Source organism: Dendrobates tinctorius, unplaced genomic scaffold (assembly GCF_039654945.1).
Source record: "Dendrobates tinctorius isolate UK_male_01 unplaced genomic scaffold, ASM3965494v1 ptg000034l, whole genome shotgun sequence".
NCBI classification, from domain to species: Eukaryota; Metazoa; Chordata; class Amphibia; order Anura; family Dendrobatidae; genus Dendrobates; species Dendrobates tinctorius.
In genome coordinates, this window is record NW_027361702.1 from 908916 (window position 1) to 981004 (window position 72089).

A 72089-nucleotide genomic window follows, 5' to 3' on the forward strand; every position below is an offset into this window, starting at 1 on the left:
AAACCGCATCCGGCGAAATGCAATGCCAATGCCAAATGCAATGCCAGATCCGGTTTTCCCCCATTGACTTGTATTAGCGCCGGATCACGCCGGATGGCCATGCGGTTGTTCCGGTTTTGACCAGATCCGGCAATATGTCTCAATCCGGCATCTGGAAAAACGGCAACTGTAACGTTTTTTGTCTCCGGCGAAAAAGCCAGAACCGCTGGATCCAGCGCTTCTGGCTTTTTCACACAATGAAAGTCTATGAGCGCCGCAATGCATCGGATCCGGCCAAAGCCGGATCCAGTTGCCGGATCCGTTTTTTGGGGGTCTGAGCATGCTCAATAGCCCTACCCACAGCAAGCATATATAAAAACATGACAGTGGGATCCTCAGCCACAGCCAACATGCCAGCCAAAAGAGGAGCGAGCCACAGGAGAAGGCAGGAGAGTACTGCAGCACCATCCCAAATGGAGCCAAGGGACCTTGCTGAACAGGCGGAGGGGAGTCCACCAGCAGACGACAGACGGTAATTATCACATCCCCCATTCCTCAAAACTAGGGCCATGGAATATCAATATATTCATTGGCCCTTTGTTTCTCTTTATTCCCTAGCACAAGCCGCCCTATAGAAGCAGCAGCACAGCAGCACCAGCAGCAGCAACCGGAACGGAGTCTGGCCGGCAGCAGAACACCACATCTTCTTCTGGGAGCCCTCCCTGGCATCGTGAGCGTTTAACGGTAAGTTTTTATTTCCACAATCCATTATCTCTGGAATATATGTCTATTCATTGGCTTTTATTTCAAAACAGGAATCACAAGCTGAAGAGGGGTGGGCAGATACCTGGAGTGGGCTCGCAATTGGTAAGTTTCCTGCCTCAAACGCAGAAACACAACATCACACTACACACAACACATAGATATCAATCTAGTGTAGACATCACACAGCAAACAACACATATGCCTACATCCAAGCACATAACTTATTTTTTTTTCTTTTCTAGTCTTCCGAATCTGGTGCTCGGCCAAGAGGTCCTCGCAGTGCCTCCCAGGGTTGTCGGCGTGTGGGACGCGGCGGTCACCATCGTGTAAGTATGATTTTTTTTTTTAGGTTTTTTTTCCCTTTTTTTTACATTTCTTAATTATGGAGGCTAATTTTTTTGGTTTTCTCTTTTTCTTTAACAGGCTTCACTGCGTGCTCCTGACTCTGACGGTGAGGAGGAGGGGATTGACGTGGACCTCCTCATCGATCTGGTCAGAGAAAGCGAGCCGCTGTGGAATATGGGGGACCGCCGCCATGCTGATCTTATTGTGACCCGTCGGCTCTGGGAGGAAATCTGTTTGCTCCTCGTGGACCGCTGGGAGGACCTCGATGTTTGGGCCCAGATTCAACAGCGTAAGTAAATACAGTTCCGGTTGCTTGATGTAAAGCAGTGTTTCCCAAACTCCAGGTCTCGTGGTCCCCACGGGTCATGTTTTCAGGATTTCCTTTTGAGCAACACTATGGAAATCCTGAAAATATGACCCGTGGGGTGCATGAGGCCTGGAGTTTGGGAAAGACTGATGTTGTATTCTAACCACTTTGTGCTTTCTAGTTTCAGGGGAGAGAATTGTGAAATGGTGGCGGTCTGTGAGGGATCGTTTCAAGAAGGAGTTCAACAAAGAGATGCGGGCCCCGAGTGGATCTGGAGGATGCAGGAGCAAGTAAAAGTACGCATGAGCCCTGTCGTTTCTCCAGGCAACAATGGTCACCAGAAGGTAAATATTACACACCCCATGTCAAAAAATAATGTTTACATGTCTAATTTTTTTTCAGCCAGGGCCATGCCATGTCACTATATTAATTGTATTTTTTTCTCTTTATTCCACAGCACGGTGACCAGCACTCGGGAGCCTGCACGCTTGGACCCTTCTGAGGCGATCCCTGAGGAGACCGCCACCGAGGGACACTTCGACCGCCCCGGCCCATCTGCACCTTCCCAGCCTTTCCTCACATTCGATCCATCTCTCCCATCCGACTTTTTGTAACTGTTCGGCCGGACCCGAACATCCAGCTGTCCACCCATCTCTAGTTATCATTCATATTCTCTGAAAAAAGGCCAAGAAAGCAAAAATTCGGCCAGGGTATGTAAACTTTTGAGCACAACTGTATATATGCATATACACAAATGAAATATAGACATATACCTATATGTGTTATCTGAGCAGTGGTCTTCTCGCAGCACAGTTAATATGCTGCGGGTGCGTTTTTTTAAAATCCCACGTCACACAGGAGCCCCGCAGTTACATAAGTGGTAATATTGAGTATTTCTATGTAGCACAACTGGTTTCAGCTGCTGCTGTTGGCAAAAGCTATTTTATGTGATGTTTTCTGTGTCATGCATTTGCCTTTGCCATTTTTTTCTACATCTCAAGCTGCGATAATCTAATATTTGCTTTCGAGATGGAAAACAGTCTTTTGAGTAGAGCCACATCTTGTATTGTGGCCATGAACCAACTATTTAAATAGACCATGGATGTGCATTTTAGGGGAATATGGTATTTTTCATGTGGATTCTAACATATTTTATGCCAAAATTCATCTAAACATCGTGTACATTCCGCCTACTATTTATTAATTTCAACAAGGATTTGAGCCATTGTTCATGTGATGCGGAGGGCCACCCATTGAGTAGCCACACGCAGCTGAAGGCAATTGAACAGGATTAATCTGCAAGTGGATCTGCGGCACGTTCCTCCGCAAAACTGGGAATCAAAACTGTTCTCAACTACAGATGCAACTCTACTGCAGATTTTTCAACCTCAAATGTGTGAATAAGCTCTTAAAAATTATATTATTAATATATCACTGATATATTATATGTTCTACATCTTTGCCCCAGGGCTTTCCCATCTTTTTTCCTTTTCTGCATGACTAAGTTGATACCTTAACCCCTTCAGCCCCAAGGGTGGTTTGCACATTCATGACCGAGCCAATTTTTACAATTCTGACCACTGTACCTTTATGAGGTTATAACTCTGGAACGCTTCAACGGATCTAGGCGATTCTGAGATTGTTTTCTCGTGACATATTGTACTTCACTTTAGTGGTAAAAATTTTTCGCTATAACTTGCGTTTATTTATGAAAAAAACAGAAATATGGCGAAAATTTTGAAAATTTTGCAATTTTCATACTTTGAATTTGTATGCCCTTAAAACAGAGAAATATGTGACACAAAATAGTTACTAAATAACATTTCCCACATGTCTACTTTACATAAGCACAATTTGGGAAACAACATTTTTTTTGTTAGGAAGTTATAAGGGTTAAAATTTGACCAGCGATTTCTAATTTTTACAACAAAACCATTTTTTTTAGGGACCACCTCACATTTGAAGTCACTTTGAGGGGTCTATATGGCAGAAAATACCCAAAAGTGACACCATTCTAAAAACTGCACCCCTGAAGCTACTCAAAACTACATTCAAGAAGATTATTAACCCTTCAGGTGCTTCACAGGAGCAGAAGCAACGTGGAAGGAAAAAATGAACATTTAACTTTTTAGTCACAAAAATAATATTTTAGCAACAATTTTTTTATTTTCCCAAGGGTAACAGGAGAAATTGGACCCCAAAAGTTGTTGTCAAATTTGTCCTGAGTACGCTGATACCCAATATGTGGGGGGAACCACTGTTTGGGCACATGGCAGGGCTCAGAAGGGAAGGTGCGCCTTTTGACTTTTTCAACCTAAAACTGGCTGGAATTGAGATCGGACGCCATGTCGCGTTTGACGAGTGTCTGATGTGCCTAAACAGTGGAAACCCCCCACAAGTGACCCCATTTTGGAAACTAGACCCCCTAAGGAACTTATCTAGATGTGTGGTGATCACTTTGAACCCCCAAGGGCTTCACAGAAGTTTATAACGCTCGGGCGTGAAAATAAAAAAATCATATTTTTTCCACAAACATGATCATTTAGTCCCCAATATTTTGTTTTCCCAAGGGTAACAGGAGAAATTGGACCCCAAAGGTTGTTGTCAAATTTGTCCTGAGTACGCTAATACCCAATATGTGGGGGGGAACCACTGTTTGGGCACATGGCAGGGCTCAGAAGGGAAGGAGCCCCGTTTGACTTTTTCAACCTAAAATTGGCTGGAATTGAGATTAGACGCCATGTCGCATTTGACGAGTGTCTGATGTGCCTAAACAGTGGAACCCCCCACAATTGACCCCATTTTGGAAACTAGACCCCCTAAGCAACTTATCTAGATGTGTGGTAACCACTTTAAACCCCCAAGGGCTTCACAGAAGTTTATAACGCCTGGGCGTGAAAATAAAAAATCATATTTTTTCCACAAACATGATAATTTAGTCCCCAATATTTTGTTTTCCCAAGGGTAACAGGAGAAATTGGACCCCAAAGGTTGTTGTCAAATTTGTCCTGAGTACGCTGATACCCAATATGTGGGGGGAACCACTGTTTGGGCACATGGCAGGGCTCAGAAGGGAAGGTGCCCCGTTTGACTTTTTCAACCTAAAACTGGCTGGAATTGAGATCGGACGCCATGTCGCGTTTGACGAGTGTCTGATGTGCCTGAACAGTGGAAACCCCCCACAAGTGACCCCATTTTGGAAACTAGACCCCCTAAGGAACTTATCTAGATGTGTGGTGATCACTTTGAACCCCCAAGGGCTTCACAGAAGTTTATAACGCTCGGGCGTGAAAATAAAAAAATCATATTTTTTCCACAAACATGATTATTTAGTCCCCAATATTTTGTTTTCCCAAGGGTAACAGGAGAAATTGGACCCCAAAGGTTGTTGTCAAATTTGTCCTGAGTACGCTAATACCCAATATGTGGGGGGAACCACTGTTTGGGCACATGGCAGGGCTCAGAAGGGAAGGAGCCCCGTTTGACTTTTTCAACCTAAAATTGGCTGGAATTGAGATCGGATGCCATATCGCATTTGATGAGTGTCTGATGTGCCTAAACAGTGGAAACCCCCCACAAGTGACCCCATTTTGGAAACTAGACCCCCTAAGGAACTTATCTAGATGTGTGGTGATCACTTTGAACCCCCAAGGGCTTCAAAGAAGTTTATAACGCCCGGGCGTGAAAATAAAAAATCATATTTTTTCCACAAACATGATCATTTAGTCCCCAATATTTTGTTTTCCCAAGGGTAACAGGAGAAATTGGACCCCAAAGGTTGTTGTCAAATTTGTCCTGAGTACGCTAATACCCAATATGTGGGGGGGAACCACTGTTTGGGCACATGGCAGGGCTCAGAAGGGAAGGAGCCCCGTTTGACTTTTTCAACCTAAAATTGGCTGGAATTGAGATTAGACGCCATGTCGCGTTTGACGAGCGTCTGATGTGCCTAAACAGTGGAAACCCCCCACAAGTGACCCCATTTTGGAAACTAGACACCCTAAGGAACTTATCTAGATGTGTGGTGACCACTTTGAACCCCCAAGGGCTTTACAGAAGTTTATAACGCCTGGGCGTGAAAATAAAAAATCATATTTTTTCCACAAACATGATAATTTAGTCCCCAATATTTTGTTTTCCCAAGGGTAACAGGAGAAATTGGACCCCAAAGGTTGTTGTCAAATTTGTCCTGAGTACGCTGATACCCAATATGTGGGGGGGAACCACTGTTTGGGCACATGGCAGGGCTCATAAGGGAAGGAGCCCCGTTTGACTTTTTCAACCTAAAATTGGCTGGAATTGAGATCGGACGCCATGTCGCGTTTGACGAGCGTCTGATGTGCCTAAACAGTGGAAACCCCCCACAAGTGACCCCATTTTCGAAACTAGACCCCCTAAGGAACTTATCTAGATGTGTGGTGAGCACTTTGAACCCCCAAGTGTTTCACTAAAGATTATAATGCCCAGGCGTGAAAATATAAAATCCTGTTTTGTTCCCACATAAATGATCATTTAGTCCCCAATTTTTAATTTTCCCAAGAGTAACAGGAGAAATTGGACCCCAAAAGTTGTTGTCCAATTTGTCCTGAGTACGCTGATACCCCACATGTGGGAGAAAACTACTGTTTGGGCACACGTCAGGGCTCGAAAGGGAAGTAATGGCGTTTTGGAAAGCAGACTTTGATGGTCTGCTGGCGTCATGTTCCATTTGCAGAGTCCCTGATGTGCCTAAACAGGAAAAAAACCCACATATGACATCATTTTGGATACTAGACCCCCAAAGAACAAATCTAGATGTGCTCCCAACTAATCTAATGTAAATTTGAAGCAATCCTTCATGCACAGGCCAGGATTTTCGGGGCAGGTGTCGCATTGATAAGTGGTGTCCCTGCGTATTCCTTTTTTGTAACACACTCGACACCTTTTTTGCGGCTTACCTTTTCTTGGGGTTGGCGGGACCACCCCCGGAAAATGCTGACCTGGGACAATACGAGCACCTTGAGTTCCTGAAGTACTGGGGCCCGCTCCTTCCTGAGCGCCAAACATCAGGGCCTTAACCACTACCTCCTGGAACTGAAGGTACGTCGTATCGCTGGGGCATGCACATTGTGATAGCAGGAATGCGTTGAGCATTGCCATTTGGACAATGTGCACAGCCAGCTTTTTGTACCACGCCTTGGCCTTCCTCAATGCATTGTACGGTTGGAGGAGTTGATCGGAGAGATCAACTCCCCCCATGTTTTTGTTGTACCCCACTACACATGTCGGTTTGCGGACCTGTGTAGAGGTACCCCGTACAGTGCAGAGGGTACTGCCATCACCGTGTATGGTGGTCAAGAGATGGACATCTCTCTTGTCCTTGTACTTGACCACCAGCAGGTGGTCGCTACATTGGGCTCTGCTCTCACCTTTTCGGAGCATCTGCCCAAGTAGCGTCTTCGGGAGGCCTCTCTGATTTTTGCGGACAGTACCGCAGGCTGCGGTACGTCGCTCAGAGAGGGATTTGTAGAGCGGGATGCTGGCATAAAAGTTATCAGTGTAGAGGTGATAACCTTTATCCAGCAGTGGGTGCACCAAATCCAACACAATTTTCCCACTCACTCCCAGGAAAGGAGGACACTCAGGGGGTTCAATCCGGGTGTCCTTCCCTTCGTAAACTCTAAACTTGTGGGTGTACCCTGAGGTACTCTCACACAACTTATAGAGTTTGATTCCAGACCTGGCCCTCTTACTGGGCAGGTATTGACGGAAATCGCAGCCTTCCCTTGAAGTGAACCAAGGACTCATCCACGCAGATGTCCCTTTGGGGCATGTACACTTCAGCAAACTTTTGTTGAAGTGTTCGATGACCGGCCGAACTTTGAACAGACGGTCAAAGTTAGGGTCATCTCATGCGGGACACTCTGCATTATCAGTATAATGCAGAAACTTGTGGATGGCCTCAAAACGCGTCCGGGCCATGACCATTCGGAACACTGGAGTGTTGTATAAAATACAGTATCAACACTCAAATATTGCCGAATTTCCGGCTTCTTCAGTATCCCCATATGGAGGACCAGGCCCCAAAACTGGGTCATTTCAACTGCGTCTACAGGAGACCAGTTTGAAAATGTTGAACGTGGGTTTTGCTCCAAAAATTGACGAGCGTACAAATTAGTTTGCTCCACCATGAGGTTAACAAAATCCTCAGAGAAAAAGACTTTGAAAAAGTCAATTTCTGTGAGGCCGGTGGTGTCAAACTTGATTCCTGATTCTGCCACAAAATCAGGAATCAGTGGCTTGTAATTTTCGGGGGGCGAGGTCCATACGGGGGGCACTGGGTCAGCTGCGGGCATGGTGGGCGCTGCCTCATCTTCTGTCCTGGAGCGTCTGCATGGCGGTTCCGCAGGACCCGAGGAGGAAGATGAGGAGGGGGAAGAGGAAGAAGAAGAGGATGAAGAATCCGAAAAATAAAGAAAAGTCGGATCGTCATCCAAATCGCTCTCAGTGTCGGAGGCAAGTATAGCATATGCCTCCTACATTGAATAGCGCTGTTGGGATGAATTTGATGACATTTTTGTGTAAATATGGTGCTTGGGTGTACACTTTATTGAAAACTGTATGTGTACGTGAGGGGGGGGTGATTGGTGTAAGCTTTCTGTAAAGAAAAAGCTGTGGAAAAAAGTTTAAAACAGCAGGCCCTAGCTGATAAGTGTCACTTATCAAAACTAGGCTGCTGGATGTGCGCACGGTGTGGCGCAAGGGGGGGGTGGAAAAAAAAAAAAAGGAAAACGGCAGGCACAAACTCTGATAAGTGAACTGTGTCACTTATCCAAGTTTCGCAGCTGCGGGATGTGTGTACGGAGGGGCTAAGGAAAAAAAAGAGATTGGGGGGGTGAAGATAGATTGGGCAGGGGATCAGGGATCAATTAACACTTACAGTTGTAGTTTTCTTTCTTCTTCTTTCTTCTGCAGGGATTGTGATGCTACAAGCTGTGGCACCACAATACCCAGCACAGGAGCTCTTGCTGCATCCGACCTCTCTGCAGGAATCCTCAGCTAGAGTGAGGACCCCTACAGACAGGTCAGACAGGTCAGAGGCAGGTCAGGGGGCAGGTCACAGAGCGGTCACATCGCTGCTGTGACCTGTCATTGGTGGGATCGAATGATTACATAGATCCCACCAATCCCTGATAAGCCTGGTGACCATGGCAACTGCCTAGAATCGGAGCTCACAGCTCCCATTACTAGGCAGGTCATGCCCAGGTCACCAGCAGGGCACAGAGCGGTCACATGGTGACTGCAGCTGTGCCCTGTGGTTGGCGCGATCGCAGATCTAATCGATCGCGCCAGCCAACTCCTGCAGGCCCTGCTGGGCCTGCATCGGGCTCCAGCCTAGGATCGGTGCTAATATAGCACCGATCCTGGCCAGTACTGGCAGGGCACAGCGGCGATATAGCGCCGCTGTGCACTGCGATTGATCAGATCGGCGATCGTGCCAATCCGGGTGCTTTTTGCCGGTGCCTGGCGTTGCCAATCACAGCGCTCTGGTTGCCGGGGGGGCGGGATCGCAGCCCGGGATGCTGACGCCATCTTTTGTAAGGCGAGATGGCGTCGGAATTTTAATGCGATCACAGCGACTTTAGTCGCGGTATCGCATTAAAGGGCCCGACGTACTATCCCGTCCACGGTCATACGGGCCCGGGTACCGTGGACGGGATAGTACGTCAGATGTCAGGAAGGGGTTAATAACACCAAAATATACAAATAACCTCATAAGTATAGCATTCAGGAGCTCGTACCGACCTAGAGAATTATATTGCAAATTCATGTTTACTATGCAATGCACGCTGTAAAAACACAATTCAAAAAACAATAGTAGGATTGCATTTATTTTCACCATTTCAGCCCAGTTGAATGTTTTTTTCTCATTTTCAGAACATTTTGTGGTAAAATGAATGGAGCCATTAAAAACTACAACTTTTCCCTAAAAAAACAAAACATTCATTCAACTATGCTAATGGCAAAATAAAAAAAGTTATGACTCCTGAAAGAAGTGGAGTGAAAACAAAAGACTCAGACTGGGCTAATGATGTCAGGTGCAGCTGTACTAGCCTTCCCATAACACTCTGTAGCTAATATATCACATGGTCTAGCATAGCCTATCAGGGGGCTATCACAGCCAGTATAAAAGCTGGGGGCCGGGTAAGAAGTGCCATTTTCTGCTAGTACAGTGTAGGGATAGGAGGTCAGAGCTCATAGCATCATTCCACACAGGGATAGAAAAAGGCCTAATCTGATTGCAGTGTACTACTTTCAGTGTTCAAGCAGACTGAAAATAGAAGTGGCAGTGGCAGTGGTAGGCTGGAGTCACACTGCCGTATTTCTCGTGTGATAATCGCATCGCAATGCACGGTGTGGCCGGCACCGCTTCTGACCTGAGCAAGACAGAGTGATGGAGAGAAAAAAATACAAATAAAAAAAACAGTTCCTGAGTTGCTAGTTTTTGTTCATTCTGCCTCCACAAAAATCAGAATAGAAAGTGATACAAAAATGTCATGTGCCCAAAAATGGTACCAATAAAAAAGTCAGCTTGTCCCTCAAAATACAAGCCCTAACATGACTTTGTGGGCTGAAATATGGAAAAATTATAGCGATGAAAATGTGGCGATGAAAAAACTTCTTCTTGCAAAAAAATGTCTTTTAGTGTGGGACAGAAGCTAAACATAAAAAAAGATATAAATCTGGTATCGCTGTAATCGCACCGACCCGAAGAATAGTCGCCTAATCACTTATACTGTACGATGAATGGCGTAAAAAATAGAACCAATTCTTCACCTGCTCTGGATTTGTTCATTCTGCCTCCTAAAGATTGCAGTAAGGCTTGCTGCACATTTATCCTGCGCTCTATGTTGAGCACTTACATCAGAGTTTCCATGTAAATCTCTGAAATACGTGATTCAGACAGAACCACCGGTGGAAGATTCCCTATAATGAGGCAGATGGAGGCACTGTGAATGCCAATGGACCTGTGATCTGGCGGTGTCCATCTTTTTCGGCATACATAAAAACGCAGTCCACCATAGTTTTGTGCATCTCTGAAAGAAAGTATGATGCTGAACAGAGGCCAGATAGAGTACAGAGTAACTCTGCTGCTTCATTTTAGTGAATGGATATCTCAGGGGTTTCATCTGTCACATAGCTCGGAGATTTAGATGGAAACCCCAAAGTATGTGCTCAGAGTAGAGCGCCAGATAAATGTGATCACAAACATTATGAAAAATGTTCCCAATAAAAGCTTCAACTCAATCCACAAAACGAGTCATCTGTTAACAGAAATACAGCAGGATTCCACATTACTGCAAGTACAAAGGCTTTGGAAAAGTTAAAAGGAATTCAGCAAATTCTGTGCTCCCAAGTCCAAATGCCCCCCTTGCTTCTGAGCGCCAGTGTGCATAAACCATGTTTAGCATTCACATTTGGCAGGGGTATAATTTCCAAAATGAGATCATTTGGGGTGGGTGGTTCTGCTCTCTAGCATTAAGGGGGATCAGTATATGGAGTCCACAAACTATTCTAGGAAAATCTGCATTCTAGGAGGCAACTAGTTTGACAAAAAGGAGAGAAAGAAATAGGCCATGAGCAGGGGATCACCCTGAATAGGACATAGCATATATAATACAAGTTTACTTAACCCCTTAGCGACAGAGCCAGTTTGCAGCTTAATGACCAGGCCAATTTTTACAATTCTGACCACTGTCCCTTTATGAGGTTATAACTCTGGAACCCTTTAATGGATCCCGCTGATTCTGAGAATGTTTTTTCGTGACATATTGTACTTCATGTTAGTGGTAAAATTTCTTCGATAAGTCTTGTGTTTATTTATGAAAAAAATGGAAATATGACGAAAATTTTGAAATTTGCAATTTTAAAACTTTAAATTTTTATGCCCTTAAATCAGAGAGATGTGTCACACAAATTTCTTAATAAATAACATTTCCCACATGTCTACTTTACATCAGCACAATTTTGGAAGCAAAATTTTTTTTTGTTAGGAAGTTATAAGGGTTAAAATATGACCAGCGATTTCTAATTTTTACCACAAAATTTACAAAACCATTTTTTTAGGGACCACATCATATTTAAAGTCATTTTGAGGGGTGTACATGACAGAAAATACCCAAAAGTGGCACCATTCTAAAAACTAGACCCCTCAAGGTGCTCAAAACCACATTCAAGAAGTTTATTAACCCTTTAAGTGCTTCACAGGAACTAAAGCAATGTGGAAGGAAAAAATTAACATTTAACTTTTTTTTTGCAAAAAATTTACTTCAGAACCAATTTTTTTTATTTTCACAAGTGTTAAAAGAGAAAATCAACCACAAATTTTGTTGTACAATTTCTCCTGAATATGCCGATACCCCATATGTGGGGGTAAACCACTTTTTCGGCACATGGCAGAGCTCGCAAGGGATGGAGCGCCGTTTGACTTTTTCAACGCAGAATTGGCTGGAATTGAGATCGGATGCCATGTTGCTTTCGGAGAGCCCTTAATGTGCCTAAACAGTGGAAAACTCCAACAAGTGACCCCACTTGGGAAACTAGACCCATTAAGGAACTTATCTAGATGTGTGGTGAGCACTTTGAACCTTCAAGTGCTTCACAGAAGTTTATAACGTAGAGCCGTGAAAATAAGAAATCCATTTTTTTTCCACAAAAATGATCTTTTCGCCCCCAAATTTTTATTTTTACAAGGGTAACAGGAGAAATCATACCCCCACAGTTGTTGTGCGATTTGTCCTGAGTATGCCGATACCCCATATGTGGGGGGGAACCACTGTTTGGGCGCATGGGAGAGCTCGGAAGGGAAGGAGTGCCATTTTGGAATGCAGACTTTGATGGAATGGTCTGTGGGCATCATGTTGCGTTTGCAGAGCCCCTGATGGGCCTAACCAGTGGAAACCCCCAACAAGTGACCCCATTTTGGAAACTAGACCCATTAAGGAACTTATCTAGATGTGTGGTGAGCACTTCGAACCTTCAAGTGCTTCACAGAAGTTTATAACGTAGAGCTGTGAAAATAAAAAATCCATTTTTTTTCCACAAAAATGATCTTTTCGCCCCCAAATTTTTATTTTTACAAGGGTAACAGGAGAAATCATACACCCACAGCTATTGTGCGATTTGTCCTGAGTATGCTGATATCCCACATGTGGGGGGAAACCACTGTTTGGGCGCATGGGAGAGCTTGGAAGAAAAGGAGTACCATTTTGGAATGCAGACTTTGATGGAATGGTCTGCGGGCATCATGTTGCATTTGCAGAGCCCCTGATGGGCCTAAACAGTGGAAACCCCCAACAAGTGACCCCATTTTGGAAACTAGACCCATTAAGGAACTTATCTAGATGTGTGGTGAGCAGTTTGAACCTTCAAGTGCTTCACAGAAGTTTATAACGTAGAGCCGTGAAAATAAAATATCCATTTTTTTTCCACAAAAATGATATTTTCGCCCCCAAATTTTTATTTTTACAAGGGTAACAGGAGAAATCATACCCTCACAGTTATTGTGCGATTTGTCCTGAGTATGCTGATATCCCACATGTGGGGGGAAACCACTGTTTGTGTGCATGGGAGAGCTTGGAAGAAAAGGAGTACCATTTTGGAATGCAGACTTAGATGGAATGGTCTGCGGGCATCATGTTGCATTTGCAGAGCCCCTGATGGGCCTAAACAGTGGAAACCCCCCACAAGTGACCCCATTTTGGAAATTAGACCCTCTATGGAACTTATCTAGATGTGTGGTGAGCGCTTTGAACCCCCAAGCGCTTCACAGAATTTTATAAACGCAGAGCCGTGAAAATAAAAAGTCTTTTTTATTTCCACAAAAGTGATTTTTTAGACCCCAATTTTTAGACCCCCAAAGTTGGTAAATGGTGGAAACCCCTCAATTCTTGCTCCAACCCTAACCCCAACACACCCCTAACCCTTATCCCAACCCTAACCCTAATCCCAACCCTAATCCCTAATCCTAATTCTAACCCTAATCCTATTTCGCCCTAACCCTAATTCTAACCCTAGCCCTAACCCGAGTCCTAACCCTAGCCCTAATCCTAACCCTAGCCCAACCCTAACCCTAGCCCTAAACCTAGCCCAACCCTAACTGTTGTGAGTTCATTTTTTGGTCCACCAGTTGTGAGTCCTCCTTCCAGACTCCCTCTGGTGGTAACAGGAGGTAGTGAGGCTGATTTAATCAGTAGAGATCTGCCACCTGATAATGAGGATGACGATTGGACCTCAGGAATCTCAGACCGGATTTAAGACAGCCAACGCCCTATTCTGGTGCTGGTGATTCCTTCTGGCTTGTCAGGTCTTGGTTTTCAGCTCTGATCCAGTCATCTAAAGCTAAGTTTTTCTGCTAATGTTCACACTTGATTTTGTTGGTCTATTCAGTTTTTTGTGTGGTCAGCCAGACCCGGCTGGGACTGCGCTAAATTTCCACTCTTATTTATCTGTATTTGCCAATTTGCTTTTTGTCCCTTATTAGATTGGCCTCTTTTTGCTCTGTCTCAGAATATTTCAGAGTGCTGATATAGTGGGAGAAGTCTAGTGACTTCAGGGTTAATTTTGCTATCAGAAGTGTTGGACTTTATTTTTGTAGGGTTTTTTGCAGATTGCAGGCAGTGTCTTTCCTTTCCTATCCTTTCTAGTTAGTTTGGGCCCCATCGTTTGCTCAGCCTATTTTCCTGCCTGTGTTTGTGCTTTCATCTTGTTTCACCGTCAATACATGTGTGGGGGCTGTCTTTCCTTTGGGGTCTGCTCTGGGGCAGTTAGTTTTCCCCTTTTCTTGCTTCAAGCTTATTTAGTCCTCCAGCTGTGACGAAGCATCTAGGACCATCGTAGGTACGCTCCACGGCTGCTGCTAGTTGTGTGGTTAGGATCAGGGATCTGCAATCTGCATAGTTGCCAACCTCTCTGGTTTTCTGTGACTCAACTTGTTCTTTTTTTTCTCCTCGGTGACCCATTCATAACACCAAACCCTAACCCTAGCCCAACCCTAACCCTAGCCCAACCCTACCCCTAGCCCTAACCCTAATGGAAAACTGAAAAAAAAAATATTTTCTTTATTTCATTATTTTTGCCTATATAAGGGGGTGATAAACGGGGGGGGTTATGTACTATTTTTTTTATTTTGATCACTATGATTGGTTATCATAGTGATCAAAATAATGATTGGAATCTGCCAGCCGGAGCCGGCAGATTCCCGGCGGGCGCACTGCGCATGCGCCCGCCATTTTCAAGATGGCGGCGCCCATCGGAGGACGCCGGCGGGACGCGGGACCACCGGGAGGGGACGGAGGACAACGGAGAGGTACCGGGGGGGGATCGGGGACCCTATTTCTCTCTCCTCTGATGTGCGATCACATCAGAGGAAAGAGAAATTTAATGCATAAGCGCAGCTTTTTTTTTTGCGGTCGCCGTTATAGGGTTAATAACGGCGATTGCAAAAGCGGGGTCGGTAAAAATCGACCGATTCATGTTCTCTGGGGTCTCGGCTACCCCTGGCAGCTGAGACCCCGGAGAAAATCCGACACTGGGGGGTGCTATGTACGTTCTCCACAGTGCCGTGAATTAATGGCGCTGTGGTTTAAGTACCCTTAACTACCGCCGTTAAAAGGCGTATTGGCGGTCGTTAAAGGGTTAAACACAGCAAACAGCAAAAATTCTTAAAAACATTAAAAATGGTCACAAATGTGACACATACACAAATAATACAATGCTCATAATAGAGCAACCCACCTACTACCAACTATCACCCTCACTGAGAATGATGCCTATATCCCTAGGTCCATGTAGACAGGATTCTCTATAGGAGAATTAGAAAGCCCACACATAGGTAATATAGAGCATATGAGTCAGAAACACCAATAATATACAAATACAATGAAAAAATGATGCAATTCCAACCCAATAATTACAAAAAATAGTACAAGGGATAATGTAAACCCAAGTAATGTTGATCACTATGAGGTATACAAAAAAGATAGAAATGCACACTAAATAGACCTCATATATGCGTAGAGGTACCCCAGCCCAAGATCAGGCATAGGGAACATCAAGGACCAGATCAGCCAGACCATTACGGGCTAGAGAGGGTCTAAGTGGACAGAGAAAATCTCCATAACCACCCCAAATGATAACCACACATTCAAATCAGCACAATACAAAACCCATGAGAAGTGAAGAGGGGCAGGTAGAGCCAGAGACCCGACACGTGTCGCCACTCTAGGTGGCTTCGTCAGGGGTACAGATTGCCAGTCAGCTGTGTCAATATATATGGTTGCATAATTAGTAGATAGGGAGCAGCTGCGCCGCTGTTTACCATGACAGGGTTAACATCCAATACACATTTGGCAGGGGTATAGTTTCCAAAATGGGATCATTTGGGGTGGGGGGATTCTGCTCTCTAGCATTTAGGGGGATCAGTATATGGAGTCCACAAACTATTCTAGGAAAATCTGCGTTCTAGGAGGCAACTAGTTTGACAAAAAGGAGAGAAAGAAATAGGCCATGAGCAGGGGATCACCCTGAATAGGACATAGCATATAATACAATTTTTATTAAACACAGCAAACAGCAAAAATTCTTAAAAACATTAAAAATGGTCACAAATGTGACACATACACAAATAATACAATGCTCATAATAGAGCAACCCACCTGCTACCAACTATCACCCTCACTGAGAATGATGCCTATATCCCTAGGTCCATGTAAACAGGATTCTCTATAGGAGAATTAGTAAGCCCACACATAGGTAATATAGAGCATATGAGTCAGAAACACCAATAATATATAAATACAATGAAAACATGATGCAATTTCAACCCAATAATTGCAAAAAACAGTACAAGGGATAATGTAAACCCAAGAAGATGATGATCACTATGAGGTGTACAAAAAAGATAGAAATGCACACTAAATAGACCTCATATATGCGTAGAAGTACCCCAGCCCAAGATTAGGCATAGGGAACATCAAGGACCAGATCAGCCAGACCATTAGGGGCTAGAGAGGGTCTAAGTGGACAGAGAAAATCTCCATAGCCACCCCAAATGATAACCACACATATAAATCAGCACAATACAAAACCCATGAGAAGTGAAGTGGGGCAGGTAGAGCCATAGACCGACGCGTGTCGCCACTCTAGGTGGCTTCGTCAGGGGTACAGATTGCCAGTCAGCTGTGTCAATATATATGGTTGCATAATTAGTAGATAGGGAGCAGCTGCGCCGCTGCTTACCATGACATGGTTAACATCCAATATACCTGGGGGCGTGGCTTGAGCGCTGAAGATGGTGGCAGCTTGAGCGCTGGGCTCCTGTACAGTCATCCCAATAAAGCGACCTTCACGGTGCAACAGAAGACCTTTACCCCAGAGTACCTGAAAAAAATATTCACATACCCCTGAGGACCATCTACCTCCATTTCCAGAGAATTTGAGGAGCTATTTATAGAGTTACAGACCCCTGAAGTTGGCAGTGGTGAGAGAAAAGAAGCGGCGGGAAAAGCCTGCTCACCAGCTGACAGGGAATTACCTCACACGCAGAATTACCTCACACGCAGTGGCGACGAAGCAACAAGATCCAGGAAGCGGCTGTGAGTCGGGTCTGTGGTAAAGAAAGGACGGAGGGACCTGTGGAAGAAAGCAGTGCTCTGGAGACACTGAGCACGGCAAGACAAAAGGAGAAGCCAGAGACCAGACATAAGGCAGGAAAATGGCGGTGACACCTGCTGAATAAGGACCAGAGAGGCTGTGAGTGGCAGCAGCAGAGGCATAACTGAGAGACTGACATTAATCCCCTGTAAATAAACAGAAGGTGAAACAGCTTGGCTGCTTCAGAGTACACTTCTATTGTTAAACCTAGGGTCAGGCAGTGATTGATAAACCATACAATTAAAACTGGTGACCCTGAGGTAGGTTAGGAGATACATAGGAACTGATTTGGGAGGCAGAAATCAGCCTGATTCAGCGTGAGCCAGAGGTCAGCGATATAACTGGACTGAGATAACTAGTATAACACAGCCATACTGTGTTGAATTCATATATTCTATGAACTCCTCATCGTCCCTGGCATATTTACATATATGTGCTTAATAGATCAAGCAGTTAAATAGAGAAAGATATTATTTACAACACTGCCATCTGTTGCAGAAGGATAACATTGAAGTCCTTCTAATTTCTTCGAACTGAACTGTTATTATAGTACTTATATAGTGCCTTTTTACATATACAGTGACTTACTTATTGTAGGATTGCTTTCTCCTAATAAGCGAAATAAGTAACAATCCCCTCCCGCAGTGGTCAAAACATTTATTCTGAAGAAAACCATTGAGTTCCTAGGAATTATATGTGGGGTTTAATTTACTGTTGGAACTATAAGATTTCTAGGACTGTGACTTGCTAAATTGCTTTCAGAAGGAAGACCCTATAAAATAGCTCATACTGTGAACCTGCGACAGGAGCCCTGTAAATGGAAACTGGGGCCAATAGAGTTAAATCCACAAAAAAGAGGGACTCCTCCACTGCTAGGGCTTCAAAATTCAGGGGTCCCAATAATACAAGTCCAACATCAGATTCTTTAAAATCTATTAACTCCTTTAGGTCCAGATCTCCTATAAAAAAGGGAAATATGACCTCTAACGCCCTCAAAAAAAATTTATATATGACATCTTACAGTAAAGTAATACAAAAAGGGCTGGACCAAAGACCTCTGGACCCAAAATCTCAAAATGAGACACATGGTCCCCCACAAAACGCATGCTCTATAGATATTAATGTAGGGGGGCAGATATCTTTGGAGGAGGAGATGGACAGCTCTAAGTCATATAAAAGGATGGGACCAGAGGAGGCAGCTTTGGGAGGCAGCCCTCGAGCAACGGGTTCAACCTGTGCGTCGCATAGTTGCTCCCCCAACCATAGTCCTACTAAACCACAACCAAAAAGGGGGTGCCCGGAGTCTACTGACTTGGCAGATCCTTCATTTTTACCAATCAATTTTGATAAGTTTTTGACATCGAACAAGGTAGCTACTGAGGGATTCATAGCTAATTTCTGCAAAGCCCTGACCGAGTCTATTAGACTCGGCTTTGAGGCGAACAAAGACTCCCTACAAGACGTATGTAGGAGCTTCACACAGAGGTTTGAAAGCAATGAGGCAAGAATAATAAAAGTGGAAAATAAATCAGAATCCCTGGCAAAAGAAAATTTGGAATTAAAAATGGAGCTCCTATCCCTGAGATCAAAAATAACTGACTTAGAAGATAGGAGCAGAAGAAACAATATTAAGATCAGGGGAATCCCTGAAAATGTCTTGCAGAATGACCTTGCAGATTATGCCAAGTCCCTTTTTAAAAAAACAGCTCCTTCTCTATCTGAGCTACAGCTCACTATAGACAGGATCCACAGGCTGCCGCGTCCACGAGGCATCGCCGCTGACAAACCGCGAGATACTATCTTGCGCTTACATTTTTTCCAAACGAAAGAACTAATCTTGAAATCCATTAGAGACAAGGGGTCCTTCCCACCTCCATATAACAACCTCAAAATTTACTCGGATTTCTCAAAAGCCACAATGGAGGCTAGAAAGGCTTTTGGAGAAGTAACGTCCAAACGTAGAGATCTGGGAACTCCCTATAGATGGGGATTCCTGACTAAATTGCTGATTTGGCACAAGGGAAAAAATATCCCTCTCTTTACAATAGAAGAGGGTTTAGACTTTGTACACTACCTCCAAGAAGAACTAGCCCACAAAGATAAGGGATGAACACTATGCCTTAATCTCTTTGTAGGTATGGTCTACATGCCTTTGGTCTTATTACGTATAGTGTTGGGGTGACTGGGCGGGTTCTTTGCCACAATTCTTGTTTGTTCCCCCAAACTAGAGAGAGGTCTCACTGGAGGTGTGATCCCTCAGGAGAGCTCTACTCGAGTTGAACAAAGTTTTGTTAGAAATATTACTGAGCAGGTTTAGGCTTAGTTAAGAAAGTCTTTGATATTCTTCTTTGATTGTTCACATCCAGACTGTAATTTATAACTTGTAGGAACGTAGGCAGCAAATATGAAAGTAAAAATTCTATCATACAACGTTAGAGGCTTAAATAGCCCGTACAAACGTTTTGCCACTTGGAAAGAGATAAAACAAACACAGGCTGATATTATTTGCCTCCAGGAGGTCAAGTTAGCCAGGGATGGCCACCCTTACTTCCAACACAAAAACTACCCCCACATGTACAAATCACTTAATGACAAAAAAAGGGCAGGAGTTATCACAATTATAAGCAAAGATATCCCATTCCAACTGATCAGTGAGGAGATTGATCCTCAGGGTAGATTCCACATCCTGATTTGCAGCCTAAATTGTAAAATATGTACAATAGTCAATGTGTATGCTCCAAGTAAGAGACAATTTCCCTTCTTTAATAAACTTATTAAAAAAATAGAAGCCGCCAAGAGGGGAGAGCTACTAATAGTAGGGGATTTCAATATAGTGCCAAATGGAAATATGGATTCCTCGTCTACCGTACGTCATTTGGCTCCAACTCTAAATAACTGGATCACCCAAAATGAACTTTTCGATGTCTTTAGATGTCTCAATTCAACCTCACGAGAATTTACACATTATTCAGATGTGCATAAAACATCGTCCAGAATTGATCTCTTCTTAACTAATATTTTCTCATTACCTCAATTCAAAAAGCTTGAAATACTAAACAAATCATTCTCTGACCACTCCCCAGTTATGGGGGAATTTATTCTAGGTCCCCCTATAAAAAATACATTTCTTTGGAAAACCAACCTGACATTGCTAAAAATCCCAGAATATAGAGAGATAATTAGGAATACTATTGATAACTACTTCCTCGAAAACTCCTCATCAGATGTTGACCCATTTATACTATGGAAAGCACACAAAGCAGTCATTAGAGGTTGCTTAATGCAACTTTCAGCTAGGCATAAAAAAAAAAGAAGGGAAAAAATTTCCAACCTGCAATCTCAAATAAAAATAAAAGAGGATCAACAAAATAAATCTGACTATCCATCTCATGCCATTCACTTAGAACTGATGAAGCTAAGGCAGGAACTTAGGGCGGAACTCTTAACAGAGTATGACTCAATTATTCGGGCATCCAAATCTAATGCTTATACGTCCACGAATAAGCCAACGAGATGCATGCTTAACAAACTAAAGCAAGAACGCATACATAGGAGAATAGAGAAAATTAGATCTTCCTCAGGAGATCTTAAACACCATCCTTCGGACATTGCAGATGTATTTGCAGAATATTTTAGCAAGCTCTATAGTCTAAAGTCTGACTCTGCAATGCCTAGCCCAGATCAAGCTGCCATAGACTCTTTCTTCTCTGATCTAAACCTTCCACAGATAACTCCCTCAGATTTAGAGCTATTAAATTCACTTTTCAGTGTGAAAGAAATAGCAGGCACTATAACCAAACTTAAATCACTGAAGTCTCCCGGCCCAGATGGGTTTATAAACGAATATTTTAAAATATTCTCAGATATTATTTCACCTCATTTGAAAACCCTTTTCGACCATGCCTCGAATTTAGGAGCATTCCCTGCAGACATGTTGGAAGCATCTATAATAATGATACCAAAAGATACTGGAGACATGGAAAAAGTCCAAAATTTCAGACCCATATCGCTAATAAATGGTGATATTAAGTTATATGCCAAAGTCCTTGCAGAGCGTCTAAAAAATATCATGCCCTACCTGGTTAGAAAAGACCAAATTGGCTTCATTTCGGGCAGGCAGGCCTCAGATGGGACACGAAGAATTATAAATTTGCTTAATCTGATAAAGACATCAAACATCCCCTCTATGCTCGTAAGTCTAGATGCAGAAAAAGCATTCGATAGACTGAATTGGCAGTATCTAAAAACTTCTTTATTTAATTTTGGCTTTGATAATAAATCTATCTCCTCAATCTTTTCCCTGTATTCTCAACCGAATGCAAGAATTTATATTAACAACCATCTCTCTACGCAATTCCACATCTCAAATGGCACTAGGCAGGGCTGTCCTTTATCACCCTTACTATTTGCCCTTGCGGTTGAGCCCCTGGCTGAAAAAATTAGGAGTCATAATTCTATATCTGGCATCAAAACACAGCAATGTCAGCATAAGATAACACTTTTTGCTGATGACCTTATCATTTCAATCTCAGATCCAATAAACTCAATAAAAGCTTTGACCCAGGTCCTAGACCGATTCTCAAAAGTTTCTTACTTTAAGATCAATGCAGAGAAATCAAAAATTCTACCCTTCAATCTAAATAACACGGTAATTGAAAAAATCAAAAAGCAATCCAATTTTGTATGGGAAGAAAAGGGAATTACTTATTTGGGTATCACTATTACCACTAAACTTAAATCCATTATCCCCACCAATATAGATAACCTTATTAAAACTATTTCCAAAGATTTCCATAGATTCAAAACTCACGACCTGACCCTACTAGGAAAAATTTTAGTGGTAAAGGTCTTCATCTTACCAAAAATTCTTTATTTATTTAGAACTATCCCTTTAAACATACATGTCTCATTTATAACAAAAATTCAGACTTTAATTCAGCTCTTTGTATGGAAAAATAAAAAGGCAAGGATTGCAGCGGATATTTTATACAAAACAAAGAGACATGGCGGACTCGCTTTGCCCAATATCTGGTCATACTACCAAGCGACACTCATCAAACTCAGTCAGGATTGGTTCAAAGAGAGTTTGCATCTGGCATGGCTGGATATAGAAAGAGCCCAAATAAATTATAATTCCATTCCAAAACTTCTTTTCAGTTACTTATTGGAATCTCGGCAGAAGGAGCACCACCATCCAATCCTCCAGGCCATATTCTCGGCCTGGAACATTCTGACTAAGCTACACAGGAAAGAGAATAAGGAGGATATGATTAGAAGACTCCCTCTCTCCTTCTTGGCCCAGATTTACAATTTCTCAATACCAGATACCTGGGATGAGGTACGCATAAAAAAAAGTTGGAGACTTATGGGATGGGAAAGAGTTTAGTACTTTTAGTGAGCTTAAATCCAAATATCATCTGCCCTCGTCAGAAATATATTCTTTTTTCACGGTAAAAGAGAATATAAAAAAGCTGTTACGCAGCAGGGCTAAGAATCTGGAAATTGTCTCTTCATTACTAGTTAATATTAATCATCAGTTTAAATGGAGTATTAAAAATATCTACTCACATTTTAACAAAGATACATCCTTTTCAAAAAACAATTATATGCACAAATGGGAGCTTGATTTAAATATTATAGTTCAACCAGAACAATGGGAGTACGCCATTAGGCATACCTATAAGTCTACTATTTCTATGGCCTTGCAGGAGTCCTTTTATAAAGTAATGAATAGATGGTACTATACGACTATACGGCTATCCCATATTAATCAGGAGATCTCATCCCAATGTTGGAGAGGATGTGGAAACCCTGGCAATTTATATCATATCTTTTGGAGCTGTCCAAAACTAAAAATCCTCAAAATCAAAATCCATATTAATACTTTACATGATAGTGAAATTACTGTAACCCCGCAGATGGTACTTCTCTCTTTAGATCTGGAGAGTATCAATCCTTCAACCAAATATATAATGATTCACATCTTTCTAACTATAAAAAATTCATTAGCATTTTTTTGGAAAAAATCAGATATCCCTTCCTTCTCAGATATTCTAGACACATTACGTTTCCATAGCTCTACAGAAGAAAGATTTGCTTTTAATAGCAACTCTTTGAATAAATACCACACAAAGTGGGCTCGGTGGAACTCAAAATTTTTGTAGTTACAATAAGCTGCTTATGGTTCCTACAGGAATGCGACTCAGGTTAAGCTTTAAGTCTGGATTGGTAGTAGTGTTAGGTTAGTTTATTCTTTAGTTTAATACTATTAAGATAAATACAACAGTAAAATGTTTAATGTTTACGAAGTATATTGTATGACATGTTTTGCAAAGCATCTATTATAAAAGAGTTCTCTAAGTTTTATATTATTCCCTTTTCTTTTTTGTTCACCCTTCCTTCCCTTATGAAAAATTAATAAAAATTATTTGAAAAACATCCAATATACCTGAGAGTCAGCGGTTAGTCGCCTAAAGAGTGGTCGTGTTTTAGCCTGTTAAACTGAGATGTAATCTATAGTGGGTCTGAGATAATAGTTCAGCCTCCTAAAATCTCTAGGGAGGATCAAATTCTCCCCAATACTATATACACCTTGTACCTTGTCATACACCAGCCAATTTCAGCCTGGTAAATTGAGGTGTAATCTATAGTGGGCCTGAGATAATAGTTCAGCCTCCTAAAATCTCTAGGGAGGATCAAATTCTCCCCAATACTATATACACCTTGTACCTTGTCATACACCAGACAATTTCAGCCTTTTACATTGAGGTGTAATCTATAGTGGGCCTGAGTGTCATGGTATGCCTAAGTTACTTTAGGCAAAAACCCCGGGACCCCTGCGATGTCCCTCAGACTAGGGGAACCCTGTCTGTCCCTCTACCCAGGGTTTACACTGAAGGTGTGCCTGCCTGAGCCTCCACCCTGTCCCTGTCTCCTGTCCAGCCCTAAGCTGAACCCACCTCCCTCCACCCAGTGAGGGGACCAGACACCAGACCCCACAAATACGTATGGACAGGGGTAAAAGAAACACCACACAGTTAATACACAAGGGAATACAATAATGTGCAAGGGCAACCAAATATATATATAACAGATTGGAGAAAGAACCACTGAGGGATATACTGCACCAGATATCAGACGCTCCAACACCACCACTGCTGACCGGTATTGCTAGCACTAGGCTAAAGCTATAGTCGGCGACGCCCATAGTCAGGACGAACTATTTAAAGACCAAGGGCGTGGCCAAACCCTCAGCCAGCATGACAACCTGGTTAACCCTATCCCGACTGGAACAGAATACCCAACAGGGTATTACCGCTGTCTGCCGGACACCCTGGTGTGAACAGTGTCCGACATGACAGTACCCCGCCTTCTACGAGGGACCTCCGGAACCTCACCATGTCGAGGACCTGGCTTGTCCGGATGGCGACGATAGAACATAGTAACCAGTCGATCAGCATGAATGTCAGAGGCCGGCACCCATGTCCTCTCCTCAGGACCATAGCCACGCCAGTGGACCAGGTACTGTAGAGTGCGACGCACAACCCTAGAGTCCACCACTTTGGACACCTCAAATTCCAACGCGCCATCCACCAAGACGGGAGGTGGTGGCCCGGGGGAACCATCCACCAAACCCACGACCTTCTTTAGCAATGCTAAATGTGAAATACATTATGAATCTTATACACAGCCGGCAACTCCAAACGAAATGCCACGGGGTTGATCACTGCGGAGATTCTAAATGGGCCAATGAACCTGGGACCCAACTTAAGTGACGGTATCTTGAGCTTAATGTTCCTAGTAGATAACCACACCCAATCACCGACACACAGGTCCGGACCTGGCACACGTCTGCAGTCAGCCACCCGTTTGTACCTGGAACCCACCTTCAACAAGCGCTGCTTGACTCTCCTCAAATGCCAATTTGATGGCCAATAATTCCCTGTTGCCAATATCATAATTACGCTCCGCAGGCGACAGCTTCTTAGAGAAGAAGGCACACGGATGCAACTTGGCCCAAGAAGGGCCCTGAGACAGTACAGCCCCCACTCCAACCTCCGACGCATCCACCTCCACGACAAACGGTAAGGAGACATCGGGCTGCACCAGAATGGGCGCTGAGGCAAAACTATTCTTGAGGAATTCAAACGCCTGTATCGCAGGCTCAGACCAGTCAGAAAAGTCGGTACCCTTCTTAGTCATGTCAGTCAGTGGTTTGGCAATCATAGAGAAGTTCTTAATAAATTTCCTATAGTAATTGGAGAAGCCAAGAAATCGCTGAAGCGCCTTAAGATTATCAGGCCGATCCCAATGTAGTACCGCCTGCACCTTTGCGGTGTCCATCTTAAAACCTGAGGCGGAGATTATATAACCCAAGAACGGTAGCTCCTGTACGAAAAACACACATTTTTCAAGCTTGACATAGAGCCTGTTCTCTCTGAGCAACTGCAGAACCTGTCTAACATGCTCTATATGTGTATCATGGTCGCGAGAGAAAATGAGAATGTCGTCAAGATAAATTATAACGAACCTCCCCAACAGCTGAGAGAAGACATCATTGATGAAGTGTTGAAAGACCGCCGGTGCCATAGTCAACCCAAACGGCATTACCAAACTCTCAAAGTGACCCTCAGGGGTATTGAACGCCGTATTCCACTCATCCCCCTGACGGACTCTTATAAGATTGTACGCCCCCCTGAGGTCCAGTTTGGAGAACCACCTGGCACCAACCACTTGGTTGAATAAATCGGGTATAAGTGGCATAGGGTAAGGATCACGGACCGTAATCTGGTTGAGTTCTCTGAAATCCAGACACGGGCGTAAACCGCCATCCTTCTTTTTAACAAAGAAGAAGCCAGCAGCCAGAGGAGAAGAGGAAGGTCTAATATGACCCTTGCTCAGGCTATCCGCAATGTATTCCTTGAGAGCTAGCCTCTCGGGACCTGAGATATTAAACATTCTAGCTTTAGGTAACTTGGCCCCTGGTTTCAACCTAATAGCACAGTCATAGGGGCGATGCGGTGGTAGTTCTGAACAACCCTTCTCAGAAAATACATCCGCATAGTCCAGCAACGGCTCCGGGATACTGGGGGTCAAAGCGGAAATACATGTAGCCAGGCACCTCTCCTGACACTCCCTGCTCCACTGAATTATGTCCTGGGTCTTCCAATCAATAACAGGATTATGCATTGACAACCATGGAAAGCCCAGAACCATCTGAGCCGGTAAGTTACTAAGCACCTTACAAGTTACCCGCTCTGAGTGTAATACTCCGATGTGGAGTTGTATATCCAACACACACTCTGTGATCTCCCCTTGAGACAACGGGGAAGCATTGATGGTAACCACCCGGATGGGGTTCGGCAATTTCTCCACCGGAAATCCCGCTGTATGCGCGAACCTCTCATCAATGAGATTGGCAGCTGAGCCACTATCAATAAATACTGTAATAGAGAGCATTTGCCCCCCAAGTACCACCCTAGCAGGGAGCATACAGTGGGAAACCATGACGGAGGATACACAAAGGCTCAGACTAGACTCCTCCAAACCCTCTGAGCCTATCAGTTTTCCGCCGGCGCGCCCTTCTTAGGTACCAGGGGGCAAGCGTTAATAAAATGTCCTCCTTTGCCACAAAAAAAACAGAGCCCCTGCCTTCTGTGCCAAGGACGTTTAGGCTTGTTACTCGGTGACTGTGCTATACCAGCGATCTGCATGGGTTCCACGGATTCACCCGCGGCAACCTCACCGACCACTCCCCCACCTCCCGGAGGCAACGAAACCAGCGCCCCCTGACGGAGACGTCGGTCTATGCGTACTACAAGTGCCATCGCAGCCTCCAGAGAGGCGGGAGTCTCGTACATTAGGAGAGTCTGTTTAACCCTTCTAGAAACCCCATGCAAAAATTGACTTCTAAGCGCAGGGTCATTCCACTGCGTGTCCACCGCCCAGCGCCGGAATTCCGTGCAGTAATCCTCAGCTGGTCGATCACCCTGTAGCAGTGAGCGTATCTTAGACTCTGCTAAGTTTAATCTATCCGGATCGTCATAGATCAAACCCAGAGCAGAGAAAAAAAAATCTACAGATTCAAATGCCGGTGAGTCTGAAGGGAGTGAAAAGGCCCAGGCCTGTGGGTCACCACTCAGCAAAGAAATCACCAAGCCCACGCGTTGAGCCTCATTACCTGAGGAATGTGGACGCATACGGAAATACAATTTGCATGATTCACGAAACACTGTGAACTTACCACGATCACCAGCAAATCGTTCAGGAAGGGGAAACTTGGGCTCAGCTGCCCTGGCTGCAGCCTCAGCAGGTACTGCAGGAGCTGACAGACCTTGTTGCTGGACCGCCCCCCTGAGTTCAGTGACCTGTATGGATAGAGCCTCCAGCTGCTTGGTTAGGAAAAGTATAGGATCCATAGTAAGTAACCCCTATATTCCCTACCCTTTTTTTTTTTTTTTTTTTTCTCTCACTTTATTATTTGGGCCGACTATAATGTCATGGTATGCCTAGGTTACTTTAGGCAAAAACCCCGGGACCCCTGCGATGTCCCTCAGACTAGGGGAACCCTGTCTGTCCCTCTACCCAGGGTTTACACTGAAGGTGTGCCTGCCTGAGCCTCCACCCTGTCCCTGTCTCCTGTCCAGCCCTAAGCTGAACCCACCTCCCTCCACCCAGTGAGGGGACCAGACACCAGACCCCACAAATACGTATGGACAGGGGTAAAAGAAACACCACACAGTTAATACACAAGGGAATACAATAATGTGCAAGGGCAACCAAATATATATATAACAGATTGGAGAAAGAACCACTGAGGGATATACTGCACCAGATATCAGACGCTCCAACACCACCACTGCTGACCGGTATTGCTAGCTCTAGGCTAAAGCTATAGTCGGCGACGCCCATAGTCAGGACGAACTATTTAAAGACCAAGGGCGTGGCCCAGCCCTCAGCCAGCATGACAACCTGGTTAACCCTATCCCGACTGGAACAGAATACCCAACAGGGTATTACCGCTGTCTGCCGGACACCCTGGTGTGAACAGTGTCCGACATGACACTGAGATAATAGTTCAGCCTCCTAAAATCTCTAGGGAGGATCAAATTCTCCCCAATACTATATACACCTTGTACCTTGTCATACACCAGACAATTTCAGCCTTTTACATTGAGGTGTAATCTATAGTGGGCCTGAGATAATAGTTCAGCCTCCTAAAATCTCTAGGGAGCTTCCAATTCTCCCCAATACTATATACACACGTTGTGCCTGGTCATACACCTGCCTATTTCAGCCTGTTAAATTGAGGTGTAATCTATAGTGGGCCTGAGATAATAGTTCAGCCTCCTAAAATCTCTAGGGAGCTTCCAATTCTCCCCAATTGGAGCGCCCCCAGGGTCTCGCCAGGTCGGCGGGGTACTTGGAGCCGGGCCCGGTGGATTTCAATGGGAGTTGTCACGGTAACTATGACCCGGTCCGTGGCCCTGGGCGTCCATTGTAAAAAGGGGGATTGTGTTGAGTGTGCGGATGATGATTAAAGTTTATTAGTGAATGATTTGTGACGCCACCTGTGGTGTTCGGCAATGAAGATGTTAAGCCGACGCTACAGACAGATCCTCCGGGACAGATGGTGTGGTGCAGCAATGATGGTGTAGACCTCCACAGGCAGGGCTGGAGTCCCAGGGCAATGTAGATGGAGAGATAGTGAGGAGAGGAGCGTGGTATGGTGTCAAGCACAGAGATGTAGCAGTGCTAAGCGGGTTGGTGCAGGAATAAGCGGAGGACACCAGGGCATGTAGTTCCAAAGCTTTACTCACAGTCTGTTGTGCATACAGGTGCCCGCCTCGGTGCCGTGTCCTCCAGGTCAGGGGCTCAGCCAACCTCCAGGCAAGAAGTACTCCGTTCCAACACTCCGCCAACATAAGTGCCTTTTCTGAATGTCTTCCGTTTGCGCCTGTAGTGAAGTACTCTCAGTACTGAGTTACACTGGAGTTCCTCCTGTCAGATGTTCCTAAGAACTCTACTTGTACGGCAGACAGCTGTAGCCTGCTTCGGGGACTCCTTGTTACTAACTCCCGGCTCACTCTCGTTGCTGTTGTGCCCCCAAGTCTTGTGTGGGAATAAAGTGGTGACAACTTCTATTCCTCCGGTGTCTGCTGCAGGACCATTAGTATCCATACAACATTGGGGACCGGACCCCGGCCATGCGCTGTGAACTTGGGAAGGGTTGTGTCCTAACCCTAATCCTTAGTCCTCCTCTCCTTACGTTCCGTACTAATCCTTCTTTCTTATGGAGAGAGTCAGGCTTCCCATCAATGTCTCTTTCCTGTGCCAGCAGACCCAGGTCACTGAGGTCAGCTGCAGCACTTCCTTCATCCATCCCACTCAGGGGATTATCACTCTTCCACTGACTCTGTCAGACTGACTAAATCCTACGCTCTTCCCGCTCTTTTGGTACCAACTAACTCCACCCGCCTCCCAGCACGCTTCGTGTTCCAAGCAGGGAGCCACCAAAGGGTGCTTTGCTACACTACTATGTTGTGTGGGATGCAGGTTTTGGAGTGTGGTCAGGAGTCTCCACCTTACCTGAATGGTGGGGTACCACACCTCAGGAGGAGATGCAGTACCTCTGTGGCGACTGAACCCTCAGGGGGGCCACACAATACTATATACACACCTTGGGCCTGGTCATACACCTGCCTATTTCAGCCTGTTAAATTGAGGTGTAATCTATAGTTGGCCTGAAATAATAGTTCAGCCTCCTAAAATGTCTAGGGAGCTTCCAATTCTCCCCAATACTATATACACCTTGTACCTTGTTTTACAGTACCATATAGCAGGTGGTATTTTGGGTACATTTTTCCAAAAATGTGGAAGTATGCTGGAAGAGGACGTGGAAGTGGGCGTGGGTTGCCAGCTGGTACTGATGGTGATGGGGGTGGTGGTGCATCTGCTGGTAGTGGCAAAAGCACAATAGCACCTAAGGCAGGAGGTGTTGAGCCTGCATCATCGTCTGGCTCCACAAGGCCTCGAAGGCTCCCTTTTCTGGGAGTAGGCAAACCCCTTTTAAAGCTGGAGCTTCAGCAACAAGTTTTGGCTTACATTGCTGACACAGCCTCCATCTCTATCGCCTCCTCTTCTGAAGTTTCAAAAAATAAAGGCACTGAGTCGTCAGTGGAGGCTCCTGGTCAGGAACAACACCTTTCCTTGTGTCCTTCACCCCTACCAAAATTGAAGGATGCGGCAGGCCACAATACAGATTACTCCATGGAGCTCTTTTCACATACCATGCCTGGGTTAGCAAGTCAAATCATGAATTCCCCAGTCCAAGATGAATCGGACATGGAGTGCACTGATGCACAGCCACTGCTAGATTTTTCTGCTGGTACATTGTCCTCGCAGTGTACTGAGCCAAAATCTGACCCTGATGAAACTCAGGTGCCCCTTCCCGCATACTATACCAACTTACACGGTGACACAGAGGAAGGTGCACATGAAATTGAAGACGAGGTGATGGATGACCCAGTTGTTGACCCAGATTGGCATCCATTGGGGGAAGAGGGTGCCGCTGCCAATAGCTCAGAAGATGAGGAGGAGGATCTGCAGCAGGCATCGACATCGCAATAGCTGTTATCTGGCAGGCCCGTAGCAGTCCAAAAACGGTTTACAAAGACCCAAAAAGTTGCAGGACAGCTTGGCCAGACGGTCAAATTAGCACAGCGTGAAAGGCCTCAAAATGTCTTCCATAGTAGGAAGAGTGCAGTGTGGCACTTTTTTGAACAAAATCCTAATGATCAGGCAAAGGTTATCTGTAAGAAGTGCGCAAAGACCTTTAGCCGAGGGAAAAATCTGAGAAATTTGAATACCCGTTGCATGCTTAGACATTTAACCACCATGCACTTGCAAGAGTGGACGGACTACCAAACCTCACGTACCACATGTGCACCTGCCCAAATGAAGGTAGTCAGCAATGCTACATCGCTTCCCTCACTGTAAGCCCACCGGTTAGCACACCACCAGCAGCAAATGTAGAGGTGTCGTCGCAAGGCCAAAGCAGTCAGGGAATCACAATGTTATTGCTACGAAAGACTGAATCTAGGCCATCAGCAAGATCACCAACACCATCACCAACCCTTTCTCAGTCCGCCATGTCCACCGCTAGTTCCACCATATGCAGCTCTCAAGTCCAGTTCACCCTACCAGAGACTCTCAGTAGGACAAGAAAATACTCATCCTCTCATCCGCGTACACAGTGTTTGAATGCCCACATTGCCAAACTAATCTCGTTAGAGATGATGCACTACCGGTTGGTTGAAAGTGAAGCTTTCCGCGAGCTCATGGCCTACGCAGTACCACGCTATGACCTACCCAGTCGGCACTTATTTTCTCGAAAAGCCATCCCAGCCCTCCACCTGCATGTGAAAGACCACATTGTACATGCAATCAAGCAATCACTGAGTGGAAAGGTGCATCTCACAACAGATGCATGGTCCAGTATGCATGGCCAGGGCCGTTAAGTGTCCATCACTGCGCACTGGGTTAATGTGGTGGATGCAGGGTCCACAGGGGACAGCGGTGGTGGGACAGTGCTGCCTAGCTCACGATATAGGAAACAGTTGGCTGTAGGCGTTCGACCCTCCTCCTCGTCCTCCAGAAGCGAAAGCTCATCCACAGAGCGCAGTCGCACGAGCACTCCATCCGCAGCTGCCAGTGTTGCACACGAGGTGTCCCACTATCGAACAGCTAGTGGTAAGCGTCAGCAGGCTGTGTTGAGGATGTGTTTTGGGCGACAACAAGCACACCGCGGAGGTACTGGCCGACTACTTGCAGCAACAAACTGAGTCATGGCTGGACAGTCTACATCTTGAGGCAGGCAAGGTAGTTAGTGATAATGGCTGGAATTTTGTGGCAGCCATAGCCCTTTGAAAACTCAAACATACCTTGCCTGGCTCACACCTTGAACCTGGTGGTGCAGTGCTTCCTCAATAATTATCTGGAGTTAACAGCCCTGCTCCATAAGGTGCGAAGACTGTGCTCGCACATCCGTCGGTCACCCGTACACTCCAGTCATATGCAGAAGCTGCAGCGATTGCTCCACCTTCCCAAGCACCGCCTAATTTTCGATGTTGTAACAAGATGGGACTCCACCCTGCACATGGTTCAGAAGCTGTGTGATCAGAGGCAGGCTGTAATGCATTTGTGGGAGGATACATGGGCAGGCAGTTTGAGGGCAGACATGGAGTTGTCTGGTGTGCAGTGGTCGAAGCTGAAAGACCGCTGTAAAGTCCTTCAGTGTTTTGAGGAATGCACACGGCTGGTAAGCGCAGACGATGCCATCATAAGCATGAGCATCCCACTTATGCGTCTGCTCATGCAAACTTTGACGCACATTAAGGAGCAGGCATCTGCAGCCGAGGAGGAAGAGGAGGAGAGAAGCCTTGATGACAGTCAGCCATTGTCTCCTCAGGGAACTCTCCTGGATGAGGTGGAGTAAGAAGAGGAAGAGGAGGAGGAGGATGAAGGGGATGATTATTTTGGGGAGGAGGATGCTTCTCAGAGGGCAAGAGAAAATGTTGGCGTGGCAAGGTCAGGTGCAGGGTTTGTGCGTGACTGGAGGGATGTTGATTTGCCAGAAAGGGCTCCTCCACCCAGCACTCGCAGTGCATCATTGACACCTGGAACATTGGCCCACATGTGTGATTATGCCTTGCAGATCCTAAAAAGGAACCCCCGCATTGCCAAAATGATGAACGATGATGACTACTGGTTGGCCAGCATCCTGGATCCACGCTATAAAGGCAAATTCCAAAACATCATGCCACAGGAGAACCTAGAGCTAATATTGGCTAACAAACAAGCAACTCGGGTAAACCGTTTGTTTGAGGCATTCCCAGCACACAGCGGCGGTGATGATTCTGCCACAAGCCGTAGGGGGCAACATGGAAGAGGTGTTCGTGGTGCACACAGCTGAAGTGGCGTTGGACACAGGGGTTTCATGACCATGTTGTGGACTGATTTTTAAAGTACTGCTCACATGACTGGTAATACTGCATCGATTGAAAGTGACAGGAGACAGCAGTTCTCAACTATGGTTACAAACTACTTCTCCCATATCGATGTTCTCCCTCACAGGTCATTCCCCTTTGACTATTGGGCCTGTAAACTGGACTCCTGGCCTGAATTGGCACAATATGCCTTACAGGAGCTTGCTTGCCCTGCTGCTAGTGTGCTATCCGAAAGAGTCTTCAGTGCAGCTGGATCAATCCTGACAGAAAATAGGACCAGTCTGTTGACCCAAAATGTTGATGATCTAACCTTCATTAAAATGAACCATGCATGGGTTTCAAAGGATTTTGTCCCACCTTCCCCTGCTGACACGTAGGTTGCCAGAAAAATGGCTCGCTTTTGTGCACCTCTTCCTCGGACTTCTCCAATTCCTCCATTTGCAGCTGCTGAATGTCCAACATCAACATATGCCATTTTTCAACCTCCCTAACTGGGCTGCCTCCCCCCCCAGAGCCGGGATCACCACCTGGCGCACGCACCCATGCAAGTGCCGTTGCCCTGGACAGGTGGGTGGGCCCACTCTTGGGCGACGGCACTGGCACAGGGTCCCTCATAGTACAATCAAGTGTCTCTGACGGCGGGGGTGCACACCCGCCGTCAGACACACTGGTGTATTATGAGGGGCCCTGTGCCAGTACCGCCGCCCACGAGTGGGCCCCCCTGCTTACTCAGGGCCCCAGCACTTGCAATACTTACCTCTCCCTGCTCCACTGCTGTGTAGTCTGGGCTGTTAAATCCTTCACTGGGACTGGCAATACAAATTTGGTGAACTGATAGATCATGGTTAAGACGTAGCTCTGCCATGTCCTGCTGGGCTCTATCTTCAGATGATCAATGGCTTCCATTTGTTATGGACATCGACTCACAATGAGATGCAGTGGTGGTTTATCATCAGCTTTCACGGTTTTCCTACTCACAGACTTGTGACATTCCTACCCACATTTTTAAATGTGTCCTCTCATGCCAATCCAATAGAATCACCTACGGCCTGTGGCTTCTGTCTTTTGCACTCCAAAGTTACCTGACAGACCATGATAGGCAGTGAGGACAATGTCTACATCTCTCCCTGTGATCACAATTTGATGGAGATAAATAATGGTGATGGGATCCACGGTACTGCGATAGAGCAAACCTTTCTTCACAAGAACTGTTTTCGCTGTCTCCACAGACAAAGTAATTGAGGGTCAACATCGCCTCTGAGAATTCTCCTGGGAGTTTTTCCCGTGATTATTAATTCCGAAATTTCTGCAATCACTCGAGTTACAGACTTGTATCCATCTCGTTTCCTCTTGCGGAGAGTCTGGACTCTCTTACCGAGACTGAAATATATATGAAGATTGAAAAATACCCCAACAGTGTATACTGGTGTACGCTTCGAATACATTACCCTTTTTCTACTTTTTAGATTCTTGTCAAATCGTACTGAGGCTGTGAGTGTCTTTGTCGGACACCGGAAATATACGTGGAGATTTTTAATGTTTAAACAATGCTATATATATCAGGTATCCAGTGATACTGTACCCTTTCTCAACTTTCTACAATCTTGTCGAATCCATAATGGGCCTGAGACCATCTGAGTCTGCCTCATGATATATAGACATAGATTTTTAATGTGTAAACTATGCTATGTATACCTGTTATCCGGTGATACTGTACCTTTTCTCAACTTTCTACAATCTTGTCGAATCTATACTGGGCCTGAGACCGTCTGAGTCTGCCTCCTGATTAGAGATGAGCGTTGTTCAAGTCAACCTGTTCGCCAAGTTCAAATTCAAGCTGTTTTGGGTGGTGTTCGAGCCGTTCGTTGAACTCGAACACTTTGCTTAAAATTCAGCTGTTCTAGGTTCCGTTCGAGAACGGTTCGTTCACCAAAAGCGTAACTTTATTTTCACATTAATAATGGTTTTCAATGTTAATAGAAAGTTTAATGGCATAGTAGCAGTGTCTAGTAGCCAGCGGTGTAGTGCACCTGTCAAGGAGCTACACCGTGTGTGTTTCTAATAATTTTTTACCGCATCTTGTCCAGTAAATCCTTTTGGGCCTTGTAGCACTGTCTGCTACTCAGCTGAGGAGCCCACCCCTGAACCTAGCTATGCTGCCTGTTTATGAAAGAACTAGTTTTTGACTGCATTAAGCCCAGTTAATACTTTGGGCCTAGTTACTGTGTCTGCTACTCAGCAGAGGAGCCCACCCGTGAACCAAGCTGTGCCGCCTGTTTATGTAAGAACCATTTTTTAACTCCATTTAGTCCAGTGAATTCTTTGGGCCTAGTACCTGTGTCTACTGCTCAGCAGAGGAGCCCACCCGTGAACCTAGCTATGCCGCCTGTTTATGTAAGCACTGTCTGCTACTCAGCAGAGTTCCCCACCCGTGAACCAAGCTATGCTGCCTGTTTATGTAAGAACTGTGTGCTACTCAGCAGAGGAGCCCAGCTGTTAAGCAAGCTACAGCACCTGTGGTTTGGGCACATTATTTTTTCACATTCCTTCTGGAATGCCGGTTAGGCCTAATTCCGGAATTCCGGTTGACCTGCACTTCCTGAGAAATCCTCGTTCGCGGGGAAGAATTGGAATCCCAGATCTCCATCACTAACGGGGTTCATCAGGTTATCCTCACCTGTAAGCGACACACGCTGGTCCTTTCAGTGTAGCGCGCCTGCAGCCCGGACATGTAAGGGCATGACAATCAATCAATCAATCTATCAAATTTATTATCGCCAAGTACATATTACATATATACAAGGAATTCTTTGTGGCAAAGAGGCAACATAATATATAACAACAGATACAACAAGTAACATCTAACAAGACAGATACAGTATATAGTCTACACATGATGATTTAATTGTTGAACAGAGAGTGGATAGAAGCTGTTCATATGGCGGTTGGTGCTGCATTTGGGGACTCTGAAGCGACGTCCTGAAGGGAGTAGTTGGAATGAGGAGTGTCCCGGGTGAGAGGGATCGGATGAAATTTTCAATGCGTGGGATCGAATACTCTTATCATAAAGATCCTGGATTTTAGGCAGGGGGGAACCTATAATTCTCTCTGCTGTTCTGAAAGTCCTTTGTAAGCGGAGTTTGTCATGCGCAGTGGCTCCCCCATACCAGACTATCAGAGAGGAACAAATCACAGATCTGATGACAGCACTAAAGAATAAAATCAGCAGATTCTTAGACAAACCATATCTTTTCAGCTGACGCAGGAAGAACATCCTCTGTTGTGCTTTTCTTATAACAGCATCCACATTTTTCCCCCATTTAAGATCATGAGAGATGATAACACCTGTAATATCCACACGTTATGAAGAATTCAAGGTATTAAACTTTAGATATGTTTTATTCTTCGTCCTCCAGCACACAGCATAACAGTTGCATTCCCATGCTACCCAGAAGTGAAACTGAAACTTCCCTTCTCATCCCTCTTGTCTCCACCCCCCAAGTCCCATAAGTCTGGCTTGCTTAAAGAGACAGATCTAATTATTATACATTACATCATCCCCCTTTTTTTTTTTTTTATAAATAACCCATATTACTGATAAATGCAACAACATGAAAACGTCCAAAGAAATCATATGTCCGTTTTGTCTTATTTGTTCAATTCCAAAACCAGAGAAAACAAACAAAAAACAAAACAAAACAAAACTGTAATTACACTTCTTCAATAAGCCTCGATGGAGCTCTTCTCTCTCGTGTAGGATAACGTCTGGGCTCATTGAGAGGGTTCATTATTGATGGACCAGCTACCTCTTGTTGGTCCTCTCCACCATCGGATACCAAATCTTCCACCAAAGAGAGTTCATTGTCATCATTCTGCGGTATGACTTTAAAATATGAAGAATTTTGCGTTATGGAGTGTCCATCTCGTTCAGCTGTGATCATGCTGCCTTTCCTTTTAGTAACATAATATTTTGCAGGACCATATACAGGTGAGGTCTTGTTGGTTGGTCTTTGACGTACCACCACGACATCCCCTCTTTCGATGGCACTTGACTGTGTCCTTCGCCTTCTGTCTGCATAACGTTTCATGGCTTCTAGGAAATTCTCAAATCTGTTTAGCCATTTTCTCCAGTTATGGGAGAGATTAATAACATCAGTCATATCAAATTGTGGGAATGTGTGCAAGTAGTCAGCCATGATAGAGTCTCTCAGTGGTGCTGGCGTGTGAAGCGGTAAAATATAGTCTCTACTCACAGCAGTAGGTGATTATATCCCATCCTCGTCGCCAGTTGTAATATCCGCACGTTATGAAGAATTCAAGGTATTAAACTTTAGATATGTTTTATTCTTCGTCCTCCAGCACACAGCATAACAGTTGCATTCCCATGCTACCCAGAAGTGAAACTGAAACTTCCCTTCTCATCCCTCTTGTCTCCACCCCCCAAGTCCCATAAGTCTGGCTTGCTTAAAGAGACAGATCTAATTATTATACATTACAACACCAAGGAATTTGGTCTCTGTGACCCTAAGAACCACTTCGTCATGGATGTAGATTGGAAGTATCTCATGTTGATCTTTCCTAAAATCCACAACCATCTCAGCAGTTTTTTTAGTGTTGAGTACAAGATTATTGGCTTTACACCAGTCACATATTCTTTTCACCTCACTCCGATACAAGTCTTCAGCATTTCCCCTGATGAGACCAATCAGTGTCATATCATCGGCAAATTTCAAGATTTTTACTGAGTCTGCTGAAGAGATGCAATCATTCGTATAGAGAGAAAACAGTAACGGGGACAAAACACACCCCTGAGGTGCCCCGATGTTTGTGACCAAGGTGTCCGAAGTGAATGGTCCAACTTTTACACTCTGTATCCTGGCTGTCAGGAAGTTATAAATCCACAAGCATAAGTTGAGAGGGACTCCAAGAGCTACCATTTTCTTATGAAGTAAATTCGGATCAATGGTATTGAACGCTGAGCTAAAGTCCATGAAAAGAATCCGGACATATGAGTGCAGTTCATCTGTATGATCCAAAATGTACTTCAGTGCCAGATTGACAGTGTCGTTTGCCGAACGATTCTCCTTATAGGCAAACTGAAGCGGGTCCCATAGCTTCTGCGTGACTTTTATCAGGTGGGACATCATAATTCTTTCGAAGACTTTCATAGCTACAGATGTGAGTGCTACTGGTCTATAGTCGTTCAACTCAGAGGATTCCACTTTCTTGGGGACAGGGATAATTGTGGAACTTTTCCAACACTGAGGTACAACGCACTCTTTCAGTGACACATTGTATATATGTCAGTATAGGGGCAAGCTGGGTAGCACATACTTTCAGACACATTGGAGATACACCATCAGGGCCAGGTGCCTTTTTGACCTTAAGTCCCTTCAGGATGCGTATCACCTCTGCCTCGGAGATCACTACTTGGGTGTTGCGCAATGAATGATCTTTATATGAACAGACTGAGGAGCTTAGAGTTGAATAGCCACTGTGTGTAGAGCTTGCCTCAAATCTGCAGTAGAATTCATTTAACTCTGCTGCCAGACTTCTGCTGGGGTTCACTATAGTGGGGTGGCTTTTATAATTGGTGACCGCTCTTAATCCTCTCCATGCAGATCTAGTATCTTTTGATGAGAACCTTTCCTCCAGAATCTTTGCATACTCGTGTTTGGCTAACTTGATCTCTTTAGATAGCGAGTTCCTAAGTTTCTTGAATTCAGTAATATCGCCTGCTTTATAAGCCTCCTCTTTTCTCTTACGGATCAACCTGACTTTATTTGTAAACCACGGCTTGTTGTTTCCCCGAAAGTGGACAGATTTGGATGGAATAAACGTGTCTTCACAAAAACGGATATATGAGGACACTGCATCAACCCATTCATCCAGACCCGAGCATGTTTCCTGGAATACCTCCCAGTCCGTGCATTCAAAGCATGCTTGTAGTTGCAATTTTGCCTCCTCAGACCATGTCTTCTTTGTATAAACTGTAGGTTTGGATGTTTTCAACCTTTGCCTGTAGGCTGGATTTAAATGAATTAGACAATGATCTGAAAAGCCCACTGCTGCTCTCCTCACTGCCCTGTAGGCCCCTTTTATGACTGTATAGCAGTGATCAAGCGTATTGTTCTCTCTTGTGAAGCAGTTTATATGTTGAGTAAATTTGGGGAGATCCAGGTTGAGTTTTCCTTTGTTAAAGTCCCCCAATACGATCACAAATGCTTCTGGAGATCCTTTCTCCCATTCTGATATTTTGCAAGCTAATTCACCAATAGCAGCTTTAACAGAAGCTTGAGGGGGAATATATACTGCAACCAGAACCATAGATGAAAACTCTCTTGGAGAGTAAAATGGTCTACAATTGAGTGCAAGGTACTCTAGATCTTGAGAGCAACCTTTTCCCAGTATGTTAACATCACAGCACCAACTAGTGTTGATGTAGAGACATACCCCTCCCCCCCTTTGTTTACCTGAAGCTACACAATCACGGTCAGCTCTGTAGATAACAAAACCAGGTAGATCCAGACTGCAATCAGGGATGGTCTCATTCAACCAGGTCTCAGTAAAACAAAGAGCAGCTGAATTGGCCATATCAGATCTCATGTTACAAAGTAAGCTCAGATCCTCCGTTTTGCAGTCAGGTGGGCAGGACAGATCTAAGCTCTCTCCACACGGATCCGGCGGGCTAGCTGGATATCTTTGGGCATGATGGTGACCCTCTTAGCATGGATCGCGCACAGATTTGTGTCCTCAAACAGCCCCACCAGATAAGCCTCACTGGCCTTCTGCAGGGCCATGACAGCGGAGCTCTGGAAGCGGAGATCAGTCTTGAAGTCCTGGGCGATTTCTCTCACCAGGTGCTGGAAGGGAAGCTTACGGATCAGCAGCTCGGTGGACTTCTGGTAGCGGCGGATCTCACGGAGAGCAACTGTCCCTGGCCGGTATCTGTGCGGCTTCTTCACTCCGCCCGTGGCGGGAGCGCTTTTCCTGGCTGCTTTAGTGGCCAGCTGCTTGCGGGAAGCTTTCCCTCCGGTGGATTTCCGAGCGGTCTGCTTAGTTCTGGCCATAGCTCTGTATAGAAGAGAACAGAAGAATGGAGGAACAGACAGACCTGTTATTGCTTGATCTCACGTGCCAGAGCCTCGCGTCTCCCTCTAGTAAGCTGGGTGCGGACCACGGGGTCATGCCGGAGTCTCGTTCGTTAACAGAATTAAGCTGACAAATCCCTAGCACAACTAAAAAGGCCATGCACCATCACCCACAGAATCGACTGATTGCAATCTGTCCATCTTTTCCATGGCTGGCATGGTTGAGTTTGCCCGTGTGGAGTCCAATTACGCCACAGGCTCCATTCCTGGTGGTGCCCTTCTGGACATTCTTTTAAGGTTCAGCTTTGCAACCATACTGCCTCCGGAAACCAAACACTTTGCCTTCATGGACGCTGTTCGGAGGGTGGTGGGAATAACGCAGCCCGATCGGCAGTTGGCATAATTTATGGTGGGAAGTCCGACGGTATATGATCCTCTTCGATTTTAGAATTTTAGATTTTTTTTTTTTATTTTAGATTTTTAATCCAGCCTTTCTTGACTTTATAAGTAGAGTTGAGCGACTTTTGGTTTTTTATGGTCGAGTTTCGTTTCATGAAACCCGACTTTTCCAAAAGTCGGGTCGAGCAAGATCGGCCGATTATAGGGAAAAGTCGGGGTCGTCCCGAAACACGAAACCCAATGTAAGTCAATGGGGAATAAAAGTCGGCAGTGAGAGGAGGACAGGAAACACACCTACAGTGCTCATTTGAATGCCAAAAGCATCAATTCTTCTTACTTAAGCTTGTCAACCTTAATTAACTTCATAATACAAGTTACGCACTGAAAAATGGGGGTTATTTGGCTAAAGTTGTGGGGGGGTAGGGCTGGCTCCAGGTTTTCATGTGCCCTGGGCGAAAGAGCGCCCCTTTAACACATAATACCACAACTGATCATGCTCTGATACGGCAGAGAAATAGCGGTATAGTACAATGAAAAATACTTCACTTTTTACATCTCATGACGAGGCCCATCTATTTCTCCATACAGAATCATTGGTCCCATATAATGTTTGAAACAGTATATGATGAGCTCCACATAATGCTACAGTATATGTTGGTCCCCATGGATGAAGCTCCACTGTCTTATGGGCCCAAATAATGCTCCAAACATAATGGGCCCCATTTCTAATGCTCTAGTGTATAATGGGCCCTGTAAATGCTGGTCCAGTGTCTGATGTCCACCTTTGGAATGTTCCAGTGTATGGTGGGCCCCATCTATCATTCTCCAGAGTATAGTGCTCCCCAAAAATTGCTGTCCCAACATTGAAAACAATGAAATAAGTCTCCTCGCTAGGGAATCCCTGTACTAGTCTGGACTCCTCGTCGTCCCCATCTTCCATCTCACTGCACAGTATTTCAACCTTGCAAGTGCTGTGATCCTGAGCAAGCAGGGGGGGCCCACTCATTGGCGACGGCACTGGCACAGGGCCCCTGATAGTACGGTGGTGTGTCTGATGGCGGGTGGGCCGAACCTGCACTTTCATCTGCAGCTTCCTCTTTGTCACCGTGTAAGATGGAACTGTATATGGGAAGGGTAACCTGAGTTTCATCAGGGTCAGATTCAGGCCGGGTAGCGTGCGAGGGGAATGTAGTGGTCTGTGTCATTGTACCAGCAGATTCATCGAGCAGTGGCTGGGCATCAGTGCACTTGTGTCGCCCCCAGGAGTACGGTCGCCACAGTGGCATTACCTTCCTCCTAGGGAGTGTGATGTCATGCTTGGGAGCAACGAAGGATCTCTCTAGCAGGTTAACTGATTGGGCGGCGTTATTCCCACGAGTCATGACCCTCCAAACAGCGTTCATGAAGGCAAAGTGTTTGTTTTACGTGGGCAGTATGGTTGCAAAGCTGAACCTTTAAGGAATGTCCAGAAGGGCACCACCAGGAGTGGAGCCTACGGCGTAATTTGACTCAACACGGGCAACCTCAACCATGCCAGCTACAGAACAGATGCACACATTGCAAGCTTAATTCCGTTAACGAACGAGACTCCGTCATGCCCCGCGGTCCGAGTCCGGCTTACTAGAGGGACACGTGAGGCTCTGGCACATGAGATTGGCCAATAACTGGTGTGTCATGCCCTTACATGTCCGTGGCTGCATGTGCGCTACACTGAAAAGGCCAGTGTTTGTCGCTTACAGGTGCAGATAACCCGCTGAACAACGTTAGTGATGGGGATCACTGATTACAATTATTACTCACGAACGATGATTTCCCAGTAAGTGCAGGTCAACCACAGTTCGGGAATTAGGCCTAACCGTCATTCCTGAAAAAAATGAAAAACTTACGTGTGCAAACCACAGGTGCTGTAGCTTGCTTAACAGCTCGCCAGCCGTTCTCACGCCCAGTATGGGTTACACGTGATTGCACAAAGGTGAGAAAGGGTACCGTATCCCCGGATAACATGTATGGATAGCGTACACATTCAAAAGATATGTCTATACATCAGTAGGCAGGCTCAGACGGTGTTAGGCCCAGTATGGCTTGCACGTGATTGCACAAAGGTGAGAAAGGGTACCGTATCCCCGGATAACATGTATGGATAGCGTACACATTCAAAAGATATGTCTATACATCAGGAGGCAGGCTCAGATGGTGTTAGGCCCAGTATGGCTTGCAAGTGATTGCACAAAGGTGAGAAAGGGTACCGTATCCCCGGATAACATGTATGGATAGCATACACATTCAAAAGATATGTCTATACATCAGGAGGCAGGCTCAGACGGTGTAAGGCCCAGTATGGCTTGCAAGTGATTGCACAAAGGTGAGAAAGGGAACCGTATCCCCGGATAACATGTATGGATAGCGTACACATTCAAAGATATGTCTATACATCAGGAGGCAGGCTCAGACGGTGTTAGGCCCAGTATGGCTTGCACGTGATTGCACAAAGGTGAGAAAGGGTACCGTATCCCCGGATAACATGTATGGATAGCGTACACATTCAAAAGATATGTCTATACATCAGGAGGCAGGCTCAGACGGTGTAAGGCCCAGTATGGCTTGCAAGTGATTGCACAAAGGTGAGAAAGGGTACCGTATCCCCAGATAACATGTATGGATAGCGTACACATTCAAAAGATATGTCTATACATCAGGAGGCAGGCTCAGACGGTGTCAGGCACAGTATGGATTTGACGGCCCAGACTACACAGCGGAGGAGCAGGGAGAGGTAAAGATTGCAAATGCTGAGGCCCTGCCCAAGCAAGGGGGGCCCACTCGAGGGCGTCGGTACTGGCACTGGGCCCCTCATAGTACGGCGGTGTGTCTGACGGCGGGTGTGCACCACCACCGTCAGAGACACTTGATTGCACTATGAGGGACCCTGTGCCAGTGCCCGCGCCCAAGAGTCGGCCTACCCACCTGTCCAGGGCAACGGCACTCGCACGGTGTCGTGCGCTAGGTGGTGACCCCGGCCATGGGGGGGGAGGCAGCACAGTTAGGGAGTTTTAGAAAGTGGCATATGTTGATGTTGGACATTCAGCTGATGCAAAAGGCGAAATAGGTCAAGTCCCAGGAAGAGGTGGACCAAAGCAAGCCATTTTTCTGTCACCCTATGTGTCATCAGGGGAAGGTGGGACAAAATCCTTGGAAACCCATGCATGGTTCATTTTAATGAAGTTTAGATCATCCACATTTTGGGTTGACAGACGGGTCCTTTTTTCTGTCAGGATTGATCCATCTGCACTGAAGACTCTTTCCGATAGCACACTTGCAGTTGGGCAAGCAAGCTCCTGTAAGGCATATTGTGCCAATTCAGGCCAGGTGTCCAGTTTAGCAGCCCAATAGTCAAAGGGGAATGACCTGTGTGGGAGAACATCGATATGGGAGGAAAAGTAGTTTGTAACCATAGTTGACAACTGCTGTCTCCTGTCACTTTCCATCGATGCTGTATTACCAGTTGTGTGAGCGGTACTTGAAAAATCAGTCCACAACATTGTCATGAAACCCCTGTCTCCAACGCCACTTCTGCTGTGTGCACCATGAACACCTCTGCCAAGCTGCCCCCGGCCCGTACGGCTCGTGTGAGAACCATCACCGCTGCTGTGTGCTGGGAATGCCTCAAGCAACCGATTTACCAGAGTTGCTTGTTTATTAGCCAATATTAGGTCAAGGTTCTCCTGTGGCATGATGTTTTGTAATTTGCCTTTATAGCGTGGATCCAGGATGCTGGCCAACCAGTAGTCGTCATCGTTCATCATTTTGGCAATGCGGGGGTCCCTTTTTAGGATCCGCAAGGCATAATCTGACATGTGGGCCAATGTTCCCGGTGTCAATGATGCACTGCGAGTGCTGGTTGGAGGAGCACTTTCTGGCAAATCCACATCCCTCCAGTCACGCACAAACCCTGTACCAGACCTTGCCACGCCAACATTTTCACTTGCCCCACGAGATGCATCCTCCTCCCCTAAGTAATCATCCCCATCATCATCCTCCTCCTCCTCTTCTTCCTCCAACTCGTCCAGGAGAGGTCCATGAGCAGACAATGGCTGAATGTCATCAAGGATTCCCTCCACCTCTTCCTCCTCGTCAACATTGGCTGCAGACGCCTGCTCCTTAAGGTGCGTCAAAGTTTGCATGAGCAGACGCATAAGTGGGATGCTCATGCTTAGGATGGCGTCGTCTGCGCTTACCAGCCGTGTGCATTCCTCAAAACACTGAAGGACTTTACAGAGGTCTTTCAGCTTCGACCACTGCACACCTGTCAACTCCATGTCTGCTCTCAAAGTGCCTGGCCGTGTAGCCTCCCACAAATGCATTATGGCCTGCCTCTGCTCGCACAGCCGCTCCACCATGTGCAGGGTGGAGTTCCACCTTGTTGCAATGTCGATAATGAGGCGGTGGTTGGGAAGGTGGAGCAATCGCTGCAGCTTCTGCATACGAACGGAGTGTACAGGCGACCGGCGGATGTGTGCGCACAGTCTTCGCACCTTATGGAGCAGGGCTGTTAACTCCGGATAATTTTTGAGGAAGCACTGCACCACCAGTTTCAAGGTGTGAGCCAAGCAAGGTATGTGGCTGAGTTTTGAAAGGGCTATGGCTGCCACAAAATTATGGCCGTTATCACTAACTACCTTGCCTGCCTCAAGATGTACACTGCCCAGCCATGACTCAGTTTGTCGCTTCAAGTACTCGGCCAGCACCTCGGCGGTGTGTCTGTCGCCCAAACACATCTGCAACACAGCCTGCTGACGCTTTCCACTAGCTGTTCGATAGGGGGACACCTCGTGTGCAACAGTGGCAGCTGCAGATGGAGTGCTCGTACGACTGCGCTCTGTGGACGAGCTTTCGCTTCTGGAGGAGGAGGAGGAGGGTGGAACGCCTACAGCCAACTGTTTCCTATACCGTGGGCTAGGCAGCACTGTCCCACCACCGCTGTCCCCTGTGGACCCTGCATCCACCACATTAACCCAGTGCGCAGTGATGGACACGTAACGGCCCTGGCCATGCCGACTGGACCATGCATCAGTTGTGAGGTGCACCTTTCCACTCACTGACTGCTTGAGTGCATGGACAATGCGGTCTTTCACATGATGGTGGAGGGCTGGGATGGCTTTGCGAGAGAAGAAGTGGCGACTGGGTAGGTCATAGCGTGGTACTGAATAGGCCATGAGATCGCGGAAAGCTGCGCTTTCCACCAACCGATAGGGCATCATCTCAAACGAGATTAGTTTGGCAATGTGGGCGTTCAAACCCAGTGTACGTGGATGAGAGACTGAGTACTTTCTTGACCTACTCATAGTGTCTGGGAGGGTGAGCTGGACTTGAGAGCTGCATATGGTGGAAGTAGCGGTGGACAGGGCGGACTGAGAGAGGGTTGATGATGGTGATGGAGTTGGTGTTCTTTCTGATGGCCTAGATTCAGTATTTCGTTGATATAACAGTGGGATTCCCTGACTGCTGTGGCCTTGCAACGACACCTCAACATTTGCTGCTGTGCTAACCGGTGGGCTTACAGTGGGGGAAACAATGTAGCGTTGCTGACTACCTTCTTTGTGATCAGTTGCACATGTGGCACTTGAGGTGTGGTGTTGTGTCCACGCTTGCAAGTGCATGCTGGTTAAATGTCTAAGCATGCAACTGGTATTCAAATTTTTCAGATTTTTCCCTCGGCTAAAGGTCTTTGCGCACTTCTTACAGATAACCTTGGCCTGATCATGAGGATTTTGTTCAAAAAAGTGCCACACTGCACTCTTCCTACTTTGGCAGACATTTTGCGGCCTAGCACGCTGTGATGTTTTGACCCTCTGGACAAGCTGTCCAGCAACTCTTTTGATTTTTGAAACCTGTCTTTGGAGTGCTCCGGGCCTGCCAGATAACAGCTGTTGCAATGTTGATGTCTGCTGTGGATGCTCCTCATCTGAGCTATTGGAAGCAGCACCCTCTTCCCCCAATGGATGCCAATCTGGGTCAACAACTGGGTCATCCATCACCTCCTCTTCAATGTCATGTGCACCTTCCTCTGTGTCACCGTGTATGGTGGTATAGTGTGCGGGAAGGGGCACCTGAGTCTCATCAGGGTCAGAATCTGGCTCTGTACACTGCGAGGACAATGTAGTGCTCTGAGTGAATGTACCAGCAGAATCATCTATCAGCGGCTGTGCATCAGTGCACTCCATGTCAGATTCATCTTGGCCTGGGTAAATCACCATTTCACTTGATAATCCAGGCATGGTATGTGAAAACAGCTCCATGGAGTAATCAGTAGTATGGCCTGCGTCATCCTTCAATCTTGGTTGTGGTGAAGGACACAAGGAAAGGTGTGGTTCATGAACATGAGCCTCCTATGACGACTCAGTGCTTTTACTTTTTACAACTTCAGAAGAGGAGGTGATAGAGCTGGAGGCTGAGTCAGCAACGTAAGACAAAACTTTTTCCTGATGCTCTGGCGTTAAAAGCGGTTTGCCAACTCCTAGAAAACTAAGCCTTCGAAGCCTTATGGAGCCAGACGATGACGCATGCTCAACACCTCCTGCATTCGGTTCTATTTTGCTTTTGCCACTACCATCAGATCCACCACCAACACCATGATTACCAGCTGCCAACCCCTGCCCAATTCCACGGCCTCTTCCACCAGCCTTCCTCATTTTTGGTAGAAATGTAGACAAAATCCTACAAACTATATAGTAATGTAAAACAAGGTACAAGGTGTCTATAGGACAGGGGAGATTTAGATTTTCTGCAGACACTTGTGGACACTGGACACTTGGATTGTGTGAGGCCCACTGAATATCACAGCGCTATGTCACAGGCTCGATGGCACAGGTGTGAAAAAAGTGACTACAGGATACGGGAGATTTTGAATTTCTGGGAGATTTTGAATTTCTGCAGACACTTGTGGACACTGGACACTTGGATTGTGTGAGGCCCACTGAATATCACAGCGCTATGTCACAGGCTCGATGCAGCAGGTGTGAAAAAAGTGACTACAGGATAAGGGAGATTTTGAATTTCTGCAGACACTTGTGGACACTGGACACTTGGATTGTGTGAGGCCCACTGAATATCACAGCGCTATGTCACAGGCTCGATGGCACAGGTGTGAAAAAAGTGACTACAGGATAAGGGAGATTTTGAATTTCTGGGAGATTTTGAATTTCTGCAGACACTTGTGGACACTGGACACTTGGATTGTGTGAGGCCCACTGAATATCACAGCGCTATGTCACAGGCTCGATGCAGCAGGTGTGAAAAAAGTGACTACAGGATAAGGGAGATTTTGAATTTCTGCAGACACTTGTGGACACTGGACACTTGGATTGTGTGAGGCCCACTGAATATCACAGTGCTATGTCACAGGCTCGATGGCACAGGTGTGAAAAAAGTGACTACAGGATAAGGGAGATTTTGAATTTCTGCAGACACTTGTGGACACTGGACACTTGGATTGTGTGAGGCCCACTGAATATCACAGCGCTATGTCACAGGCTCGATGGCACAGGTGTGAAAAAAGTGACTACAGGATAAGGGAGATTTTGAATTTCTGGGAGATTTTGAATTTCTGCAGACACTTGTGGACACTGGACACTTGGATTGTGTGAGGCCCACTGAATATCACAGCGCTATGTCACAGGCTCGATGGTACAGGTGTGAAAAAAGTGACTACAGGATAAGGGAGATTTTGAATTTCTGCAGACACTTGTGGACACTGGACACTTGGATTGTGTGAGGCCCACTGAATATCACAGTGCTATGTCACAGGCTTGATGGCACAGGTGTGAAAAAAGTGACTACAGGATAAGGGAGATTTTGAATTTCTGCAGACACTTGTGGACACTGGACACTTGGATTGTGTGAGGCCCACTGAATATCACAACGCTATGTCACAGGCTCGATGGCACAGGTGTGAAAAAAGTGACTACAGGATAAGGGAGATTTTGAATTTCTGGGAGATTTTGAATTTCTGCAGACACTTGTGGACACTGGACACTTGGATTGTGTGAGGCCCACTGAATATCACAGCGCTATGTCACAGGCTCGATGGCACAGGTGTGAAAAAAGTGACTACAGGATAAGGGAGATTTTGAATTTCTGCAGACACTTGTGGACACTGGACACTTGGATTGTGTGAGGCCCACTGAATATCACAGTGCTATGTCACAGGCTCGATGGCACAGGTGTGAAAAAAGTGACTACAGGATAAGGGAGATTTTGAATTTCTGGGAGATTTTGAATTTCTGCAGACACTTGTGGACACTGGACACTTGGATTGTGTGAGGCCCACTGAATATCACAGCGCTATGTCACAGGCTCGATGGCACAGGTGTGAAAAAAGTGACTACAGGATAAGGGAGATTTAGATTTTCTGCCGACACTTGTGGACACTGGACACTTGGATTGTGTGAGGCCCACTGAATATCACAGTGCTATGTCACAGGCTCGATGCAGCAGGTGTGAAAAAAGCGACTACAGGATAAGGGAGATTTTGAATTTCTTCAGACACTTGTGGACACTGGACACTTGGATTGTGTGAGGCCCACTGAATATCACAGTGCAATGTCACAGGCTCGATGGCACAGGTGTGAAAAAAATGACTACAGGATAAGGGAGATTTTGAATTTCTGGGAGATTTTGAATTTCTGCAGACACTTGTGGACACTGGACACTTGGATTGTGTGAGGCCCACTGAATATCACAGCGCTATGTCACAGGCTCGATGGCACAGGTGTGAAAAAAGTGACTACAGGATAAGGGAGATTTTGAATTTCTGCAGACACTTGTGGACACTGGACACTTGGATTGTGTGAGGCCCACTGAATATCATAGCGCTATGTCACAGGCTCGATGGCACAGGTGTGAAAAAAGTGACTACAGGATAAGGGAGATTTAGATTTTCTGCAGACACTTGTGGACACTGGACACTTGGATTGTGTGAGGCCCACTGAATATCACAGTGCTATGTCACAGGCTCGATGCAGCAGGTGTGAAAAAAGTGACTACAGGATAAGGGAGATTTTGAATTTCTGCAGACACTTGTGGACACTGGACACTTGGATTGTGTGAGGCCCACTGAATATCACAGTGCTATGTCACAGGCTCGATGGCACAGGTGTGAAAAAAGTGACTACAGGATAAGGGAGATTTTGAATTTCTGCAGACACTTGTGGACACTGGACACTTGGATTGTGTGAGGCCCACTGAATATCACAGCGCTATGTCACAGGCTCAATGGCACAGGTGTGAAAAAAGTGACTACAGGATAAGGGAGATTTTGAATTTCTGCAGACACTTGTGGACACTGGACACTTGGATTGTGTGAGGCCCACTGAATATCACAGTGCTATGTCACAGGCTCGATGGCACAGGTGTGAAAAAAGTGACTACAGGATAAGGGAGATTTTGAATTTCTGGGAGATTTTGAATTTCTGCAGACACTTGCTTACACTGGACACTTGGATTGTGTGAGGCCCACTGAATTTCACAGCGCTATGTCACAGGCTCGATGGCACAGGTGTGAAAAAAGTGACTACAGGATAAGGGAGATTTTGAATTTCTGCAGACACTTGTGGACACTGGACACTTGGATTGTGTGAGGCCCACTGAATATCACAGTGCTATGTCACAGGCTCGATGGCACAGGTGTGAAAAAAGTGACTACAGGATAAGGGAGATTTTGAATTTCTGGGAGATTTTGAATTTCTACAGACACTTGTGGACACTGGACACTTGGATTGTGTGAGGCCCACTGAATATCACAGCGCTATGTCACAGGCTCGATGGCACAGGTGTGAAAAAAGTGACTACAGGATAAGGGAGATTTTAAATTTCTGCAGACACTTGTGGACACTGGACACTTGGATTGTGTGAGGCCCATTGAATATCATAGCGCTATGTCACAGGCTCGATGGCACAGGTGTGAAAAAAGTGACTACAGGATAATGGAAATTTTGAATTTCTGCAGACACTTGTGGACACTGGACACTTTTGGATTGTGTGAGGCCCAATGAATATCAGAGCGCTATGTCACAGGCTCGATGCAGCAGGTGTGAAAAAAGTGACTACAGGATAAGGGAGATTTTGAATTTCTGCAGACACTGGACACTTTTGGATTGTGTGAGGCCCAATGAATATCAGAGCGCTATGTCACAGGCTCGATGGCACAGGTGTGAAAAAAGTGACTACAGGATAAGGGAGATTTTGAATTTCTGGGAGATTTTGAATTTCTGCAGACACTTGTGGACACTGGACACTTGGATTGTGTGAGGCCCACTGAATATCACAGCGCTATGTCACAGGCTCGATGCAGCAGGTGTGAAAAAAGTGACTACAGGATAAGGGAGATTTTGAATTTCTGCAGACACTTGTGGACACTGGACACTTGGATTTTGTGAGGCCCACTGAATATCACAGTGCTATGTCACAGGCTCGATGGCACAGGTGTGAAAAAAGTGACTACAGGATAAGGGATATTTTGAATTTCTGCAGACACTTGTGGACACTGGACACTTGGATTGTGTGAGGCCCACTGAATATCACAGCGCTATGTCACAGGCTCGATGGCACAGGTGTGAAAAAAGTGACTACAGGATAAGGGAGATTTTGAATTTCTGCAGACACTTGTGGACACTGGACACTTGGATTGTGTGAGGCCCACTGAATATCACAGTGCTATGTCACAGGCTCGATGGCACAGGTGTGAAAATAGTGACTACAGGATAAGGGAGATTTTGAATTTCTGGGAGATTTTGAATTTCTGCAGACACTTGTGGACACTGGACACTTGGATTGTGTGAGGCCCACTGAATATCACAGCGCTATGTCACAGGCTCGATGGCACAGGTGTGAAAAAAGTGACTACAGGATAAGGGAGATTTAGATTTTCTGCAGACACTTGTGGACACTGGACACTTGGATTGTGTGAGGCCCACTGAATATCACAGCACTATGTCACAGGCTCGATGCAGCAGGTGTGAAAAAAGTCACTACAGGATAAGGGAGATTTAGAATTTCTGCAGACACTTGTGGACACTGGACACTTGGATTGTGTGAGGCCCACTGAATTTCACAGTGCTATGTCACAGGCTCAATGGCACAGGTGTGAAAAAAGTGACTACAGGATAAGGGAGATTTTGAATTTCTGCAGACACTTGTGGACACTGGACACTTGGATTGTGTGAGGCCCACTGAATATCACAGTGCTATGTCACAGGCTCGATGGCACAGGTGTGAAAAAAGTGACTACAGGATAAGGGAGATTTTGAATTTCTGCAGACACTTGTGGACACTGGACACTTGGATTGTGTGAGGCCCACTGAATATCACAGTGCTATGTCACAGGCTCGATGGCACAGGTGTGAAAAAAGTGACTACAGGATAAGGGAGATTTTGAATTTCTGGGAGATTTTGAATTTCTGCAGACACTTGTGGACACTGGACACTTGGATTGTGTGAGGCCCACTGAATATCACAGCGCTATGTCACAGGCTCGATGGCACAGGTGTGAAAAAAGTGACTACAGTATAAGGGAGATTTTGAATTTCTGCAGACACTTGTGGACACTGGACACTTGGATTGTGTGAGGCCCACTGAATATCACAGTGCTATGTCACAGGCTCGATGGCACAGGTGTGAAAAAAGTGACTACAGGATAAGGGAGATTTTGAATTTCTGCAGACACTTGTGGACACTGGACACTTGGATTGTGTGAGGCCCACTGAATATCACAGTGCTATGTCACAGGCTCGATGGCACAGGTGTGAAAATAGTGACTACAGGATAAGGGAGATTTTGAATTTCTGGGAGATTTTGAATTTCTGCAGACACTTGTGGACACTGGACACTTGGATTGTGTGAGGCCCACTGAATATCACAGCGCTATGTCACAGGCTCGATGGCACAGGTGTGAAAAAAGTGACTACAGGATAAGGGAGATTTAGATTTTCTGCAGACACTTGTGGACACTGGACACTTGGATTGTGTGAGGCCCACTGAATATCACAGCACTATGTCACAGGCTCGATGCAGCAGGTGTGAAAAAAGTCACTACAGGATAAGGGAGATTTTGAATTTCTGCAGACACTTGTGGACACTGGACACTTGGATTGTGTGAGGCCCACTGAATTTCACAGTGCTATGTCACAGGCTCAATGGCACAGGTGTGAAAAAAGTGACTACAGGATAAGGGAGATTTTGAATTTCTGCAGACACTTGTGGACACTGGACACTTGGATTGTGTGAGGCCCACTGAATATCACAGTGCTATGTCACAGGCTCGATGGCACAGGTGTGAAAAAAGTGACTACAGGATAAGGGAGATTTTGAATTTCTGCAGACACTTGTGGACACTGGACACTTGGATTGTGTGAGGCCCACTGAATATCACAGCGCTATGTCACAGGCTCGATGGCACAGGTGTGAAAAAAGTGACTACAGGATAAGGGAGATTTTGAATTTCTGCAGACACTTGTGGACACTGGACACTTGGATTGTGTGAGGCCCACTGAATATCACAGTGCTATGTCACAGGCTCGATGGCACAGGTGTGAAAAAAGTGACTACAGGATAAGGGAGATTTTGAATTTCTGGGAGATTTTGAATTTCTGCAGACACTTGTGGACACTGGACACTTGGATTGTGTGAGGCCCACTGAATATCACAGCGCTATGTCACAGGCTCGATGGCACAGGTGTGAAAAAAGTGACTACAGGATAAGAGAGATTTTAAATTTCTGCAGACACTTGTGGACACTGGACACTTGGATTGTGTGAGGCCCACTGAATATCACAGCGCTATGTCACAGGCTCGATGGCACAGGTGTGAAAAAAGTGACTACAGGATAAGGGAGATTTTGAATTTCTGCAGACACTTGTGGACACTGGACACTTTTAGATTGTGTGAGGCCCAATGAATATCAGAGCGCTATGTCACAGGCTCGATGCAGCAGGTGTGATAAAAGTGACTACAGGATAAGGGAGATTTTGAATTTCTGCAGACACTGGACACTTTTGGATTGTGTGAGGCCCAATGAATATCAGAGCGCTATGTCACAGGCTCGATGCAGCAGGTGTGAAAAAAGTGACTACAGGATAAGGGAGATTTTGAATTTCTGCAGACACTTGTGGACACTGGACACTTTTGGATTGTGTGAGGCCCACTGAATATCAAAGCGCTATGTCACAGGCTCGATGGCACAGGTGTGAAAAAAGTGAATTGTAGAATTGGGCAGAATAGTAATCTCCCTAGAGTGTAGGTCTGTAAGAATGGAACAAGTCCTCCACTTATCCTTCCACAGTGACACACTGATAGCTTCACTTTGGCTGTGATAACAGCCGTTACACGGTACTGTGTGAGGAGCGTACACCGCTGTATGGTGTGAATAAATGCACGCTCAGTACCTTAGAAGGACAAAAAAAAAATTGGGATTGCTTTTAAAAAAGCAGTTTGCAGAGCAGTGGGGAAACAGCAATGCAGCTGTCAGGAAGCCTTAGAAGGCAGCCTAACAACCAACACCGCTGATCCACCACAATATAGCCTCCCCTTGCACTGCACACACAGTGACTGGTGTGTTGCACAGGCAAAATCGCTAGCAGCAGAAGCAGTTTTTTTGTCTTCTTCCCTGCCTAACGCTCTCCCTACAGAATCAGCAACCTCTCCCTATGCTAAGTTCGGCAGAAGTAAGATGGCGGTCGGCGTGCACGCCCTTTTATAACCCCTGTGACGCCCACCAAAGCAAGCCAATCACTTGCATGCCCTTCTGAAAGATGGTGGCGACCCCTGCCTATGTCATCACGTTGCCCACAGTGTCCGTGGATCCTGATTGGCTGAAAAAGAGCGCTAAACAAACTTTTGAAACGCGACTTTGGCACGTAAGTCGCCGACCTCGTGGCCGACCTCATCCTAGGGTCGGGTTTCGTTTCATGAAACCTGACTTTGCCAAAAGTCGGCGACTTTTGAAATTGTTCGACCCGTTTCGCTCAACTCTATTTATAAGGGCATGACATGCCTATATCTGTGTCTCCTCCTCCTCCTTTTACTCCTCCACCTCTTTTCTATATGTAGTTGCCCTTTTCCATATGTTATTTTTGTCTTCTGAGTATTTTGTCTGCTTTGGGACACCTTTTAAGGTGTTTTGTAATTGTTTTCTATGTGTTTGTGTTTGCCTGCCATTGTTTTCAATGGGGCTCGATGGTACGCTTCAGATCCATTACCGTTTTATGGCTTTTTGTATTGTGTTGTAAGGTGCATCTGCTGGTAGTGGCAAAAGCACAAAAGCAGCTAAGGCAGGAGGTGTTGAGCCTGCATCATGGTCTGGCTCCGGAACGCCTGGAAGGCTACTTTTTCTGGTAGGTTAACCGCTTTTAAAGCCGGAGCATCAGGAACTGGTTTTGGCTTACATTGCCAAAACAGACTCCAGCAAATATGCCCTCCTCTTCTGAAGATTCAAAAAATGCAAGCACTGAGTCGTCAAGTGCTGGCTCCTGGTAAGGAAGAACCCCTTTCCTTGTGTCCTTCACCCCCACCAAAAGTGAATGATGCAGCAGGCCACACTTCATATTAGTCCATGTAGCTCTTTCCCACATACCATGCCTGGGTAATCAAGTCAAATCGTGAATTCCCCAGTCCAAGATGAATCTGACATGGAGTGTGGGTGGCCAGCCAGGGCAGTGGGGTTAATCGGTACCGGACCGGTGTCTCAGAAGGATGTGTCACGGTGGTGGTGACCTGGTCCATGGCACTGGGGGTCCATGCAAAGGGGTGAATAACGTTTATAGGTGAATGATACGTGACGCCACCTGTGGTTTATGATCAGATTGACCCCTGGAGCGGTGTGCACGCGCATCTCATGTCTGCTATCCTGCATGTTCCCTAGAGCAGTGTGCACACTCACCTCATGACTGTTGAGCTGCGGGATGCCTGCGTTTCTGCTCTGCCTTCTGTGATCATCTTATCTTGTCTAGAACCCCTGGTCATGTGTCCTTCCTATGCTCCAGCAGAGACTGGTTCTGCATTCATCTCTGCATGTCTGGAACTCTGATCATGTGACCTGCCTAGGTTTCAGCACTGGTTCTGCTATCACCTCTGCATGTCTGGAATTCTGATCATGTGACTTGCCTAGATTTCAGCACTGGTTCTGCAATCATCCCTGCATGTTTGGAATCCTGATCATGTGACTGCTCCCTGTGATCCTGGAGGATCTGAACTGGAAGTTCCCCGCTGTTCCTGACCCGGAAGTGGAGGTGCTATGCCCTATATCAGACCGCCCCTTCCTTTGTTCAGGGCCTGAGTATTGTGCTGCTTCCCTGCATGGCTGCTTGATCTGCTGGGTTGCTCGTGCCTTGTCTGGTGTTTGTCCCTAGTGCCATGTTTTGTCTCTGCTCTGCTTTACCTTGTAGTCCTTCTTTGCTCTGATTCCGTTCTGTGTTTCTGTCTTTGTTTCCATGCCTGGTTTCCTGTCTTGCCTTGCTCTGCCTTGTGTTGCTCTCCTATGGTGCTCTGTAGTGCTCCCTGGCACACGCACCATTCCTCCTCTCTTACTTTTTGTGCTCTTTTCCATGTCTAGCCCCAAGGCTCTGCCTTGGCCCGGCTCTGGGCTTCTGCCTACACTCCGCTGCTAGACGCTTTTCTATTTTGCTCTCCTGCACGTTTCTAGGCTAGTCCCAAGGCTCTGCCTTGGCCCGGCTCTGGGCTGCGGCCTACACTCCGCTGCTAGCTCTGTTCTTGCTCTGACCTGATTCCGTGTTTCTGCCTATGCTTCCGTTCCTGGTTCCGTACTCTGCCTAAGCTCTGTCTTGTTTCTCGTCTTGCTTTGCCTTGTTGCTTCGTTTGCCCTTTGCATGCACCTGGCCTTCCTAGCCTCCTGTTTGTGCCTCAGCTGTGCTCGTCGGTCAGTGACAGCTGTGTCGCCTGCCATGCCTCAGCCGGATTCGCTGGAGTCTTGCCCGTCTGTCAGTGCCGCAGCCCGATCAGCTAGCCAGTGCCCCAGCTGTGCTCTCTGTGCTTCCTTGCACTTCACGCTGTTTCTGCACTGTGCTTTCCGTGCTCTCTAAAGCACGCGCAGGCCCTCGCCTGCCCATGGCATACCTCCCCGTGTTTCTATAAAAGTACACGCAGGTTTTGCCATGTATCCTGTCGTGCCCTCTTGCACGCACAGGCCCTAACCCTGTTCTCATACTCTGTCCCTGGCGTGTCCTCGCATGCACAGGCCACCGTCCTCGTCCTTGTGCCTCTCCCTGGCGTGCCCTCTGCACGCGCAGGCCTCCGTCCTTGTACCTGTCCCTGGCATGCCCTCTGCATGCGCAGGCCTCCATCCTTGTAGCTGTCCCTGGCGTGTCCTCTGCATGCGCAGGCCTCCGTCCTTGTACCTGTCCCTGGCGTGCCTCTCTGCACGCGCAGGTCTCCGTCCTCGTACCTGTCCCTGGCATGCTCCTCAGCATGCGCAGGCTCCATCCTGTGAACCTGATCCTGGCATCTCCTAGCACGCATCCCTTCTAGGAACTCTTGTGTGATCCCTAACACGTACCCTACCCTGGACCCTGGTATGTTTTTGTGCACGTGTTATGCCTGGAACATTTGGCGTGCCCTTGCACGCATCTTGCCGTGTTTCACTGTTTGTGCCCTGCACCTGATTCCCTGTTTATGCCTTGCACCTGAATAAAGTGTGAAACCACATTTGATGAAGAAACTCTGTGACTTCGCTTTATGTTTGGTATCCTGTCCGTCCTGTTGTCAGACACTCAATAGTGTCTCCTTGAGCCGGCCGTCTGGTCAAGCTGCCGTGGTGGCTCACCCCCTTGGTCTTGCCCCGGACACTCCCTGTACAGGGGGTGGGTTCTCACTAGGTCAGCTCGCCCTAGGTGGGTGGGTGCCACGGGCCAGAGGGTCCACTCTAAAAAGGAAAATGACTCACCGTAAGCTGATGCTCGTCACAGCAGCTAAGATGTAGAAGCCCTGCACAGGTAGGGCCTTAGTCGCAGGGCAGATTAAAGAGTTGGTAGATGGTGTGCAGTGCAGGATGAAGCAGAGCCGTGCACCAGGCATAGGAGAAAGATTACAGACACAGTCGTGCAGTTCCTTTACCTGTACTTGGTAAGTGCCATACAGGACCCAGAGTACAGATGGAGAAGGAGTTGGTCAGCCTGGAAGCAAATTAGGAACTATCTCTCTGCAGATAGGTAGAGTGGCCTCCGTTCTAGCGCTTATCTGAGGTACTCGCAGTACTGAATTCACTGAAGTTCCCCCTGTTGACTCTCTTTTGAAACTTTCTCATATGGCAGGCAGCCGTAGTCTTTTCCTTCTGGCTCACACAAGATGCTGCGGGGGCCTCCGAGCCTTAGTTGGGAACAGAGCATTTACAGCTGCTACTTCCTCCGGTTTCTGCTGCAGGCCTGTCAGTGTCCCTACAAACTCGGAGACCGGAATCCGGACCATGCGCTCCAGCTAGGAGTGAGCCTTAACTCTGCTCATCCTCCAGCTCCCCTTCTCACATTCACACACTTCCCCTTCCCTTCACAGACTGCCCAAACTTCCCTCCTCCCGACCACAGAGAGCAGCTCCTCAGCAGTCAGGTTCAGAGGTCTCCCTGCTGGCCTGGAGTGGGAACTGTGTTGTGTGTTGGTTTAACTGCTAGAGAGATCCCTCGTTGCTCCCAAGCATGACATCACACTCCATAGGAGGAAGGTAATGCCACTGTGGCGACCGTACTCCTGGGGGCGCCACAAGTGCACTGATGCCCAGCCATTCTGCTGGTACATTGACCCAGACCACTACATTCCCCTCACACTCTACACAGCCAGAATCTGACCATGATGAAACTCAGGTTCCCCTTCCCGCATACTATACCACCTTACATGGTGACAAAGAGGAAGGTGCAGATGAAAGTGCAGGTTCCTTTAGCAGGTGGGGGGGGGATACTCATGGGCAACGGCAGTACAAAATCTCTGTACACGTGCATGACGTGTAGTGTGTGTTAATATATTCACCTACCGCTACTCTCTCGGGAATGAAGCATTGTTCTGCTTTTCTTCTCAGTAACGTCAAAGCACTACAGATGCTCCAGCTCACTCTATGCTCTATGCATGAGTCGGAACTCTCTCCTACAATGTAAGCCTATGGAATCCCGCTCTGACACTACATAAGCTTATGTTTTGGAAGCCACTTCCGTGTCACACAGATTGCAGAGTCTGAATACCGATTATGTCACTGAGAAGGAGAGCAGAACGACGCTGGATCCCAGAGAGACCAGCGGTAGGTGAGTATATTAGCACATTTACACTGCACTACACACACATGTACACAAATTTAGTAACAACCGGCCCCAGAAGAAGCTGGCGGCGAAACGAACTTCGGGGTCATGGGGACGCCACTGGCAGCCATTCTTACTCCAGGATTATCATCTATTTCAGCATACACAGGTACCTCTATAATGATGAAAGATTTAGATATGAGCATGAGAGGAGTTTAGATATGGTGATATTCTACCTTTCTCTCACATCCACCTGTCCCTGTTAATGTACAGTACATAACCCTTTATATGTTGATCCAATATTGATTGTAAGTATATACTCTTACTTTGATTTATCCCTACTTATATGTTAGATATGAACTATAGAACAATTTTTTGGATAAGTGTGGATTATATATCCCTACCTGTTGGATGCTTATTTCTGTCATTCCTGTGTCCACTGGACTCCTCTTTTTAGTTACATGATTTTAAATATATGATACCCCTTATTTATAATATACTAGATGGTGGCCCGATTCTAACGCATCGGGTATTCTAGAATATGGCCAGCAGGGGTTATACTCATCTTCCAACGGCCCCCGATCTCCTCTCCACGCTCCGGGCATCTTCCGGTCCCAGTAATGCTGACGTCACTCTCGCGAGAGCGCGATGTCATCAGCGGTCTTTCGCGCAAAGCATTACTGGGACCGGAATATGCCGGGTGCGTGGTGAGAGGAGGGAAAGAGTCCGGGGGCCGTCGGAAGCTGAGTATATCACTATTTTTTATTTTAATTATATTTTTACAGGTTTATGATACCCAGGGCCTGGAGGAGAGTCTCCTCCAGTGCTGTGCTGGTCATCTCCCGGCTGCGTCACCGCTGACCTCCGTGTGGCAGGAGATGACCCGCAGATTTCCTGACGGTAGCGGTGGCGTGCGTCGCTCGAATTCTGCGCCAATTCGCGGCCGGACTGCACCTGTTGCTGATTGGTCGCGGTCGGCCGGCCGTGACCAATCAGCAACACGGGATTTCCGTTACAGACAGATAGACAGACAGAATTAGATGATTATATAGTAGATTTTTGTAGAGGAAGTGGGATCACGGTAATTGAATTCTTTACCCCTTCTACATATTTGTATGTCTTTTTCCACTTGGAGTGTATATACTTTTTGCTTTTTTGGCTATACTAGTATCCCCTGTTGGACATTCTGCTTTTTAAATGTTTTTATAAATATTTATTTATTTCAATAAAAATTATTTTACTGGATCTCTTCAGTACTCAGCCTCTGTATACCTAGTTTGAGTTGATGGTTTGAATTACAAGACTATTGTAGTTTCCACAGATTCCATTTTAACCCTTCTGTATAGAAAAATAGAAAAAAATTCTTACTCCTCTAGGTCAGAGAACCAAGTCATTCATCTTAGACATGTAAGGGGTTGAAAGTTTTACCCTTTTAAGCTCCCTATGCTTCTAATGTATGCATATATATATATATATATATATATATATATATATTTTGTTGCTACGTAATTCCGTTATAATGCTGTGTTTAATATGTGTATATCAGGCTATTAAATATATGTACCTTCAAGCATAACATAATACTGTTAGCCTATGTGCACACGTTGTGGATTCTGCTGTGGATCCGCAGCGGATTTGGCCCTGCGGATCTGCAGCAGAAACGCAGGTGATGTACAGTACCATTTAAAGCTATGTAAAACAAAAAACGCAGTGCACATGCTGCAGATTTTTCTGTGCAGATTTGCTGTGGATCCAAAACTGCATCATGTCACTTCTTTTGTGCGGATCTGCAGCGTTTCTGCATTCATTGACTTGCATTGATTATCAACAAAACCGCAGGTCTTAAGAAAGATCTGCGGTTTTGCTACAGATGAAACACTGCAGATCGGGAGGGGAGGAGAGTCTGGGCGGAGATTGTGTGTGTGTATGGTGTGTGAGCGGTGACTGTGTGCATGTATGGGCCTATGTGTGTGTGGGGGAGTTTGCGGGCCTGTGCAGGGGTTGCCGGGACTGTACGGGGAACTGCGGGCCTGTGCGGGGGGGTCTGCGGGCCTGTACGGGGGTCATCAGGCTGTGCGAGGGGGTCTGCGAGCCTGTGCAGGGGGGTCTGCGGGCCTGTGCGGGGGGTCTGTGGTGGTGTTTATATGTTTGTGTGTCTGTATGCAGGCATCGTCCAGTCCCATCGGGCTATGCCTGCTACCCTGACAGTGAGTGACACATTAGCCAATGAAGGGACAGTAGTAGTCCCATCATCCGGCTAATGTGTTGATTGTAAAAAAAGAAAAACATACATAACATACAGAACATACAACATATAACATACAACACATAACATAGAGTACATACCTAAATCCCCAAAGCCATCGATCACCTGTAATAAAATAAGATAATAAACCAACCTATACTTACCTTTCCGTCATAGTTCAATTAATATTGAGGGTCCCATGACAATCTCCCGTGAAGAGCTGCCACATCAGCTGATGTGACCGCTCTCCAGGGACTCCAGCAATGAAATGACAGGCCGAGGTAATCTTCTGCTGTGTATCCCTCCGCTGAAAGCGGTCCCGTAACGCTAACCCTAATTCCATTGTCTTCTGTCAGTTAATCACTGGGAGACCCTATAGAGCAGTGACATCACCTGATGTCACTGTTCTATAGGGGAGATCGTCATGGAACACTCGTTATTAATTGGACTGCGTCGGACAGGGAGTATATGGTTGGTTTATTTTTTTCTTTTTATTCTAGGAGACTGAGGGCGTTGCTTGGATCTGAGAGTTCAATAAAAATATAAAAACTGTGTTGTGCTTTATCTCATTAAAATACTCTTACGTGTGTGTTTTTTTAACCCTTTATTAATATAAGATTAATAATGCATAGGTGTCTTATTGATGCCTCTCCATTATTAGCCAGGCTTAATGTCACCTTACAATAGTAAGGTGAAATTAACCCTTTATTACCCCTTATGCCACGGCTACACGGGAGTGGGAAGAGAGGGGCTAAGTGCCAGAATTGGCGCATCTTATAGATGCACCACTTCTAGGGCCACTGCAGGCTGGTATTTGTAGCCGGGGAGGGGGGGACAATATACATGGCCCCTTCCTAGGCTATGAATATCAGCTGTCTAGGTAGCCTTTCTGGCTATAAAATATAGGGGGACCCCATGTCATTTTTTGGGGGGTCCCCCTATTTTAATTTCCAGTGAAGGCTGTGCAAACAGCTGCGGGTTGATATTCATAGCCTGGGAAGGGGCCATGGGTATTAACCCTTCCCAGGCTACAAATATTGACTCCCGGCCGTCGACTTTCCCCCTCTGGCACAGAAATTTGCGCGGGAGCCCATGCCATTTTTTTCATGTTTTTTTTTAATATATATGGCTATATATCTATAGATATGGATATGTCTATAGATATATCTATAGATATATCTATGGAAATATCTATGGATAGATCTATGGAAAGATATATCTATCCCATATTTATCTATTTATCTATCCATCCTTTATCCATCCCATATCAATCTGTCTATCTAACTATCCATCTAACTATTTATCTATAGATCTGTCTATCTATCTGTCTATCTGTGCGTGTAATGAAGTGTGGGTTGGACAAATGTAAAAGAGGAGGTTGGACCGAAATCTCATCACAAATCTTTTTTTTGTTAAATAACATATCTTTATTTAGCTTACAAAAACGCAGACAAATCCACAGGCAAAACCGCACTGAAAAAATGCATCAAATCCGCGTCAAAAACGTATCAAATCTGCGGCAAAAACGCACCTGCATTTTCTGCCAAGAGCTATGATTTTTGTGCGGAAAAATCCACACAGCAATCCGCAACGTGTGCACATACCCTATTGGGCCACTAGATGGGGCACTGAGTTGTATATAGGTCAATAGAGGGTATAGAGAGAATGTAGATAGTTAACATAAGAGAGGTCACTTAGTTTAAAGGAAGGAAGCCTCCTGGTTAGGGACGGTGGGGGCGAGGACACCCATACAGCTCGGGTGGCCTTTGGCCCGGGCAAGTTAAATACCCCGCAACATTTTCTAGAATGAGAGCCCAGTCATTCAGAATGTGAGAAACAGTATCAATACAGCCACAGAAGAAGCAGTAAAGTTACAGCTGCAGTGCAAGTAGCATAGCTATAGCTACAGACATTTTCTAGAGAAGAAACTACATTGGAGTACACCGCAGGACAGACGGGCAGTTTACTCATCATGTGACAGTTCCTAGCATGGGCAGATGCCCTAAGGGCCAGGACAAACTCTCAAAAGAAGCCAGGCTGCACAGGGAGAATGCCAAGAAAATGTACAGTGCAGTACGTCCCGATCTCGAGTCATACAACACTGAGTGAGGAAGGGAAGGAAGAAGTGATGTGTAATGTGAATACTGCTGTAAATGCTGTACTGGATCTGGATGTACTGTGAAGTTCCGAGAGTAACGTTTTGCATTTTGAATTATACTTCGACTGTGTCTTTGATCATTTAGCTAACGCCAATGGTGACCTCACGAAAAGGAAGGTGGACCTGGACGGTGCCAGGAACGGAAAGGCAAGTGAACCACAAGAGAAATGTAGAGTTTCTGTGAAGGGAGGACAGGGCTCAGGTGCCCCCGTGTCCTCGGCCATGACTATGGCCCTGGCTGACCTTTACAGACACAGGAGACTTTCTGGCAAATATCTGTACAAAGTCTGAGGTGGCCCAAGAGGACCTATTAGCCACTTTTGATATTGATAGTCTTCACCTCCATTACTTATGACTTAGGCATCAAACAGTTAGATACCTACTCAGTATCACCAAATTATCCACAGGCTACACTGAAAGCTATCTAGAATTACATTGACTGTGATAATTTGTATATTCAGACCTGCAGGACTTCTATGGGGGCCAATTAGTGCTTCTATGTGAATACCTATATGAACAACTTTGAGGTTAACCACATTTATACTAATCAATCTTTATGAACAACATGCTGCCTGCCAGTTCAGATACAGTGACAAAGCATTTTGTATATGAAAAAGCTCTTTATATACCCTTAAGTCCTTTTTTGCCCAATTGTATAATACCAGAACTGAACTTAAATTTATGATGAACTATAATAATCATAAAGTATCATTCCTTGAAACACTGATACAGAAGGACTCAAAGGGGACATTTAAGTTCAGATCTTTTTCTCCAAACCAATAGACAAAAATAATCTCTTAATATGCTCTTGCTGCCATCCTGTTTTCACAAAACGCTGTGTTCCACAATCACAACACCAATGGATATCTAATACAATATCTGATAGGTAATTATTATTTGACTTGACAATATGGCTGCGAAATATTATGCAAGGAGTTATGCTTCTAAGTTCCTGCAATCTGAAAGGACTGGGATCCTGACACCTATTCTTACTTATACTATACAAACCAATCCCGACCATGTTCCTTATATTCATACTTACCACCAAGGTATGCCCAGAACACTGGGCTCTACTCCATGGTGCTCATCTTACAATTCCGAAATACGTAGTTCTGACTAGGATGTGTTAAAGAGAACAACTAACCTCATGGATCAAGTCATAAGGGCAAACAATGCTAGTATGGGACAGCAGCCAATACAACTATAACGATTTTTACAGACAAGACGACAGGGTATCTTTCCATCTCTATTGTGCTGGTTGGTCCAACATAATTCACATAGACTGCATCCTACATCCCCAGTCAGGAAAGACATAGTGTTACTACACTCACAAATCTAATTTTTTTGTATACTTCAAGTGTCCTTGTGGGCCACTTTATGTGGTGGAAATTACACCTGCCTTTAAAAACAGGTTTGTGAGACAAAAATCTACAATGACATGGGACAGAATCTGCCTTCTGATCCCACACCATTTCTATGAGGCTAAACATTTAGTCTCCCAATTACGATGCCAAGTTATCGAACAGGATACAACACAACTATCTTAAATTACTTAAAGGGAATCTGTCCTCCCCTGGACTCCCTTACTATGAGCACACAGGTAATAGAAATGTTAATCTAGTCATACCTGTATGCATCATAGCTGCGGTGTAGATGTTGAGAAAAGCAGTTCTAATGTTTATGTTAATGATTTTTTCCGGGCTCTGTGATGTGCAGTGCCTGAAAGAAATCACTGCCTCCTCATTTCATTACAATAGCACACCTTCCCATGCATGACCTGTGACATGCAGTTGTGGCGCCGTAATCCTGCGCCTGTGTAAGGGAGGGACAGGACTGTAGTACATGAAATAATACTCTTCTCGACATTCCTGCATCTCCATATTCAGCTTCATCTGGGCCCTTCCCAGGCCATAACGGTCCCTCTTCTAGGTGACCCCCATCAATGGAGACACAGTCCGGGATAACCTTAACACCTTCTTTACTTAGGATTTCACACTTTACATCCACAGTTGGTACACCATCACATTTGCTTGCTTCCTCACCTGTCCCTTGCTTGATGTCACTTCTGTGCAGTACACGCCCGGACCGAATTGTCTTAGACTGCTTCACAGTTCCTTCCTGGCCTGACATGACTATGATGACATTTCCTTCAGCCTGTTTTGCCCCAGACACGAATTCATCAATCACTACCTTTGGTGACCGCCGGTGAAGCATCTGGCTCATCTGTACCGATCTCGTCGAAGCTCCAACTCCTTTCATCTCCTTTGTCCTGCCAACGTCTGCCCTAAAAGTGTTGACCCAGGCGGTAAGACGCCACATCTTCCTTTTCCTGTTCTGACCCACTGCTAAGACACACAGTGGCCGTGAGTAGCGTGGACTATAACGACTTACGTTACGTGGCTGGTGAGCTGTGGACACTTGGGCGCCCTGGCCCCGTCTGACTGAACTACTCTTCAGCACTAACCTTAAGTCCCAGTAGCCCCTCCTACAATTAACCCTCTATGAACATCCTATCACGCCCCACTAGTATGCCCCCATCTAGTGGCCCGCAACATAATTACATCTACCCGGTCTATGGGGAAACTGTGTACTAAGAGTGCCCTCCTCTAATGTCCAAAGAACGATACACTAACTTTCCTTAACTGTACATATACAAAGGAAACATAATATATGCAATACTATAATATAGGAATACAAGGCAATATATACAGTTTTCTATATAATGGTAACACATTCAAGTGGCAATACCATAAACAATGAGCGGTAATACATAATTATACATGTAGCAGTACCGCAGGCAATTATCATAAAACACATTTGTAAACATCAAGAACCAGAAGACAGAGGGGAGGGAAGCATGAAAGACATAATATATACCCACTTAGGCTAGTTTCACACTTACAACTTTTTGCGCAGCGGTTCAAGCGCACATGAAACGCATGCAAAAAACTCTTACAAACGCTTGTAAACGCTGCGTTTTTTTGTCTCATCATCTTGCGCATTACGACAAAAACCGCTGCGTTTGTATGCGTTTTTATGCGTTTTTCCATGCGTTTGCATTTTTTATGCGCATGGTGTCACAATCACAGGAGGAAAATCCTTCAGGAAAAATTCTTGCAACAGACTCCACCAATGGGACAGCAGTGGGCTTGTGTTATGGAAATTCTGTAAATAGACACAGTTTACAGCTGAATTCTTCACATTTGCTCAGATTTTCTCTTGACAACATTGATCTGCACTGGAAGAGTTTTCACTTCAACTTGGATCTGGACATCAGGATGGCTCAGGCTCATGCAGTTGCTTGCCATCAATAAAGGTAGAGAGAGAGACAGCGAAGACGGCAGCGGCGGCGTTTGTGGATACATCCGATTATTGAACTCTGGGAGAGCCGTGGAGCGTACCACACCCTCTACAGCGAGCTCCAGGCAAACCCGGAGAAATTTACTGATTATACCCGGATGTCCCAACAAACCTTCAGGTATTTGCTTTTTCGTGTCCAAGATGCCATCAGGAGACAGGACACACAGCTCCGTTGTGCGATTCCTCCCGAGGAATGGCTCCTGGTCACATTACGGTACGTAGTATTGCAAAAACAATGCCTGCATAATTTTCTTTGTTCTCACATGGACTATTCCAAAACTGGCAGAATTATTGTTCTGCCATGTAGTTAACCAAAGGCTGCAGTATTTTTTTTATGCCAATGTAGTAAGGAAAAGGCTGCATATATATTTGTATGCCATTTTTTTTTCTTGTGTTAAATTGTATTTTTTGTTGTTGTAACAATCCATATACACAAATATTAATTTTTGTTGTTTCTCGGTTTCACAGATTCCTGGCTATTGACGAGAGCCTCTCTTAACTGCACTTCCAGTACCGTATTGGAATATCAATCTTGTCTGAAATAGTTGCGGACACCTGCCGGGCTTTGTGGGACATTCTCTGTCCCGAATTTATGCCCCTGCCCACCGTGGAAAAGTCGTTTGAAATTGCTGAAAGATTCTGGACAGTCTGCAAATTCCCTAACTGTTTGGGTGCCATTGATGGGAAACACATCCGTATTATAAAACCAAAAAGAACAGGCTCTGAGTACTACTATAACTATAAAAAGTACTTTTCTACAGTACTCATGGCCAATTCGGATGCAGACTGTATGTTTGTTGCAGTTGACATTGGTGCATTTGGCCGTGGGAATGACTCTCAGGCTTTTAAGAACTCTGACATAGGCCGGAGGTTGTATGGCAGCCAGTTCAATTTCCCCATGCCACGGCCTCTTCCCAACACCGAAGGTCCCCCACAGCCCTTTGTAATGGTTGGGGATGAGGCATTCCAGATGTGCCAAAACCTGCTCAAACCCTACTCCAGCCGGGACTTGGACCACACCAAAAGAATTTTTAATTACAGGCTGACCAGGGCCAGAAGAACTGTTGAGTGTGCCTTTGGTATACTTGTCTCCAGATGGCGCACTCTCAGCACAGCCATTAATCTGAAACTGGAAACAGTGGATGATGTGGTGAAGGCCTGTGTGGTTCTACATAATTTTGTCATGGTTAGAGAGCACCCGAACTTTGAACTCGATGATGCAGCTCCTAACTCATTGCCTGAATTTACTCAGCACACTCTCAGGTCATCCGTTGAAGTTGGCCAAATGAGGGACCAATTTGCGGCCTTCTTTAACTCAGATGTGGGACGGGTGGAATGGCAAGATCAAATGGTGTAAGTTTTCTTTTGTGTGTATGTTAATAAAAAACCTGTGTTGATACCTGTACCGAGTGCACTCTGTCTGCTTACACTTCGATACAATAATCATCAGGCCCGGTGTACCAGTGAATTCATGATGCTATGTTTTGTGCATCATGAATTTACTAGTACTCCTGACCAGGTGACTATACATACACACAAGTTGCATGATCTTTATCATCTCTACACTTTGAGTTCAATTTGCTGCGACGGTGGAGATAATACAAATAATTTTTGTGTCACCTGGCATGATGTTAGCAATAATGATTTGGGACTGCAGTTGCATCCCTCACTATTTATGACACCTAATGCTGTGACTATAAATATTATTTGTAGTATCATCACTGTGGCTTCAGTTTGAACGCAGACAGTAGACATAATAAAGTTTATGCAACTAATACAATACCCAGGCCTGGTGTCATGCTGAAGTGAGGATGCCAAAAGCAACGCATCCAGACTTCAGAAGGTTATCACACATGGGCAGGAGAATACACATAAGAGGTAACCTGCAGCATCGCAACAGTCTGATAGAAATATATGCAGACAGAAGCGATGCTGCTGGTTGAAACTCGTGTATTAACCTGGCTAAGTGTGATAGTTATGATACAAGGGCAGGGTATTGTACATATGGCGTGTATTTTCCCCGTCATCTCCTCAGTTTCTCAACACACACTGAATAGAGGATGTGGTTAATTACAAGGTATATCTAGAATCACCTTGCCTTGTATCACAAAAAGTTAAATGATGATGGTAAAAACACACCATAGTCAATTAACTTTTGATGATACCTGGCAAGGTAACAATAGAGACGCCTTGCACTCAACAACATCCTCTATTCAGTCTGTGTAATATTAGCTGACTAAAGAGACTGGTGGGGAAAATACAAGTCATATAGATTTGTGTTTTTGACTACACATATCTCCAAGACTGACATAAGAAACATATGTCAGTAATGGAGCTATGTTGTGGCAAAAACGCTAAGTGTACGACGCAGTGTGTGTAGGCGGCGAAAGACACATTAATGAAACCGTATTTTGTGAAAGCAGAATTGGATATTTATTTAAAAAAAAATAAATTTATTTTGAAGGATGTTTGGGGGAAGAGTGGGATACTTTTGGGGTGTGGAGAGATGAGGAACGGCTGGAAGTTGAGGAAGGGGTTCTAGGTGAAGGGGCGACTAAAGTAGTGGGGGAGGAGAGCTCAGGGATGTAGGGATGGAAACGGAGGCAGGTTGAGAAACATTAGAAGGAGAGGGGGGACTGACAAAGTCTTTTGTTTCTTGTTCTTCTTTGGGGCAGGAGTCACCTGCCTGGACCGACTACCACCGTGTGACCGCCCTACATTGCTTGACCGCCTGGAAATGGTGGACCGTGTCCGTGATGAGAAAAAGAGGGAATGTGGGTCACCCCTCTGCTGCTCGATGGTGGCGGTGCTCCTTGAAGGAGAATAGGTGGTGTCGGTCCTCCTAGAAGGAGAAGTGTTCTTGGTGCTTCTTGTTGGAGAAGTGGTGGCGGTGCTCCTATGAGGAGAAGTGGTGGCGGTGCCCCTAGTAGAAGTTGTGGAGGTGCTCCTAGGAGGCAAAGTGCTGGCAGTTCTCCTATGATGAGGAGTGGTGGTGGTGCTCCTAGTAGAAGTTGTGGAGGTGCTCCTAGGAGGCGAAGTGGTGGCAGTGCTCCTACGATGAGGAGTGGTGGCAGTGCTCCTAGGAGGTGAAGTGGTGGCGGTGTCCCGATGATGAGGAGTGGTGGCGGTGCTCCTAGGAGGCGAAGTGGTGGCGGTGCTCCGATGATGAGGAGTGGTGGCGGTGCTCCGATGATGAGGAGTGGTGGCGGTGCTCCTATGAGGTGAAGTGGTGGCGATGCTCCTATGATGAGGAGTTGTGGCGGTGTTCCTGGAATGATGAGGAGTGGAGGCAGTGCTCCCATGCTGCTGATGAGTGGTGGCAGTGCTCCTAGATGGAGATGTTGTGTCGGTGCTCCAACCAGGAGAATAGGTGGTGGTGGCCCAAGCCGGTTGTGCGGTGGCGGTGTGCCAAGATGGTGGAACGGTGGCGGTAGTGGTGCTCCAGACAGGAGCAGCGCTTGCCATGCTGGTGGCGGGGGTGGTTTGTCCAGCAGCACTCGGCATTGGTGTGGTGAATTTTTGTGCGGCTTTGCTAGTAATGCAGGTGGCCGTGCAGTGGTATGCAGCAGAAGTCGGTACTGTGGTGAAGCGAGTCAGTGGTGGCACAGATGGGAATGACACCACTGAGTGCTGCACATACTGATTCTGCTGCATAGCCTGTAAGAAAGCAGTGTTGCAGGCCTGTAACACATTCAGCTGTTGCTCAGGACTAAGGTGTTCCGCCATGCCCTGTTCAATTTTACTAAAGAAATGGTGCACTGGTCTGTTGAGGTTGGCCTCCAGCCAGTCAAGGCGCTGGTCGACAGAGAGGAAGTGGTGTTCCATGTGGGTAGAATCGTGTTCCATGAGTGAAAAAATGCATTCCACTCTGCCAGACAGCGACTTGACGCTGGCATGAAACGCCTCGCTCAAGTGCATGAACTCGGGCAAGACAGGCCTGTCCGAGGCCCTTTGCTGCTGGCTGGTAGTGCCCGCATAACCAGTGGCAGAGACCTGAGACAGGGGAACACCTGATGGACCAGCTTCCTGGTCACCAGCTGTCCGTGTTGCTGACCTGCAAGTTGCTTCCTTGCTGTCGGTTGGCTGGGACGGGTCCGAGCTCGATCGATGAAGGACTGCTCCAGGGACAGGTTGCAGGGTGCTGCTCCAGGTGCTGTGGAAAGAAAATTAAAACATTACTATCATGCATTTACTAGAAGCATCAGCTGTGGAATAGAAAAGCACAGGTTATTAAAAAAAAAAATGTAATACTTATGCTCTGGTGTCAAGGACAAGTCTTAGGAATGCCAACTCGCGATGATAGCGGTACTTTGTTCTGGTCCATGCCGCTGAATCACTGCGAACCTGTCCCTCAGCATGAACATCAGTGTTGAAGTGGTCCTTCATTGAGCGCCAACGTGCGCAGACTTTGTTCACTGTAGAAGAAACAAAGAAAAAATGTTATACAATGACTGATGGCAACATCTGTATCATCACACACCTGACTGAACGTGGCAAACATTCAATGCAGCATCACAGAAGAATTCAATACACAATGCAGTCACTGTTGATCCTGATGTCACAGTTGTGTTTACTGCTAGAATATATCTTGCAAGAAACACACGAGTATCATCAGCTTCAAGAGTTAAAGCATGATCAATAAAGCATTACAATACACAATGCAGTCACTGCTGATCCTGAGGTCACTGGTGTGTTTCCTACAAGAATATATCTTGCAAGAAACACACCAGTATAAACAGCATCAAGAGTTAAAGCATGATCAATACAGCATTACAATACACAATGCATTCACTGTTGATCCTGATGACACTGGTGTGTTTACTGCAAGAATATATATTGCAAGAAACACACCAGCATCAACAGCATCAAGAGTTAAAGCATGATCAAAACAGCATTACAATGCACAATGCATTCACTGTTGAACCTGATGACACTGGTGTGTTTACTGCAAGAATATATCTTGCAAGAAACACACCAGTATCACCAGCATCAAGAGTGAAAGCATTATCAATACAGCATTACAATACACAATGCATTCACTGGTGATCCTGATGACACTGGTGTGTTTACTGCAAGAATATATCTTGCAAGAAACACACCAGCATCGCCAGCATCAAGCGTGGAAGCATGATCAATACAGCATTACAATACACAATGCATTTACTGTTGATCCTGATGACACTGGTGTGTTTACTGCAAGAATATATCTTGCAAAAAACACACCAGTATCAACAGCTTCAAGAGTTAAAGCATGATCAAAAAAGCATTACAATACACATTGCATTTACTGTTGATCCTGATGACACTGGTGTGTTTACTGCAAGAATATATCTTGCAAGAAACACACCAGTATCAACAGCATCAAGAATTAAAGCATGATCAATACAGCATTACAATATACAATGCAGTCACTGTTGTTCCTGAGGACACTGTTATGTTCCCTGATAGAATATATCTATC

At 45.8% G+C, this 72089-nt stretch overlaps 1 protein-coding gene across 1 annotated transcript; it reads right to left on the minus strand.

The window, feature by feature from the left end:
* Window positions 1-39755: 39755 nt before the first annotated feature.
* LOC141087580 (histone H3-like) lies at window positions 39756-40166 on the minus strand. Its single transcript, XM_073573180.1, has one exon. It carries the CDS (start codon window positions 40164-40166, stop codon window positions 39756-39758), a length of 411 nt encoding a protein of 136 aa, XP_073429281.1.
* Window positions 40167-72089: the final 31923 nt, after the last annotated feature.

Coding starts and splice junctions, on each gene's coding strand:
- LOC141087580 (XM_073573180.1), bottom strand. CDS start 40,166: ATGGCCAGAACTAAGCAGACCGCTCGGAAATCCACCGGAGGGAAAGCT.